Raw genomic sequence first — 69,887 nt, forward strand, 5'->3', positions numbered from 1 at the left:
AAACAGGGAAAGGATCCCTCATCTCGAGCTAGGAGGCGGAAACGGGGCTCCCCTGGATGTGTGCGGGACACCACGTGCTTCCTCTCGAGTGCAGACGGGTATGTCGGGGAACTTCTTGAGTTGCAGCAAGGGTGTGAAGGACCCTTTGGAAGTTCCAGTGGTTAGATGTGATTGGCCTCGAGAAGCCTCAGCGGAAATGGGCCTCATCTCGCCTGGAGGGCAAAACCTCCTGGATTTTCTCGAGTTGCGGCAGGTGCTCTCGACTTACGACGGGGACCTCAGGGAACCGCTCTGGTGGCCTCAGGAAAGGCCAGTCCCCATGCGAGTTCCTCGGGGGCGTCTCGGGATTCCTCTCCCGTCGATGCCGGTGCCTAAGACCTTGTGTGGAGTCGGGGCCGGAACCTGAGGATTCCTCTCCAGTGCTGACATGGATCTTGGGGTACTTCTGGAGTCTCCCCAGGGGAGTCAGTCCTCGTCTTGAATGCGGGCATGCACTTGCGCTTTCCTCCAGAGCGGTAGCAGCAGTGTCACGCAGTCCGCCGCTTGGATCAAAGGATCTATGTTTTTCCCTCGAGTCTTTCCCACGAGGCTTTCCCACGAGGCTTTCCCACAGGGCTGTCCCACGTGCACACGTGGTGGGAGTCGATCCTCGGCTTGAACGTCAAGGCAGTGCAGGGAAAACAGGTTCCTCTGGAATGGACTGACACATCTGGGGGACTCTTGGAATGGTGGCACGACCCTGGAGTTCCTCTCGCCTTTGCTGTGGAGAGCGCCTCCTCTTGAGATGCGACGGGAACGCCGGGAATTCTTTCCCTACGAAACAGGGAAAGGATCCCTCATCTCGAGCTAGGAGGCGGAAACGGGGCTCACCTGGATGTGTGCGGGACCCCACGTGCTTCCTCTCGAGTGGAGACGGGTATGTCGGGGAACTTCTTGAGTTGCAGCAAGGTTGTGAAGGACCCTTTGGAAGTTCCAGTGGTTAGATGTGATTGGCCTCGAGAAGCCTCAGCGGAAATGGGCCTCATCTTGCCTGGAGGGCAAAACCGCCTGGATTTTCTCGAGTTGCGGCAGCTGCTCTCGACTTACGACCAGGACCTCAGGGACACGCTCTGGTGGCCTCAGGAAAGGCCAGTCCCCATGCGAGTTCCTCGGGGGCCTCTGGGGATTCCTCTCCCGTCGATGCCGGGGCCTAAGACCTTGTGTGGAGTCGGGGCCGGAACCTGAGGATTCCTCTCCAGTGCTGACATGGATCTTGGGGTACTTCTGGAGTCTCCCCAGGGGAGTCAGTCCTCGTCTCGAATGCGGGCATGCACTTGCGCTTTCCTCCAAAGCGGTAGCAGCAGTGTCACGCAGTCCGCCGCGTGGATCAAAGGATCTATGGTTTTCCCTCGAGTCTTTCCCACGAGGCTTTCCCACGAGGCTTTCCCACAGGGCTGTCCCACGTGCACACGTGGTGGGAGTCGATCCTCGGCTTGAACGTCAAGGCAGTGCAGGGAAAACAGGTTCCTCTGGAATGGACTGACACGTCTGGGGGACTCTTGGAATGGTGGCACGACCCTGGAGTTCCTCTCGCCTTTCCTGTGGAGAGCGCCTCCTCTTGAGATGCGACGGGAACGCCGGGAATTCTTTCCCTACGAAACAGGGAAAGGATCCCTCATCTCGAGCTAGGAGGCGGAAACGGGGCTCCCCTGGATGTGTGCGGGACACCACGTGCTTCCTCTCGAGTGCAGACGGGTATGTCGGGGAACTTCTTGAGTTGCAACAAGGGTGTGAAGGACCGTTTGGAAGTGCCAGTGGTTAGATGTGAATACCCTCGAGAAGCCTCATCGGAAATGGGCCTCATCTCGCCTGGAGGGCAAAACCTCCTGGATTTTCTCGAGTTGCGGCAGGTGCTCTCGACTTACGACGGGGACCTCAGGGACCCGCTCTGGTGGCCTCAGGAAAGGCCAGTCCCCATGCGAGTTCCTCGGGGGCCTCTCGGGATTCCTCTTCCGTCGATGCCGGGGTCTAAGACCTTGTGTGGAGTCGGGGCCGGAACCTGAGGATTCCTCTCCAGTGCTGACATGGATCTTGGGGTACTTCTGGAGTCTCCCCAGGGGAGTCAGTCCTCGTCTCGAATGCGGGCATGCACTTGCACTTTCCTCCAGAGCGGTAGCAGCAGAGTCACGCAGTCCGCCCAATGGATCAAAGGATCTATGGTTTTCCCTCGAGTCTTTCCCACGAGGCTTTCCCACGAGGCTTTCCACAGGGCTGTCCCACGTGCACACGTGGTGGGACTCGATCCTCGGCTTGAACGTCAAGGCAGTGCAGGGAAAACAGGTTCCTCGGGAATGGACTGACACATCTGGGGGACTCTTGGAATGGTGGCACGACCCTGGAGTTCCTCTCGCCTTTCCTGTGGAGAGCGCCTCCTCTTGAGATGCGACGGGAACGCCGGGAATTCTTTCCCTACGAAACAGGGAAAGGATCCCTCATCTTGAGCTTGGAGGCGGAAAAGGGGCTCCCCTGGATGTGGGCGGGAAACCACGTGCTTCCTCTCGAGTGGAGACGGGTATGTCGGGGAACTTTTGAGTTGCAGCAAGGTTGTGAAGGACTCTTTGGAAGTTCCAGTGGTTAGATGTGATTAGCCTTGAGAAGCCTCAGCGGAAATGGGCCTCATCTTGCCTGGAGGGCAAAACCGCCTGGATTTTCTCGAGTTGCGGCAGGTGCTCTCGACTTACGACGAGGACCTCAGGGACCCGCTCTGGTGGCCTCAGGAAAGGCCAGTCCCCATGCGAGTTCCTCTGGGGATTCTTCTCCCGTCGATGCCGGGGCCTAAGACCTTGTGTGAAGTCGGGGCCGGAACCTGAGGATTCCTCTCCAGTGCTGACATGGATCTTGGGGTACTTCTGGAGTCTCCCCAGGGGAGTCAGTCCTCGTCTCGAATGCGGGCATGCACTTGCGCTTTCCTCCAGAGCGGTAGCAGCAGTGTCACACAGTCCGCCCAATGGATCAAAGGATCTATGGTTTTCCCTCGAGTCTTTCCCATGAGGCTTTCCCACGAGGCTTTCCCACAGGGCTGTCCCACGTGCACACGTGGTGGGAGTCGATCCTCGGCTTGAACGTCAAGGCAGTGCAGGGAATACAGGTTCCTCTGTAATGGACTGACACATCTGGGGGTCTCTTGAAATGGTGGCACGACCCTGGAGTTCCTCTCCCCTTTCCTGTGGAGAGCGCCTACTATTGAGATGCGACGGGAACGCCGGGAATTCTTTCCCTACGAAACAGGGAAAGGATCCCTCATCTCGAGCTAGGAGGCGGAAACGGGGCTCCACTGGATGTGTGCGTGACCCCACGTGCTTCCTCTCGAGTGGAGACGGGTATGTCGGGGAAGTTCTTGAGTTGCAGCAAGGGTGTGAAGGACCCTTTGGAAGTTCCAGTGGTTAGACGTGATTAGCCTCGAGAAGCCTCAGCGGAAATGGGCCTCATCTCCCCTGGAGGGCAAAACCTCCTGGAATTTCTCGAGTTGCGGCAGGTGCTCTCGACTTACGACGGGGACCTCAGGGACCCGCTCTGGTGGCCTCAGTAAAGGCCAGTCCCCATGCGAGTTCCTCGGGGGCCTCTGGGGATTCCTCTCCCGTCGATGCCGGGGCCTAAGTCCTTGTGTGGAGTCGGGGTCGGAACCTGAGGATTCCTCTCCAGTGCTGACATGGATCTTGGGGTACTTCTGGAGTCTCCCCAGGGGAGTCAGTCCTCGTCTCGAATGCGGGCATGCACTTGCGCTTTCCTCCAGAGCGGTAGCAGCAGTGTCACGCAGTCCGCTTCGTGGATCAAAGGATCTATGGTTTTCCCTCGAGTCTTTCCCACGAGGCTTTCCCACGAGGCTTTCCCACAGGGCTGTCCCACGTGCACACGTGGTGGGAGTCGATCCTCGGCTTGAACGTCAAGGCAGTGCAGGGAAAACAGGTTCCTCTGGAATGGACTGACACATCTGGGGGACTCTTGGAATGGTGGCACGACCCTGGAGTTCCTCTCGCCTTTCCTGTGGAGAGCGCCTCCTCTTGAGATGCGACGGGAACGCCGGGAATTCTTTCCCTACGAAACAGGGAAAGGATCCCTCATCTCGAGCTAGGAGGCGGAAACGGGGCTCCCCTGGATGTGTGCGGGACCCCACGTGCTTCCTCTCGAGTGGAGACGGGTATGTCGGGGACCTTCTTGTGTTGCAGAAAGGGTGTGAAGGACCCTTTGGAAGTTCCAGTGGTTAGATGTGATTAGCCTCGAGAAGCCTCAGCGGAAATGGGCCTCATCTCGCCTGGAGGGCAAAACCCTTGGATTTTCTCGAGTTGCGGCAGGTGCTCTCGACTTACGACGGGGACCTCAGGGACCCGCTCTGGTGGCCTCAGGAAAGGCCAGTCCCCATGCGAGTTCCTCGGGGGCCTCTCGGGATTCCTCTCCCGTCGATGCCGGGGCCTAAGACCTTGTGTGGAGTCGGGGCCGGAACCTGAGGATTCCTCTCCAGTGCTGACATGGATCTTGGGGTACTTCTGGAGTCTCCCCAGGGGAGTCAGTCCTCGTCTCGAATGCGGGCATGCACTTGCACTTTCCTCCAGAGCGGTAGCAGCAGAGTCACGCAGTCCGCCCAATGGATCAAAGGATCTATGGTTTTCCCTCGAGTCTTTCCCACGAGGCTTTCCCACGAGGCTTTCCACAGGGCTGTCCCACGTGCACACGTGGTGGGACTCGATCCTCGGCTTGAACGTCAAGGCAGTGCAGGGAAAACAGGTTCCTCGGGAATGGACTGACACATCTGGGGGACTCTTGGAATGGTGGCACGACCCTGGAGTTCCTCTCGCCTTTCCTGTGGAGAGCGCCTCCTCTTGAGATGCGACGGGAACGCCGGGAATTCTTTCCCTACGAAACAGGGAAAGGATCCCTCATCTTGAGCTTGGAGGCGGAAAAGGGGCTCCCCTGGATGTGGGCGGGAAACCACGTGCTTCCTCTCGAGTGGAGACGGGTATGTCGGGGAACTTTTGAGTTGCAGCAAGGTTGTGAAGGACTCTTTGGAAGTTCCAGTGGTTAGATGTGATTAGCCTTGAGAAGCCTCAGCGGAAATGGGCCTCATCTTGCCTGGAGGGCAAAACCGCCTGGATTTTCTCGAGTTGCGGCAGGTGCTCTCGACTTACGACGAGGACCTCAGGGACCCGCTCTGGTGGCCTCAGGAAAGGCCAGTCCCCATGCGAGTTCCTCTGGGGATTCTTCTCCCGTCGATGCCGGGGCCTAAGACCTTGTGTGAAGTCGGGGCCGGAACCTGAGGATTCCTCTCCAGTGCTGACATGGATCTTGGGGTACTTCTGGAGTCTCCCCAGGGGAGTCAGTCCTCGTCTCGAATGCGGGCATGCACTTGCGCTTTCCTCCAGAGCGGTAGCAGCAGTGTCACACAGTCCGCCCAATGGATCAAAGGATCTATGGTTTTCCCTCGAGTCTTTCCCATGAGGCTTTCCCACGAGGCTTTCCCACAGGGCTGTCCCACGTGCACACGTGGTGGGAGTCGATCCTCGGCTTTAACGTCAAGGCAGTGCAGGGAATACAGGTTCCTCTGTAATGGACTGACACATCTGGGGGTCTCTTGAAATGGTGGCACGACCCTGGAGTTCCTCTCCCCTTTCCTGTGGAGAGCGCCTACTATTGAGATGCGACGGGAACGCCGGGAATTCTTTCCCTACGAAACAGGGAAAGGATCCCTCATCTCGAGCTAGGAGGCGGAAACGGGGCTCCACTGGATGTGTGCGTGACCCCACGTGCTTCCTCTCGAGTGGAGACGGGTATGTCGGGGAAGTTCTTGAGTTGCAGCAAGGGTGTGAAGGACCCTTTGGAAGTTCCAGTGGTTAGACGTGATTAGCCTCGAGAAGCCTCAGCGGAAATGGGCCTCATCTCCCCTGGAGGGCAAAACCTCCTGGAATTTCTCGAGTTGCGGCAGGTGCTCTCGACTTACGACGGGGACCTCAGGGACCCGCTCTGGTGGCCTCAGTAAAGGCCAGTCCCCATGCGAGTTCCTCGGGGGCCTCTGGGGATTCCTCTCCCGTCGATGCCGGGGCCTAAGTCCTTGTGTGGAGTCGGGGTCGGAACCTGAGGATTCCTCTCCAGTGCTGACATGGATCTTGGGGTACTTCTGGAGTCTCCCCAGGGGAGTCAGTCCTCGTCTCGAATGCGGGCATGCACTTGCGCTTTCCTCCAGAGCGGTAGCAGCAGTGTCACGCAGTCCGCTTCGTGGATCAAAGGATCTATGGTTTTCCCTCGAGTCTTTCCCACGAGGCTTTCCCACGAGGCTTTCCCACAGGGCTGTCCCACGTGCACACGTGGTGGGAGTCGATCCTCGGCTTGAACGTCAAGGCAGTGCAGGGAAAACAGGTTCCTCTGGAATGGACTGACACATCTGGGGGACTCTTGGAATGGTGGCACGACCCTGGAGTTCCTCTCGCCTTTCCTGTGGAGAGCGCCTCCTCTTGAGATGCGACGGGAACGCCGGGAATTCTTTCCCTACGAAACAGGGAAAGGATCCCTCATCTCGAGCTAGGAGGCGGAAACGGGGCTCCCCTGGATGTGTGCGGGACCCCACGTGCTTCCTCTCGAGTGGAGACGGGTATGTCGGGGACCTTCTTGTGTTGCAGAAAGGGTGTGAAGGACCCTTTGGAAGTTCCAGTGGTTAGATGTGATTAGCCTCGAGAAGCCTCAGCGGAAATGGGCCTCATCTCGCCTGGAGGGCAAAACCCTTGGATTTTCTCGAGTTGCGGCAGGTGCTCTCGACTTACGACGGGGACCTCAGGGACCCGCTCTGGTGGCCTCAGGAAAGGCCAGTCCCCATGCGAGTTCCTCGGGGGCCTCTCGGGATTCCTCTCCCGTCGATGCCGGGGCCTAAGACCTTGTGTGGAGTCGGGGCCGGAACCTGAGGATTCCTCTCCAGTGCTGACATGGATCTTGGGGTACTTCTGGAGTCTCCCCAGGGGAGTCAGTCCTCGTCTCGAATGCGGGCATGCACTTGCGCTTTCCTCCAGAGCGGTAGCAGCAGTGTCACACAGTACGCCTAATGGATCAAAGGATCTATGGTTTTCCCTCGAGTCTTTCCCATGAGGCTTTCCCACGAGTCTTTCCCACAGGGCTGTCCCACGTGCACACGTGGTGGGAGTCGATCCTCGGCTTGAACGTCAAGGCAGTGCAGGGAATACAGGTTCCTCTGTAATGGACTGACACATCTGGGGGTCTCTTGAAATGGTGGCACGACCCTGGAGTTCCTCTCCCCTTTCCTGTGGAGAGCGCCTACTATTGAGATGCGACGGGAACGCCCGGAATTCTTTCCCTACGAAACAGGGAAAGGATCCCTCATCTCGAGCTAGGAGGCGGAAACGGGGCTCCCCTGGATGTGTGCGTGACCCCACGTGCTTCCTCTCGAGTGGAGACGGGTATGTCGGGGAAGTTCTTGAGTTGCAGCAAGGGTGTGAAGGACCCTTTGGAAGTTCCAGTGGTTAGACGTGATTAGCCTCGAGAAGCCTCAGCGGAAATGGGCCTCATCTCCCCTGGAGGGCTAAACCTCCTGGAATTTCTCGAGTTGCGGCAGGTGCTCTCGACTTACGACGGGGACCTCAGGGACCCGCTCTGGTGGCCTCAGGAAAGGCCAGTCCCCATGCGAGTTCCTCGGGGGCCTCTGGGGATTCCTCTCCCGTCGATGCCGGGGCCTAAGTCCTTGTGTGGAGTCGGGGCCGGAAACTGAGGATTCCTCTCCAGTGCTGACATGGATCTTGGGGTAATTCTGGAGTCTCCCCAGGGGAGTCAGTCTTCGTCTCGAATGCGGGCATGCACTTGCGCTTTCCTCCAGAGCGGTAGCAGCAGTGTCACGCAGTCCGCTTCGTGGATCAAAGGATCTATGGTTTTCCCTCGAGTCTTTCCCACGAGGCTTTCCCACGAGGCTTTCCCACAGGGCTGTCCCACGTGCACACGTGTTGGGAGTCGATCCTCGGCTTCAACGTCAAGGCAGTGCAGGGAAAACAGGTTCCTCTGGAATGGACTGACACATCTGGGGGACTCTTGGAATTATGGCACGACCCTGGAGTTCCTCTCGCCTTTCCTGTGGAGAGCGCCTCCTCTTGAGATGCGACGGGAACGCCGGGAATTCTTTCCCTACGAAACAGGGAAAGGATCCCTCATCTCGAGCTAGGAGGCGGAAAAGGGGCTCCCCTGGATGTGTGCGGGACCCCACGTGCTTCCTCTCGAGTGGAGACGGGTATGTCGGGGAACTTCTTGAGTTGCAGCAAGGTTGTGAAGGACCCTTTGGAAGTTCCAGTGGTTAGATGTGATTGGCCTCGAGAAGCCTCAGCGGAAATGGGCCTCATCTTGCCTGGAGGGCAAAACCGCCTGGATTTTCTCGAGTTGCGGCAGGTGCTCTCGACTTACGACGGGGACCTCAGGGACCCGCTCTGGTGGCCTCAGGAAAGGCCAGTCCCCATGCGAGTTCCTCGGGGGCCTCTCGGGATTCCTCTCCCGTCGATGCCGGGGCCTAAGACCTTGTGTGGAGTCGGGGCCGGAACCTGAGGATTCCTCTCCAGTGCTGACATGGATCTTGGGGTACTTCTGGAGTCTCCCCAGGGGAGTCAGTCCTCGTCTCGAATGCGGGCATGCACTTGCGCTTTCCTCCAAAGCGGTAGCAGCAGTGTCACGCAGTCCGCCGCGTGGATCAAAGGATCTATGGTTTTCCCTCGAGTCTTTCCCACGAGGCTTTCCCACGAGGCTTTCCCACAGGGCTGTCCCACGTGCACACGTGGTGGGAGTCGATCCTCGGCTTGAACGTCAAGGCAGTGCAGGGAAAACAGGTTCCTCTGGAATGGACTGACACATCTGGGGGACTCTTGGAATGGTGGCACGACCCTGGAGTTCCTCTCGCCTTTCCTGTGGAGAGCGCCTCCTCTTGAGATGCGACGGGAACGCCGGGAATTCTTTCCCTACGAAACAGGGAAAGGATCCCTCATCTCGAGCTAGGAGGCGGAAACGGGGCTCCCCTGGATGTGTGCGGGACCCCACGTGCTTCCTCTCGAGTGGAGACGGGTATGTCGGGGACCTTCTTGAGTTGCAGCAAGGGTGTGAAGGACCCTTTGGAAGTTCCAGTGGTTAGATGTGATTAGCCTCGAGAAGCCTCAGCGGAAATGGGCCTCATCTCTCCTGGAGGGCAAAACCTCCTGGATTTTCTCGAGTTGCGGCAGGTGCTCTCGACTTACGACGGGGACCTCAGGGACCCGCTCTGGTGGCCTCAGGAAAGGCCAGTCCCCATGCGAGTTCCTCGGGGGCCTCTCGGGATTCCTCTCCCGTCGATGCCGGGGCCTAAGACCTTGTGTGGAGTCGGGGCCGGAACCTGAGGATTCCTCTCCAGTGCTGACATGGAACTTGGGGTACTTCTGGAGTCTCCCCAGGGGAGTCAGTCCTCGTCTTGAATGCGGGCATGCACTTGCGCTTTCCTCCAAAGCGGTAGCAGCAGTGTCACGCAGTCCGCCGCTTGGATCAAAGGATCTATGGTTTTCCCTCGAGTCTTTCCCACGAGGCTTTCCCACGAGGCTTTCCCACAGGGCTGTCCCACGTGCACACGTGGTGGGAGTCGATCCTCGGCTTGAACGTCAAGGCAGTGCAGGGAAAACAGGTTCCTCTGGAATGGACTGACACATCTGGGGGACTCTTGGAATGGTGGCACGATCCTGGAGTTCCTCTCGCCTTTCCTGTGGAGAGCGCCTCCTCTTGAGATGCGACGGGAACGCCGGGAATTCTTTCCCTACGAAACAGGGAAAGGATCCCTCATCTCGAGCTAGGAGGCGGAAACGGGGCTCCCCTGGATGTGTGCGGGTCCCCACGTGCTTCCTCTCGAGTGGAGACGGGTATGTCGGGGAACTTCTTGAGTTGCAGCAAGGTTGTGAAGGACCCTTTGGAAGTTCCAGTGGTTAGATGTGATTGGCCTCGAGAAGCATCAGCGGAAATGGGCCTCATCTTGCCTGGAGGGCAAAACCGCCTGGATTTTCTCGAGTTGCGGCAGGTGCTTTTGACTTACGACGAGGACCTCAGGGACCCGCTCTGGTGGCCTCAGGAAAGGCCAGTCCCCATGCGAGTTCCTCGGGGGCCTCTGGGGATTCCTCTCCCTTCGATGCCGGGGCCTAAGACCTTGTGTGGAGTCGGGGCCGGAACCTGAGGATTCCTCTCCAGTGCTGACATGGATCTTGGGGTACTTCTGGAGTCTCCCCAGGGGAGTCAGTCCTCGTCTCGAATGCAGGCATGCACTTGTGCTTTCCTCCAGAGCGGTAGCAGCAGTGTCACGCAGTCCGCCGCGTGGATCAAAGGATCTATGGTTTTCCCTCGAGTCTTTCCCACGAGGCTTTCCCACGAGGCTTTCCCACAGGGCTGTCCCACGTGCACACGTGGTGGGAGTCGATCCTCGGCTTGAACGTCAAGGCAGTGCAGGGAAAACAGGTTCCTCTGGAATGGACTGACACATCTGGGGGACTCTTGGAATGGTGGCACGACCCTGGAGTTCCTCTCGCCTTTCCTGTGGAGAGCGCCTCCTCTTGAGATGCGACGGGAACGCCGGGAATTCTTTCCCTACGAAACAGGGAAAGGATCCCTCATCTCGAGCTTGGAGTCTGAAACGGAGCTCCCCTGGATGTGGGCGGGACCCCACGTGCTTCCTCTCGAGTGGAGACGGGTATGTCGGGGAACTTCTTGAGTTGCAGCAAGGGTGTGAAGGACCCTTTGGAAGTTCCAGTGGTTAGACGTGATTAGCCTCGAGAAGCCTCAGCGGAAATGGGCCTCATCTCGCCTGGAGGGCAAAACCTCCTGGATTTTCTCGAGTTGCGGCAGGTGCTCTCGACTTACGACGGGGACCTCAGGGACCCGCTCTGGTGGCCTCAGGAAAGGCCAGTCCCCATGCGAGTTCCTCGGGGGCCTCTGGGGATTCCTCTCCCGTCGATGCCGGGGCCTAAGACCTTGTGTGGAGTCGGGGCCGGAACCTGAGGATTCCTCTCCAGTGCTGACATGGATCTTGGGATACTTCTGGAGTCTCCCCAGGGGAGTCAGTCCTCGTCTCGAATGCGGGAATGCACTTGCGCTCTCCTCCAAAGCGGTAGCATCAGTGTCACGCAGTCCGCCGCTTGGATCAAAGGATCTATGTTTTTCCCTCGAGTCTTTCCCATGAGGCTTTCCCACGAGGCTTTCCCACAGGGCTGTCCCACGTGCACACGTGGTGGGAGTCGATCCTCGGCTTGAACGTCAAGGCAGTGCAGGGAAAACAGGTTCCTCTGGAATGGACTGACACATCTGGGGGACTCTTGGAATGGTTGCACGACCCTGGAGTTCCTCTCGCCTTTCCTGTGGAGAGCGCCTCCTCTTGAGATGCGACGGGAACGCCGGGAATTCTTTCCCTACGAAACAGGGAAAGGATCCCTCATCTCGAGCTAGGAGGCGGAAACGGGGCTCCCCTGGATGTGTGCGGGACACCACGTGCTTCCTCTCGAGTGCAGACGGGTATGTCGGGGAACTTCTTGAGTTGCAGCAAGGGTGTGAAGGACCCTTTGGAAGTTCCAGTGGTTAGATGTGATTGGCCTCGAGAAGCCTCAGCGGAAATGGGCCTCATCTCGCCTGGAGGGCAAAACCTCCTGGATTTTCTCGAGTTGCGGCAGGTGCTCTCGACTTACGACGGGGACCTCAGGGAACCGCTCTGGTGGCCTCAGGAAAGGCCAGTCCCCATGCGAGTTCCTCGGCGGCGTCTCGGGATTCCTCTCCCGTCGATGCCGGTGCCTAAGACCTTGTGTGGAGTCGGGGCCGGAACCTGAGGATTCCTCTCCAGTGCTGACATGGATCTTGGGGTACTTCTGGAGTCTCCCCAGGGGAGTCAGTCCTCGTCTTGAATGCGGGCATGCACTTGCGCTTTCCTCCAGAGCGGTAGCAGCAGTGTCACGCAGTCCGCCGCTTGGATCAAAGGATCTATGTTTTTCCCTCGAGTCTTTCCCACGAGGCTTTCCCACGAGGCTTTCCCACAGGGCTGTCCCACGTGCACACGTGGTGGGAGTCGATCCTCGGCTTGAACGTCAAGGCAGTGCAGGGAAAACAGGTTCCTCTGGAATGGACTGACACATCTGGGGGACTCTTGGAATGGTGGCACGACCCTGGAGTTCCTCTCGCCTTTGCTGTGGAGAGCGCCTCCTCTTGAGATGCGACGGGAACGCCGGGAATTCTTTCCCTACGAAACAGGGAAAGGATCCCTCATCTCGAGCTAGGAGGCGGAAACGGGGCTCACCTGGATGTGTGCGGGACCCCACGTGCTTCCTCTCGAGTGGAGACGGGTATGTCGGGGAACTTCTTGAGTTGCAGCAAGGTTGTGAAGGACCCTTTGGAAGTTCCAGTGGTTAGATGTGATTGGCCTCGAGAAGCCTCAGCGGAAATGGGCCTCATCTTGCCTGGAGGGCAAAACCGCCTGGATTTTCTCGAGTTGCGGCAGCTGCTCTCGACTTACGACCAGGACCTCAGGGACACGCTCTGGTGGCCTCAGGAAAGGCCAGTCCCCATGCGAGTTCCTCGGGGGCCTCTGGGGATTCCTCTCCCGTCGATGCCGGGGCCTAAGACCTTGTGTGGAGTCGGGGCCGGAACCTGAGGATTCCTCTCCAGTGCTGACATGGATCTTGGGGTACTTCTGGAGTCTCCCCAGGGGAGTCAGTCCTCGTCTCGAATGCGGGCATGCACTTGCGCTTTCCTCCAAAGCGGTAGCAGCAGTGTCACGCAGTCCGCCGCGTGGATCAAAGGATCTATGGTTTTCCCTCGAGTCTTTCCCACGAGGCTTTCCCACGAGGCTTTCCCACAGGGCTGTCCCACGTGCACACGTGGTGGTAGTCGATCCTCGGCTTGAACGTCAAGGCAGTGCAGGGAAAACAGGTTCCTCTGGAATGGACTGACACATCTTGGTGACTCTTGGAATGGTGGCACGACCCTGGAGTTCCTCTCGCCTTTCCTGTGGAGAGCGCCTCCTCTTGAGATGCGACGGGAACGCCGGGAATTCTTTCCCTACGAAACAGGGAAAGGATCCCTCATCTCGAGCTAGGAGGCGGAAACGGGGCTCCCCTGGATGTGTGCGGGACCCCACGTGCTTCCTCTCGAGTGCAGACGGGTATGTCGGGGACCTTCTTGAGTTGCAGCAAGGGTGTGAAGGACCCTTTGGAAGTTCCAGTGGTTAGATGTGATTAGCCTCGAGAAGCCTCAGCGGAAATGGGCCTCATCTCTCCTGGAGGGCAAAACCTCCTGGATTTTCTCGAGTTGCGGCAGGTGCTCTCGACTTACGACGGGGACCTCAGGGACCCGCTCTGGTGGCCTCAGGAAAGGCCAGTCCCCATGCGAGTTCCTCGGGGGCCTCTGGGGATTCCCCTCCCTTCGATGCCGGGGCCTAAGACCTTGTGTGGAGTCGGGGCCGGAACCTGAGGATTCCTCTCCAGTGCTGACATGGATCTTGGGGTACTTCTGGAGTCTCCCCAGGGGAGTCAGTCCTCGTCTCGAATGCGGGCATGCACTTGTGCTTTCCTCCAAAGCGGTAGCAGCAGTGTCACGCAGTCCGCCGCGTGGATCAAAGGATCTATGGTTTTCCCTCGAGTCTTTCCCACGAGGCTTTCCCACGAGGCTTTCCCACAGGGCTGTCCCACGTGCACACGTGGTGGGAGTCGATCCTCGGCTTGAACGTCAAGGCAGTGCAGGGAAAACAGGTTCTCTGGAATGGACTGACACATCTGGGGGACTCTTGGAATGGTGGCACGACCCTGGAGTTCCTCTCGCCTTTCCTGTGGAGAGCGCCTCCTCTTGAGATGCAACGGGAACGCCGGGAATTCTTTCCCTACGAAACAGGGAAAGGATCCCTCATCTCGAGCTAGGAGGCGGAAACGGGGCTCCCCTGGATGTGTGCGGGACACCACGTGCTTCCTCTCGAGTGCAGACGGGTATGTCGGGGAACTTCTTGAGTTGCAGCAAGGGTGTGAAGGACCCTTTGGAAGTTCCAGTGGTTAGATGTGATTGGTCTCGAGAAGCCTCAGCAGAAATGGGCCTCATCTCGCCTGGAGGGCAAAACCTCCTGGATTTTCTCGAGTTGCGGCAGGTGCTCTCGACTTACGACGGGGACCTCAGGGACCCGCTCTGGTGGCCTCAGGAAAGGCCAGTCCCCATGCGAGTTCCTCGGGGGCCTCTGGGGATTCCTCTCCCTTCGATGCCGGGGCCTAAGACCTTGTGTGGAGTCGGGGCCGGAACCTGAGGATTCCTCTCCAGTGCTGACATGCATCTTCGGGTACTTCTGGAGTCTCCCCAGGGGAGTCAGACCTCGTCTCGAATGCGGGCATGCACTTGCGATTTCCTCCAGAGCGGTAGCAGCAGTGTCACGCAGTCCGCCGCGTGGATCAAAGGATCTATGGTTTTCCCTCGAGTCTTTCCCACGAGGTTTTCCCACGAGGCTTTCCCACAGGGCTGTCCCACGTGCACACGTGGTGGGAGTCGATCCTCGGCTTGAACGTCAAGGCAGTGCAGGGAAAACAGGTTCCTCTGGAATGGACTGACACATCTGGGGGACTCTTGGAATGGTGGCACGACCCTGGAGTTCCTCTCGCCTTTCCTATGGAGAGCGCCTCCTCTTGAGATGCGACGGGATCGCCGGGAATTCTTTCCCTACGAAACAGGTAAAGGATCCCTCATCTCGAGCTAGGAGGCGGAATCGGGGCTCCCCTGGATGTGTGCGGGACCCACGTGCTTCCTCTCGAGTGGAGACGGGTATGTCGGGGAACTTCTTGAGTTGCAGCAAGGGTGTGAAGGACCCTTTGGAAGTTCCAGTGGTTAGACTTGATTAGCCTCGAGAAGCCTCAGCGGAAATGGGCCTCATCTCGCCTGGAGGGCAAAACCTCCTGGATTTTCTCGAGTTGCGGGCAGGTGCTCTCGACTTACGACGGGGACCTCAGGGACCCGCTCTCGTGGCCTCAGGAAAGGCCAGTCCCCATGCGAGTTCCTCTGGGGATTCCTCTCCCGTCGATGCCGGGGCCTAAGACCTTGTGTGAAGTCGGGGCCGGAACCTGAGGTTTCCTCTCCAGTGATGACATGGATCTTGGGGTACTTCTGTAGTCTCCCCAGGGGAGTCAGTCCTCGACTCGAATGCGGGCATGTACTTGCGCTTTCCTCCAGAGCGGTAGCAGCAGTGTCACACAGTCCGCCCAATGGATCAAAGATCTATGGTTTTCCCTCGAGTCTTTCCCACGAGGCTTTCCCACGAGTCTTTCCCACAGGGCTGTCTCACGTGCACACGTGGTGGGAGTCGATCTTCGGCTTTAACGTCAAGGCAGTGCAGGGAATACAGGTTCCTCTGTAAGGGACTGACACATCTGGGGGTCTCTTGAAATGGTGGCACGACCCTGGAGTTCCTCTCCCCTTTCCTGTGGAGAGCGCCTCCTCTTGAGATGCGACGGGAACGCCGGGAATTCTTTCCCTACGAAACAGGGAAAGGATCCCTCATCTCGAGCTAGGAGGCGGAAACGGGGCTCCCCTGGATGTGTGCGGGACCCCACGTGCTTCCTCTCGAGTGCAGACGGGTATGTCGGGGAACTTCTTGAGTTGCAGCAAGGGTGTGAAGGACCCTTTGGAAGTTCCAGTGGTTAGATGTGATTAGCCTCGAGAAGCCTCATCGGAAATGGGCCTCATCTCTCCTGGAGGGCAAAACCTCCTGGATTTTCTCGAGTTGCGGCAGGTGCTCTCGACTTACGACGGGGACCTCAGGGACCCGCTCTGGTGGCCTCAGGAAAGTCCAGTCCCCATGCGAGTTCCTCGGGGGCCTCTCGGGATTCCTCTCCCGTCGATGCCGGGGCCTAAGACCTTGTGTGGATTCGGGGCCGGAACCTGAGGATTCCTCTCCAGTGCTGACATGGATCTTGGGGTACTTCTGGAGTCTCCCCAGGGGAGTCAGTCCTCGTCTCGAATGCGGGCATGCACTTGCGCTTTCCTCCAAAGCGGTAGCAGCAGTGTCACGCAGTCCGCCGCGTGGATCAAAGGATCTATGGTTTTCCCTCGAGTCTTTCCCACGAGGCTTTCCCACGAGGCTTTCCCACAGGGCTGTCCCACGTGCACACGTGGTGGGAGTCGATCCTCGGCTTGAACGTCAAGGCAGTGCAGGGAAAACAGGTTCCTCTGGAATGGACTGACACATCTGGGGGACTCTTGGAATGGTGGCACGACCCTGGAGTTCCTCTCGCCTTTCCTGTGGAGAGCGCCTCCTCTTGAGATGCGACGGGAACGCCGGGAATTCTTTCCCTACGAAACAGGGAAAGGATCCCTCATCTCGAGCTAGGAGGCGGAAACGGGGCTCCCCTGGATGTGTGCGGGACCCCACGTGCTTCCTCTCGAGTGCAGACGGGTATGTCGGGGAACTTCTTGAGTTGCAGCAAGGGTGTGAAGGACCCTTTGGAAGTTCCAGTGGTTAGATGTGATTAGCCTCGAGAAGCCTCAGCGGAAATGGGCCTCATCTCTCCTGGAGGGCAAAACCTCCTGCATTTTCTCGAGTTGCGGCAGGTGCTCTCGACTTACGACGGGGACCTCAGGGACCCGCTCTGGTGGCCTCAGGAAAGGCCAGTCCCCATGCGAGTTCCTCGGGGGCCTCTCGTGATTCCTCTCCCGTCGATGCCGGGGCCTAAGACCTTGTGTGGAGTCGGGGCCGGAACCTGAGGATTCCTCTCCAGTGCTGACATGGATCTTGGGGTACTTCTGGAGTCTCCCCAGGGGAGTCAGTCCTCGTCTCGAATGCGGGCATGCACTTGCGCTTTCCTCCAAAGCGGTAGCAGCAGTGTCACGCAGTCCGCCGCGTGGATCAAAGGATCTATGGTTTTCCCTCGAGTCTTTCCCACGAGGCTTTCCCACGAGGCTTTCCCACAGGGCTGTCCCACGTGCACACGTGGTGGGAGTCGATCCTCGGCTTGAACGTCAAGGCAGTGCAGGGAAAACAGGTTCCTCTGGAATGGACTGACACATCTGGGGGACTCTTGGAATGGTGGCACGACCCTGGAGTTCCTCTCGCCTTTCCTGTGGAGAGCGCCTCCTCTTGAGATGCGACGGGAACGCCGGGAATTCTTTCCCTACGAAACAGGGAAAGGATCCCTCATCTCGAGCTAGGAGGCGGAAACGGGGCTCCCCTGGATGTGTGCGGGACACCACGTGCTTCCTCTCGAGTGCAGACGGGTATGTCGGGGAACTTCTTGAGTTGCAGCAAGGGTGTGAAGGACCCTTTGGAAGTTCCAGTGGTTAGATGTGATTGGCCTCGAGAAGCCTCAGCGGAAATGGGCCTCATCTCGCCTGGATGGCAAAACCTCCTGGATTTTCTCGAGTTGCGGCAGGTGCTCTCGACTTACGACGGGGACCTCAGGGACCCGCTCTGGTGGCCTCAGGAAAGGCCAGTCCCCATGCGAGTTCCTCTGGGGCCTCTGGGGATTCCTCTCCCGTCGATGCCGGGGCCTAAGACCTTGTGTGGAGTCCGGGCCGGAACCTGAGGATTCCTCTCCAGTGCTGACATGCATCTTGGGGTACTTCTGGAGTCTCCCCAGGGGAGTCAGACCTCGTCTCGAATGCGGGCATGCACTTGCGATTTCCTCCAGAGCGGTATCAGCAGTGTCACGCAGTCCGCCGCGTGGATCAAAGGATCTATGGTTTTCCCTCGAGTCTTTCCCACGAGGTTTTCCCACGAGGCTTTCCCACAGGGCTGTCCCACGTGCACACGTGGTGGGAGTCGATCCTCGGCTTGAACGTCAAGGCAGTGCAGGGAAAACAGGTTCCTCTGGAATGGACTGACACATCTGGGGGACTCTTGGAATGGTGGCACGACCCTGGAGTTCCTCTCGCCTTTCCTATGGAGAGCGCCTCCTCTTGAGATGCGACGGGAACGCCGGGAATTCTTTCCCTACGAAACAGGTAAAGGATCCCTCATCTCGAGCTAGGAGGCGGAATCGGGGCTCCCCTGGATGTGTGCGGGACCCACGTGCTTCCTCTCGAGTGGAGACGGGTATGTCGGGGAACTTCTTGAGTTGCAGCAAGGGTGTGAAGGACCCTTTGGAAGTTCCAGTGGTTAGACGTGATTAGCCTCAAGAAGCCTCAGCGGAAATGGGCCTCATCTCGCCTGGAGGGCAAAACCTCCTGGATTTTCTCGAGTTGCGGGCAGGTGCTCTCGACTTATGACGGGGACCTCAGGGACCCGCTCTGGTGGCCTCAGGAAAGGCCAGTCCCCATGCGAGTTCCTCGGGGGCATCTGAGGATTCCTCTCCCGTCAATGCCGGGGCCTAAGTCCTTGTGTGGAGTCGGGGCCGGAACCTGAGGATTCCTCTCCAGTGCTGACATGGATCTTGGGGTACGTCTGGAGTCTCCCCAGGGGAGTCAGTCTTCGTCTCGAATGCGGGCATGCACTTGCGCTTTCCTCCAGAGCGGTAGCAGCAGTGTCACGCAGTCCGCCTCGTGGATGAAAGGATCTATGATTTTCCCTCGAGTCTTTTCCACGAGGCTTTCCCACGAGGCTTTCCCACAGAGCTGTCCCACGTGCACACGTGGTGGGAGTCGATCCTTGGCTTGAACGTCAAGGCAGTGCAGGGAAAACAGGTTCCTCTGGAATGGACTGACACATCTGGGGGACTCTTGGAATGGTGGCACGAACCTGGAGTTCCTCTCGCCTTTCCTGTGGAGAGCGCCTCCTCTTGAGATGCGACGGGAACGCCGGGAATTCTTTCCCTACGAAACAGGGAAAGGATCCCTCATCTCGAGCTAGGAGGCGGAAACGGGGCTCCCCTGGATGTGTGCGGGGCCCCATGTGCTTCCTCTCGAGTGGAGACGGCTATGTCGGGGAACTTCTTGAGTTGCAGCAAGGGTGTGAAGGACCCTTTGGAAGTTCCAGTGGTTAGACGTGGTTAGCCTCGAGAAGCCTCAGCGGAAAAGGGCCTCATCTCGCCTGGAGGGCAAAACGGCCTGGATTTTCTCGAGTTGCGGCAGGTGCTCTCGACTTACGACGGGGACCTCAGGGACCCGCTCTGGTGGCCTCAGGAAAGGCCAGTCCCCATGCGAGTTCCTCGGGGGCCTCTCGGGATTCCTCTCCCGTCGATGCCGGGTCCTAAGACCTTGTGTGGAGTCGGGGCCGGAACCTGAGGATTCCTCTCCAGTGCTGACATGGATCTTGGGGTACTTCTTGAGTCTCCCCAGGGGAGTCAGTCCTCGTCTCGAATGCGGGCATGCACTTGTGCTTTCCTCCAGAGCTGTAGCAGCAGTGTCACGCAGTCCGCCGCGTGGATCAAAGGATCTATGGTTTTCCCTCGAGTCTTTCCCACGAGGCTTTCCCACGAGGCGTTCCACAGGGCTGTCCCACGTGCACACGTGGTGGGAGTCGATCCTCGGCTTGAACGTCAAGGCAGTGCAGGGAAAACAGGTTACTCTGGAATGGACTGACACATCTGGTGGACTCTTGGAATGGTGGCATGACCCTGGAGTTCCTCTCGCCTTTCCTGTGGTGAGCGCCTCCTCTTGAGATGCGACGGGAACGCCGGGAATTCTTTCCCTTCGAAACAGGGAAAAGATCCCTCATCTCGAGCTAGGAGGCGGAAACGGGGCTCCCCTGGATGTGTGCGGGACACCACGTGCTTCCTCTCGAGTGCAGACGGGTATGTCGGGGAAGTTCTTGAGTTGCAGCAAGGGTGGGAAGGACCCTTTGGAAGTTCCAGTGGTTAGATGTGATTGGCCTCGAGAAGCCTCAGCGGAAATGGGCCTCATCTCGCCTGGAGGGCAAAACGGCCTGGATTTTCTCGAGTTGCGGCAGGTGCTCTCGACTTACGACGGGGACCTCAGGGACCCGCTCTGGTGGCCTCAGGAAAGGCCAGTCCCCATGCGAGTTCCTCGGGGGCCTCTGGGGATTCCTCTCCCGTCGATGCCGGGGCCTAAGTCCTTGTGTGGAGTCGGGGCCGGAACCTGAGGATTCCTCTCCAGTGCTGACATGGATCTTGGGGTACTTCTGGAGTCTCCCCAGGGGAGTCAGTCTTCGTCTCGAATGCGGGCATGCACTTGCGATTTCCTCCAGAGCGGAAGCAGCAGTGTCACGCAGTCCGCTTCGTGGATCAAAGGATCTATGGTTTTCCCTCGAGTCTTTTCCACGAGGCTTTCCCACGAGGCTTTCCCACAGGGCTGTCCCACGTGCACACGTGGTGGGAGTCGATCCTCGGCTTGAACGTCAAGGCAGTGCAGGGAAAACAGGTTCCTCTGGAATGGACTGACACATCTGGGGGACTCTTGGAATGGTGGCACGACCCTGGATTTCCTCTCGCCTTTCCTGTGGAGAGCGCCTCCTCTTGAGATGCGACGGGAACGCCGGGAATTCTTTCCCTACGAAACAGGGAAAGGATCCCTCATCTCGAGCTAGGAGGCGGAAACGGGGCTCCCCTGGATGTGTGCGGGACACCACGTGCTTCCTCTCGAGTGCAGACGGGTATGTCGGGGAACATCTTGAGTTGCAGCAAGGGTGTGAAGGACCCTTTGGAAGTTCCAGTGGTTAGATGTGATTGGCCTCGAGAAGCCTCAGCGGAAATGGGCCTCATCTCGCCTGGAGGGCAAAACCTCCTGGATTTTCTCGAGTTGCGGCAGGTGCTCTCGACTTACGACGGGGACCTCAGGGACCCGCTCTGGTGGCCTCAGGAAAGGCCAGTCCCCATGCGAGTTCCTCGGGGGCCTCTGGGGATTCCTCTCCCGTCGATGCCGGGGCCTAAGACCTTGTGTGGAGTCGGGGCCGGAACCTGAGGATTCCTCTCCAGTGCTGACATGGATCTTGGGGTACTTCTGGAGTCTCCCCAGGGGAGTCAGTCCTCATCTCGAATGCGGGCATGCACTTGCGCTTTCCTCCAGAGCGGTAGCAGCAGTGTCACGCAGTCCGCCGCGTGGATCAAAGGATCTATGGTTTTCCCTCGAGTCTTTCCCACGAGGCTTTCCCACGAGGCTTTCCCACAGGGCTGTCCCACGTGCACACGTGGTGGGAGTCGATCCTCGGCTTGAACGTCAAGGCAGTGCAGGGAAAACAGGTTCCTCTGGAATGGACTGACACATCTGGGGGACTCTTGGAATGGTGGCACGACCCTGGAGTTCCTCTCGCCTTTCCTATGGAGAGCGCCTCCACTTGAGATGCGACGGGAACGCCGGGAATTCTTTCCCTACGAAACAGGTAAAGGATCCCTAATCTCGAGCTAGGAGGCGGAATCGGGGCTCCCCTGGATGTGTGCGGGACCCCCGTGCTTCCTCTCGAGTGGAGACGGGTATGTCGGGGAACTTCTTGAGTTGCAGCAAGGGTGTGAAGGACCCTTTGGAAGTTCCAGTGGTTAGACGTGATTAGCCTCGAGAAGCCTCAGCGGAAATGGGCCTCATCTCGCCTGGAGGGCAAAACCTCCTGGATTTTCTCGAGTTGCGGGCAGGTGCTCTCGACTTACGACGGGGACCTCAGGGACCCGCTCTGGTGGCCTCAGGAAAGGCCAGTCCCCATGCGAGTTCCTCGGGGTCATCTGAGGATTCCTCTCCCGTCGATGCCGGGGCCTAAGTCCTTGTGTGGAGTCGGGGCCGGAACCTGAGGATTCCTCTCCAGTGCTGACATGGATCTTGGGGTACTTCTGGAGTCTCCTCAGGGGAGTCAGTCCTCGTCTCGAATGCGGGCATGCACTTGCGCTTTCCTCCAGACCGGTAGCAGCAGTGTCACGCAGTCCGCCGCGTGGATGAAAGGATCTATGTTTTTCCCTCGAGTCTTTTCCACGAGGCTTTCCCACGAGGCTTTCCCACAGGGCTGTCCCACGTGCACACGTGGTGGGAGTCGATCCTTGGCTTGAACGTCAAGGCAGTGCAGGGAAAACAGGTTCCTCTGGAATGGACTGACACATCTGGGGGACTCTTGGAATGGTGGCACAACCCTGGAGTTCCTCTCGCCTTTCCTGTGGAGAGCGCCTCCTCTTGAGATGCGACGGGAACGCCAGGAATTCTTTCCCTACGAAACAGGGAAAGGATCCCTCATCTCGAGCTAGGAGGCGGAAACGGGTCTCCCCTGGATGTGGGCGGGACACCACGTGCTTCCTCTCGAGTGGAGACGGGTATGTCGGGGAACTTCTTGAGTTGCAGCAAGGGTGTGAAGGACCCTTTGGAAGTTCTTGTGGTTAGACGTGATTAGCCTCGAGAAGCCTCAGCGGAAATGGGCCTCATCTCGCCTGGAGGGCAAAACCTCCTGGATTTTCTCGAGTTGCGGCAGGTGCTCTCGACTTACGACCAGGACCTCAGGGACCCGCTCTGGTGGCCTCAGGAAAGGCCAGTCCCCATGCGAGTTCCTCGGGGGCCTCTGGGGATTCCTCTCCCGTCGATGCCGGGGCCTAAGACCTTGTGTGGAGTCGGGGCCGGAACCTGAGGATTCCTCTCCAGTGCTGACATGGATCTTGGGGTACTTCTGGAGTCTCCCCAGGGGAGTCAGTCCTCGTCTCGAATGCGGGCATGCACTTGCGCTTTCCTCCAAAGCGGTAGCAGCAGTGTCACGCAGTCCGCCGCGTGGATCAAAGGATCTATGGTTTTCCCTCGAGTCTTTCCCACGAGGCTTTCCCACGAGGCTTTCCCACAGGGCTGTCCCACGTGCACACGTGGTGGGAGTCGATCCTCGGCTTGAACGTCAAGGCAGTGCAGGGAAAACCGGTTCCTCTGGAATGGACTGACACATCTGGGGGACTCTTGGAATGGTGGCACGAACCTGGAGTTCCTCTCGCCTTTCCTGTGCAGAGCGCCTCCTCTTGAGATGCGACGGGAACGCCGGGAATTCTTTCCCTACGAAACAGGGAAAGGATCCCTCATCTCGAGCTTGGAGGCGGAAAAGGGGCTCCCCTGGATGTGTGCGGGACCCCACGTGCTTCCTCTCGAGTGGAGACGGGTATGTCGGGGAACTTCTTGAGTTGCAGCAAGGTTGTGAAGGACCCTTTGGAAGTTCCAGTGGTTAGATGTGATTGGCCTCGAGAAGCCTCAGCGGAAATGGGCCTCATCTCGCCTGGAGGGCAAAACCTCCTGGATTTTCTCGAGTTGCGGCAGGTGCTCTCGACTTACGACCAGGACCTCAGGGACCCGCTCTGGTGGCCTCAGGAAAGGCCAGTCCCCATGCGAGTTCCTCGGGGTCCTCTGGGGATTCATCTCCCTTCGATGCCGGGGCCTAAGACCTTGTGTGGAGTCGGGGCCGGAACCTGAGGATTCCTCTCCAGTGCTGACATGGATCTTGGGGTACTTCTGGAGTCTCCCCAGGGGAGTCAGTCCTCGTCTTGAATGCGGGCATGCACTTGCGCTTTCCTCCAGAGCGGTAGCAGCAGTGTCACGCAGTCCGCCGCTTGGATCAAAGGATCTATGGTTTTCCCTCGAGTCTTTCCCACGAGGCTTTCCCACGAGGCTTTCCCACAGGGCTGTCCCACGTGCACACGTGGTGGGAGTCGATCCTCGGCTTGAACGTCAAGGCAGTGCAGGGAAAACAGGTTCCTCTGGAATGGACTGACACATTTGGGGGACTCTTGGAATGGTGGCACGACCCTGGAGTTCCTCTCGCCTTTCCTGTGGAGAGCGCCTCCTCTTGAGATGCGACGGGAACGCCGGGAATTCTTTCCCTACGAAACAGGGAAAGGATCCCTCATCTCGAGCTAGGAGGCGGAAACGGGGCTCCCCTGGATGTGTGCGGGACCCCACGTGCTTCCTCTCGAGTGCAGACGGGTATGTCGGGGAACTTCTTGAGTTGCAGCAAGGGTGTGAAGGACCCTTTGGAAGTTCCAGTGGTTAGATGTGATTAGCCTCGAGAAGCCTCAGCGGAAATGGGCCTCATCTCTCCTGGAGGGCAAAACATCCTGGATTTTCTCGAGTTGCGGCAGGTGCTCTCGACTTACGACGGGGACCTCAGGGACCCGCTCTGGTGGCCTCAGGAAAGGCCAGTCCCCATGCGAGTTCCTCGGGGGCCTCTCGGGATTCCTCTCCCGTCGATGCCGGGGCCTAAGTCCTTGTGTGGAGTCGGGGCCGGAACCTGAGGATTCCTCTCCAGTGCTGACATGGATCTTGGGGTACTTCTGGAGTCTCCTCAGGGGAGTCAGTCCTCGTCTCGAATGCGGGCATGCACTTGCGCTTTCCTCCAGACCGGTAGCAGCAGTGTCACGCAGTCCGCCGCGTGGATGAAAGGATCTATGTTTTTCCCTCGAGTCTTTTCCACGAGGCTTTCCCACGAGGCTTTCCCACAGGGCTGTCCCACGTGCACACGTGGTGGGAGTCGATCCTTGGCTTGAACGTCAAGGCAGTGCAGGGAAAACAGGTTCCTCTGGAATGGACTGACACATCTGGGGGACTCTTGGAATGGTGGCACGACCCTGGAGTTCCTCTCGCCTTTCCTGTGGAGAGCGCCTCCTCTTGAGATGCGACGGGAACGCCAGGAATTCTTTCCCTATGAAACAGGTAAAGGATCCCTCATCTCGAGCTAGGAGGCGGAATCGGGGCTCCCCTGGATGTGTGCGGGACCCACGTGCTTCCTCTCGAGTGGAGACGGGTATGTCGGGGAACTTCTTGAGTTGCAGCAAGGGTGTGAAGGACCCTTTGGAAGTTCCAGTGTTTAGACGTGATTAGCCTCAAGAAGCCTCAGCGGAAATGGGCCTCATCTCGCCTGGAGGGCAAAACCTCCTGGATTTTCTCGAGTTGCGGGCAGGTGCTCTCGACTTATGACGGGGACCTCAGGGACCCGCTCTGGTGGCCTCAGGAAAGGCCAGTCCCCATGCGAGTTCCTCGGGGGCATCTGAGGATTCCTCTCCCGTCAATGCCGGGGCCTAAGTCCTTGTGTGGAGTCGGGGCCGGAACCTGAGGATTCCTCTCCAGTGCTGACATGGATCTTGGGGTACGTCTGGAGTCTCCCCAGGGGAGTCAGTCTTCGTCTCGAATGCGGGCATGCACTTGCGCTTTCCTCCAGAGCGGTAGCAGCAGTGTCACGCAGTCCGCCTCGTGGATGAAAGGATCTATGATTTTCCCTCGAGTCTTTTCCACGAGGCTTTCCCACGAGGCTTTCCCACAGGGCTGTCCCACGTGCACACGTGGTGGGAGTCGATCCTTGGCTTGAACGTCAAGGCAGTGCAGGGAAAACAGGTTCCTCTGGAATGGACTGACACATCTGGGGGACTCTTGGAATGGTGGCACGAACCTGGAGTTCCTCTCGCCTTTCCTGTGGAGAGCGCCTCCTCTTGAGATGCGACGGGAACGCCGGGAATTCTTTCCCTACGAAACAGGGAAAGGATCCCTCATCTCGAGCTAGGAGGCGGAAATGGGGCTCCCCTGGATGTGTGCGGGGCCCCACGTGCTTCCTCTCGAGTGGAGACGGCTATGTCGGGGAACTTCTTGAGTTGCAGCAAGGGTGTGAAGGACCCTTTTGAAGTTCCAGTGGTTAGACGTGGTTAGGCTCGAGAAGCCTCAGCGGAAAAGGGCCTCATCTCGCCTGGAGGGCAAAACGGCCTGGATTTTCTCGAGTTGCGGCAGGTGCTCTCGACTTACGACGGGGACCTCAGGGACCCGCTCTGGTGGCCTCAGGAAAGGCCAGTCCCCATGCGAGTTCCTCGGGGGCCTCTCGGGATTCCTCTCCCGTCGATGCCGGGTCCTAAGACCTTGTGTGGAGTCGGGGCCGGAACCTGAGGATTCCTCTCCAGTGCTGACATGGATCTTGGGGTACTTCTGGAGTCTCCCCAGGGGAGTCAGTCCTCGTCTCGAATGCGGGCATGCACTTGCGCTTTCCTCCAGAGCGGTAGCAGCAGTGTCACGCAGTCCGCCGCGTGGATCAAAGGATCTATGGTTTTCCCTCGAGTCTTTCCCACGAGGCTTTCCCACGAGGCGTTCCACAGGGCTGTCCCACGTGCACACGTGGTGGGAGTCGATCCTCGGCTTGAACGTCAAGGCAGTGCAGGGAAAACAGGTTACTATGGAATGGACTGACACATCTGGTGGACTCTTGGAATGGTGGCATGACCCTGGAGTTCCTCTCGCCTTTCCTGTGGTGAGCGCCTCCTCTTGAGATGCGACGGGAACGCTGGGAATTCTTTCCCTTCGAAACAGGGAAAAGATCCCTCATCTCGAGCTAGGAGGCGGAAACGGGGCTCCCCTGGATGTGTGCGGGACACCACGTGCTTCCTCTCGAGTGCAGACGGGTATGTCGGGGAAGTTCTTGAGTTGCAGCAAGGGTGGGAAGGACCCTTTGGAAGTTCCAGTGGTTAGATGTGATTGGCCTCGAGAAGCCTAAGCGGAAATGGGCCTCATCTCGCCTGGAGGGCAAAACGGCCTGGATTTTCTCGAGTTGCGGCAGGTGCTCTCGACTTACGACGGGGACCTCAGGGACCCGCTCTGGTGGCCTCAGGAAAGGCCAGTCCCCATGCGAGTTCCTCGGGGGCCTCTGGGGATTCCTCTCCCGTCGATGCCGGGGCCTAAGTCCTTGTGTGGAGTCGGGGCCGGAACCTGAGGATTCCTCTCCAGTGCTGACATGGATCTTGGGGTACTTCTGGAGTCTCCCCAGGGGAGTCAGTCTTCGTCTCGAATGCGGGCATGCACTTGCGATTTCCTCCAGAGCGGAAGCAGCAGTGTCACGCAGTCCGCTTCGTGGATCAAAGGATCTATGGTTTTCCCTCGAGTCTTTTCCACGAGGCTTTCCCACGAGGCTTTCCCACAGGGCTGTCCCACGTGCACACGTGGTGGGAGTCGATCCTCGGCTTGAACGTCAAGGCAGTGCAGGGAAAACAGGTTCCTCTGGAATGGACTGACACATCTGGGGGACTCTTGGAATGGTGGCACGACCCTGGATTTCCTCTCGCCTTTCCTGTGGAGAGCGCCTCCTCTTGAGATGCGACGGGAACGCCGGGAATTCTTTCCCTACGAAACAGGGAAAGGATCCCTCATCTCGAGCTAGGAGGCGGAAACGGGGCTCCCCTGGATGTGTGCGGGACACCACGTGCTTCCTCTCGAGTGCAGACGGGTATGTCGGGGAACTTCTTGAGTTGCAGCAAGGGTGTGAAGGACCCTTTGGAAGTTCCAGTGGTTAGATGTGATTGGCCTCGAGAAGCCTCAGCGGAAATGGGCCTCATCTCGCCTGGAGGGCAAAACCTCCTGGATTTTCTCGAGTTGCGGCAGGTGCTCTCGACTTACGACGGGGACCTCAGGGACCCGCTCTGGTGGCCTCAGGAAAGGCCAGTCCCCATGCGAGTTCCTCGGGGGCCTCTGGGGATTCCTCTCCCGTCGATGCCGGGGCCTAAGACCTTGTGTGGAGTCGGGGCCGGAACCTGAGGATTCCTCTCCAGTGCTGACATGGATCTTGGGGTACTTCTGGAGTCTCCCCAGGGGAGTCAGTCCTCATCTCGAATGCGGGCATGCACTTGCGCTTTCCTCCAGAGCGGTAGCAGCAGTGTCACGCAGTCCGCCGCGTGGATCAAAGGATCTATGGTTTTCCCTCGAGTCTTTCCCACGAGGTTTTCCCACGAGGCTTTCCCACAGGGCTGTCCCACGTGCACACGTGGTGGGAGTCGATCCTCGGCTTGAACGTCAAGGCAGTGCAGGGAAAACAGGTTCCTCTGGAATGGACTGACACATCTGGGGGACTCTTGGAATGGTGGCACGACCCTGGAGTTCCTCTCGCCTTTCCTATGGAGAGCGCCTCCACTTGAGATGCGACGGGAACGCCGGGAATTCTTTCCCTACGAAACAGGTAAAGGATCCCTAATCTCGAGCTAGGAGGCGGAATCGGGGCTCCCCTGGATGTGTGCGGGACCCCCGTGCTTCCTCTCGAGTGGAGACGGGTATGTCGGGGAACTTCTTGAGTTGCAGCAAGGTTGTGAAGGACCCTTTGGAAGTTCCAGTGGTTAGACGTGATTAGCCTCGAGAAGCCTCAGCGGAAATGGGCCTCATCTCGCCTGGAGGGCAAAACCTCCTGGATTTTCTCGAGTTGCGGGCAGGTGCTCTCGACTTACGACGGGGACCTCAGGGACCCGCTCTGGTGGCCTCAGGAAAGGCCAGTCCCCATGCGAGTTCCTCGGGGTCATCTGAGGATTCCTCTCCCGTCGATGCCGGGGCCTAAGTCCTTGTGTGGAGTCGGGGCCGGAACCTGAGGATTCCTCTCCAGTGCTGACATGGATCTTGGGGTACTTCTGGAGTCTCCTCAGGGGAGTCAGTCCTCGTCTCGAATGCGGGCATGCACTTGCGCTTTCCTCCAGACCGGTAGCAGCAGTGTCACGCAGTCCGCCGCGTGGATGAAAGGATCTATGTTTTTCCCTCGAGTCTTTTCCACGAGGCTTTCCCACGAGGCTTTCCCACAGGGCTGTCCCACGTGCACACGTGGTGGGAGTCGATCCTTGGCTTGAACGTCAAGGCAGTGCAGGGAAAACAGGTTCCTCTGGAATGGACTGACACATCTGGGGGACTCTTGGAATGGTGGCACGACCCTGGAGTTCCTCTCGCCTTTCCTGTGGAGAGCGCCTCCTCTTGAGATGCGACGGGAACGCCAGGAATTCTTTCCCTACGAAACAGGGAAAGGATACCTCATCTCGAGCTAGGAGGCGGAAACGGGTCTCCCCTGGATGTGGGCGGGACACCACGTGCTTCCTCTCGAGTGGAGACGGGTATGTCGGGGAACTTCTTGAGTTGCAGCAAGGGTGTGAAGGACCCTTTTGGAAGTTCCTGTGGTTAGACGTGATTAGCCTCGAGAAGCCTCAGCGGAAATGGGCCTCATCTCGCCTGGAGGGCAAAACCTCCTGGATTTTCTCGAGTTGCGGCAGGTGCTCTCGACTTACGACGGGGACCTCAGGGAACCGCTCTGGTGGCCTCAGGAAAGGCCAGTCCCCATGCGAGTTCCACAGGGGCGTCTCGGGATTCCTCTCCCGTCGATGCCGGGGCCTAAGACCTTGTGTGGAGTCGGGGCCGGAACCTGAGGATTCCTCTCCAGTGCTGACATGGATCTTGGGGTACGTCTAGAGTCTCCCCAGGGGAGTCAGTCTTCGTCTCGAATGCGGGCATGCACTTGCGCTTTCCTCCAGAGCGGTAGCAGCAGTGTCACGCAGTCCGCCTCGTGGATGAAAGGATCTATGATTTTCCCTCGAGTCTTTTCCACGAGGCTTTCCCACGAGGCTTTCCCACAGGGCTGTCCCACGTGCACACGTGGTGGGAGTCGATCCTTGGCTTGAACGTCAAGGCAGTGCAGGGAAAACAGGTTCCTCTGGAATGGACTGACACATCTGGGGGACTCTTGGAATGGTGGCACGAACCTGGAGTTCCTCTCGCCTTTCCTGTGGAGAGCGCCTCCTCTTGAGATACGACGGGAACGCCGGGAATTCTTTCCCTACGAAACAGGGAAAGGATCCCTCATCTCGAGCTAGGAGGCGGAAACGGGGCTCCCCTGGATGTGTGCGGGGCCCCACGTGCTTCCTCTCGAGTGGAGACGGCTATGTCGGGGAACTTCTTGAGTTGCAGCAAGGGTGTGAAGGACCCTTTGGAAGTTCCAGTGTTTAGACGTGGTTAGCCTCGAGAAGCCTCAGCGGAAAAGGGCCTCATCTCGCCTGGAGGGCAAAACGGCCTGGATTTTCTCGAGTTGCGGCAGGTGCTCTCGACTTACGACGGGGACCTCAGGGACCCGCTCTGGTGGCCTCAGGAAAGGCCAGTCCCCATGCGAGTTCCTCGGGGGCCTCTCGGGATTCCACTCCCGTCGATGCCGGGTCCTAAGACCTTGTGTGGAGTCGGGGCCGGAACCTGAGGATTCCTCTCCAGTGCTGACATGGATCTTGGGGTACTTCTTGAGTCTCCCCAGGGGAGTCAGTCCTCGTCTCGAATGCGGGCATGCACTTGCGCTTTCCTCCAGAGCGGTAGCAGCAGTGTCACGCAGTCCGCCGCGTGGATCAAAGGATCTATGGTTTTCCCTCGAGTCTTTCCCACGAGGCTTTCCCACGAGGCGTTCCACAGGGCTGTCCCACGTGCACACGTGATGGGAGTCGATCCTCGGCTTGAACGTCAAGGCAGTGCAGGGAAAACAGGTTACTCTGGAATGGACTGACACATCTGGTGGACTCTTGGAATGGTGGCATGACCCTGGAGTTCCTCTCGCCTTTCCTGTGGTGAGCGCCTCCTCTTGAGATGCGACGGGAACGCCGGGAATTCTTTCCCTTCGAAACAGGGAAAAGATCCCTCATCTCGAGCTAGGAGGCGGAAACGGGGCTCCCCTGGATGTGTGCGGGACACCACGTGCTTCCTCTCGAGTGCAGACGGGTATGTCGGGGAAGTTCTTGAGTTGCAGCAAGGGTGGGAAGGACCCTTTGGAAGTTCCAGTGGTTAGATGTGATTGGCCTCGAGAAGCCTCAGCGGAAATGGGCCTCATCTCGCCTGGAGGGCAAAACGGCCTGGATTTTCTCGAGTTGCGGCAGGTGCTCTCGACTTACGACGGGGACCTCAGGGACCCGCTCTGGTGGCCTCAGGAAAGGCCAGTCCCCATGCGAGTTCCTCGGGGGCCTCTGGGGATTCCTCTCCCGTCGATGCCGGGGCCTAAGTCCTTGTGTGGAGTCGGGGCCGGAACCTGAGGATTCCTCTCCAGTGCTGACATGGATCTTGGGGTACGTCTGGAGTCTCCCCAGGGGAGTCAGTCTTCGTCTCGAATGCGGGCATGCACTTGCGCTTTCCTCCAGAGCGGTAGCAGCAGTGTCACGCAGTCCGCCTCGTGGATGAAAGGATCTATGATTTTCCCTCGAGTCTTTTCCACGAGGCTTTCCCACGAGGCTTTCCCACAGGGCTGTCCCACGTGCACACGTGGTGGGAGTCGATCCTTGGCTTGAACGTCAAGGCAGTGCAGGGAAAACAGGTTCCTCTGGAATGGACTGACACATCTGGGGGACTCTTGGAATGGTGGCACGAACCTGGAGTTCCTCTCGCCTTTCCTGTGGAGAGCGCCTCCTCTTGAGATGCGACGGGAACGCCGGGAATTCTTTCCCTACGAAACAGGGAAAGGATCCCTCATCTCGAGCTAGGAGGCGGAAACGGGGCTCCCCTGGATGTGTGCGGGGCCCCACGTGCTTCCTCTCGAGTGGAGACGGCTATGTCGGGGAACTTCTTGAGTTGCAGCAAGGGTGTGAAGGACCCTTTGGAAGTTCCAGTGGTTAGACGTGGTTAGCCTCGAGAAGCCTCAGAAGAAAAGGGCCTCATCTCGCCTGGAGGGCAAAACGGCCTGGATTTTCTCGAGTTGCGGCAGGTGCTCTCGACTTACGACGGGGACCTCAGGGACCCGCTCTGGTGGCCTCAGGAAAGGCCAGTCCCCATGCGAGTTCCTCGGGGGCCTCTCGGGATTCCTCTCCCGTCGATGCCGGGTCCTAAGACCTTGTGTGGAGTCGGGGCCGGAACCTGAGGATTCCTCTCCAGTGCTGACATGGATCTTGGGGTACTTCTTGAGTCTCCCCAGGGGAGTCAGTCCTCGTCTCGAATGCGGGCATGCACTTGCGCTTTCCTCCAGAGCGGTAGCAGCAGTGTCACGCAGTCCGCCGCGTGGATCAAAGGATCTATGGTTTTCCCTCGAGTCTTTCCCACGAGGCTTTCCCACGAGGCGTTCCACAGGGCTGTCCCACGTGCACACGTGGTGGGAGTCGATCCTCGGCTTGAACGTCAAGGCAGTGCAGGGAAAAAAGGTTCCTCTGGAATGGACTGACACATCTGGGGGACTCTTGGAATGGTGGCACGACCCTGGATTTCCTCTCGCCTTTCCTGTGGAGAGCGCCTCCTCTTGAGATGCGACGGGAACGCCGGAAATTCTTTCCCTACGAAACAGGGAAAGGATCCCTCATCTCGAGCTAGGAGGCGGAAACGGGGCTCCCCTGGATGTGTGCGGGACACCACGTGCTTCCTCTCGAGTGCAGACGGGTATGTCGGGGAACTTCTTGAGTTGCAGCAAGGGTGTGAAGGACCCTTTGGAAGTTCCAGTGGTTAGATGTGATTGGCCTCGAGAAGCCTCAGCGGAAATGGGCCTCATCTCGCCTGGAGGGCAAAACCTCCTGGATTTTCTCGAGTTGCGGCAGGTGCTCTCGACTTACGACGGGGACCTCAGGGACCCGCTCTGGTGGCCTCAGGAAAGGCCAGTCCCCATGCGAGTTCCTCGGGGGCCTCTGGGGATTCCTCTCCCGTCGATGCCGGGGCCTAAGACCTTGTGTGGAGTCGGGGCCGGAACCTGAGGATTCCTCTCCAGTGCTGACATGGATCTTGGGGTACTTCTGGAGTCTCCCCAGGGGAGTCAGTCCTCATCTCGAATGCGGGCATGCACTTGCGCTTTCCTCCAGAGCGGTAGCAGCAGTGTCACGCAGTCCGCCGCGTGGATCAAAGGATCTATGGTTTTCCCTCGAGTCTTTCCCACGAGGTTTTCCCACGAGGCTTTCCCACAGGGCTGTCCCACGTGCACACGTGGTGGGAGTCGATCCTCGGCTTGAACGTCAAGGCAGTGCAGGGAAAACAGGTTCCTCTGGAATGGACTGACACATCTGGGGGACTCTTGGAATGGTGGCACGACCCTGGAGTTCCTCTCGCCTTTCCTATGGAGAGCGCCTCCACTTGAGATGCGACGGGAACGCCGGGAATTCTTTCCCTACGAAACAGTTAAAGGATCCCTAATCTCGAGCTAGGAGGCGGAATCGGGGCTCCCCTGGATGTGTGCGGGACCCCCGTGCTTCCTCTCGAGTGCAGACGGGTATGTCGGGGAACTTCTTGAGTTGCAGCAAGGGTGTGAAGGACCCTTTGGAAGTTCCAGTGGTTAGACGTGATTAGCCTCGAGAAGCCTCAGCGGAAATGGGCCTCATCTCGCCTGGAGGGCAAAACCTCCTGGATTTTCTCGAGTTGCGGGCAGGTGCTCTCGACTTACGACGGGGACCTCAGGGACCCGCTCTGGTGGCCTCAGGAAAGGCCAGTCCCCATGCGAGTTCCTCGGGGTCATCTGAGGATTCCTCTCCCGTCGATGCCGGGGCCTAAGTCCTTGTGTGGAGTCGGGGCCGGAACCTGAGGATTCCTCTCCAGTGCTGACATGGATCTTGGGGTACTTCTGGAGTCTCCTCAGGGGAGTCAGTCCTCGTCTCGTATGCGGGCATGCACTTGCGCTTTCCTCCAGACCGGTAGCAGCAGTGTCACGCAGTCCGCCGCGTGGATCAAAGGATCTATGGTTTTCCCTCGAGTCTTTTCCACGAGGCTTTCCCACGAGGCTTTCCCACAGGGCTGTCCCACGTGCACACGTGGTGGGAGTCGATCCTTGGCTTGAACGTCAAGGCAGTGCAGGGAAAACAGGTTCCTCTGGAATGGACTGACACATCTGGGGGACTCTTGGAATGGTGGCACGACCCTGGAGTTCCTCTCGCCTTTCCTGTGGAGAGCGCCTCCTCTTGAGATGCGACGGGAACGCCGGGAATTCTTTCCCTACGAAACAGGGAAAGGATCCCTCATCTCGAGCTAGGAGGCGGAAACGGGTCTCCCCTGGATGTGGGCGGGACACCACGTGCTTCCTCTCGAGTGGAGACGGGTATGTCGGGGAACTTCTTGAGTTGCAGCAAGGGTGTGAAGGACCCTTTGGAAGTTCCTGTGGTTAGACGTGATTAGCCTCGAGAAGCCTCAGCGGAAATGGGCCTCATCTCGCCTGGAGGGCAAAACCTCCTGGATTTTCTCGAGTTGCGGCAGGTGCTCTCGACTTACGACGGGGACCTCAGGGACCCGCTCTGGTGGCCTCAGGAAAGGCCAGTCCCCATGCGAGTTCCACAGGGGCGTCTCGGGATTCCTCTCCCGTCGATGCCGGGGCCTAAGACCTTGTGTGGAGTCGGGGCCGGAACCTGAGGATTCCTCTCCAGTGCTGACATGGATCTTGGGGTACTTCTGGAGTCTCCCCAGGGGAGTCAGTCCTCGTCTCGAATGCGGGCATGCACTTGCGCTTTCCTCCAGAGCGGTAGCAGCAGTGTCACGCAGTCCGCCGCGTGGATCAAAGGATCTATGGTTTTCCCTCGAGTCTTTCCCACGAGGCTTTCCCACGAGGCTTTCCCACAGGGCTGTCCCACGTGCACACGTGGTGGGAGTCGATCCTCGGCTTGAACGTCAAGGCAGTGCAGGGAAAACAGGTTCCTCTGGAATGGACTGACACATCTGGGGGACTCTTGGAATGGTGGCACGACCCTGGAGTTCCTCTCGCCTTTCCTGTGGAGAGCGCCTCTTCTTGAGATGCGACGGGAACGCCGGGAATTCTTTCCCTACGAAACAGGGAAAGGATCCCACATCTCGAGCTAGGAGGCGGAAACGGGGCTCCCCTAGATGTGTGCGGGACCCACGTGCTTCCTCTCGAGTGGAGACGGCTATGTCGGGGAACTTCTTGAGTTGCAGCAAGGGTGTGAAGGACCCTTTGGAAGTTCCAGTGGTTAGACGTGGTTAGCCTCGAGAAGCCTCAGCGGAAATGGGCCTCATCTCGCCTGGAGGGCAAAACGGCCTGGATTTTCTCGAGTTGCGGCAGGTGCTCTCGACTTACGACGGGGACCTCAGGGACCCGCTCTGGTGGCCTCAGGAAAGGCCAGTCCCCATGGGAGTTCCTCGGGGGCCTCTCGGGATTCCTCTCCGGTCGGTGACGGGTCCTAAGACCTTGTGTGGAGTCGGGGCCGGAACCTGAGGATTCCTCTCCAGTGCTGACATGGATCTTGGGGTACTTCTGGAGTCTCCCCAGGGGAGTCAGTCCTCGTCTCGAATGCGGGCATGCACTTGCGCTTTCCTCCAGAGCGGTAGCAGCAGTGTCACGCAGTCCGCCGCGTGGATCAAAGGATCTATGGTTTTCCCTCGAGTCTTTCCCACGAGGCTTTCCCACGAGGCTTTCCCACAGGGCTGTCCCACGTGCACACGTGGTGGGAGTCGATCCTCAGCTTGAACGTCAACGCAGTGCAGGGAAATCAGGTTCCTCTGGAATGGACTGACACATCTGGGGGACTCTTGGAATGGAGGCACGACCCTGGAGTTCCTCTCGCCTTTCCTGTGGAGAGCGCCTCCTCTTGAGATGCGACGGGAACGCCGGGAATTCTTTCCCTACGAAACAGGGAAAGGATCCCTCATCTCGAGCTAGGAGGCGGAAACGGGGCTCCCCTGGATGTGTGCGGGGACCCACGTGCTTCCTCTCGAGTGGAGACGGGTATGTCGGGGAACTTCTTGAGTTGCAGCAAGGGTGTGAAGGACCCTTTGGAAGTTCCAGTGGTTAGATGTGATTGGCCTCGAGAAGCCTCAGCGGAAATGGGCCTCATCTCGCCTGGAGGGCAAAACCTCCTGGATTTTCTCGAGTTGCGGCAGGTGCTCTCGACTTACGACGGGGACCTCAGGGACCCGCTCTGGTGGCCTCAGGAAAGGCCAGTCCCCATGCGAGTTCCTCGGGGGCCTCTGGGGATTCCTCTCCCGTCGATGCCGGGGCCTAAGTCCTTGTGTGGAGTCGGGGCCGGAACCTGAGGATTCCTCTCCAGTGCTGACATGGATCTTGGGGTACTTCTGGAGTCTCCCCAGGGGAGTCAGTCCTCATCTCGAATGCGGGCATGCACTTGCGCTTTCCTCCAGAGCGGTAGCAGCAGTGTCACGCAGTCCGCCGCGTGGATCAAAGGATCTATGGTTTTCCCTCGAGTCTTTCCCACGAGGTTTTCCCACGAGGCTTTCCCACAGGGCTGTCCCACGTGCACACGTGGTGGGAGTCGATCCTCGGCTTGAACGTCAAGGCAGTGCAGGGAAAACAGGTTCCTCTGGAATGGACTGACACATCTGGGGGACTCTTGGAATGGTGTCTCGACCCTGGAGTTCCTCTCGCCTTTCCTATGGAGAGCGCCTCCACTTGAGATGCGACGGGAACGCCGGGAATTCTTTCCCTACGAAACAGGTAAAGGATCCCTAATCTCGAGCTAGGAGGCGGAATCGGGGCTCCCCTGGATGTGTGCGGGACCCCCGTGCTTCCTCTCGAGTGGAGACGGGTATGTCGGGGAACTTCTTGAGTTGCAGCAAGGTTGTGAAGGACCCTTTGGAAGTTCCAGTGGTTAGACGTGATTAGCCTCGAGAAGCCTCAGCGGAAATGGGCCTCATCTCGCCTGGAGGGCAAAACCTCCTGGATTTTCTCGAGTTGCGGGCAGGTGCTCTCGACTTACGACGGGGACCTCAGGGACCCGCTCTGGTGGCCTCAGGAAAGGCCAGTCCCCATGCGAGTTCCTCGGGGTCATCTGAGGATTCCTCTCCCGTCGATGCCGGGGCCTAAGTCCTTGTGTGGAGTCGGGGCCGGAACCTGAGGATTCCTCTCCAGTGCTGACATGGATCTTGGGGTACTTCTGGAGTCTCCTCAGGGGAGTCAGTCCTCGTCTCGAATGCGGGCATGCACTTGCGCTTTCCTCCAGACCGGTAGCAGCAGTGTCACGCAGTCCGCCGCGTGGATGAAAGGATCTATGTTTTTCCCTCGAGTCTTTTCCACGAGGCTTTCCCACGAGGCTTTCCCACAGGGCTGTCCCACGTGCACACGTGGTGGGAGTCGATCCTTGGCTTGAACGTCAAGGCAGTGCAGGGAAAACAGGTTCCTCTGGAATGGACTGACACATCTGGGGGACTCTTGGAATGGTGGCACGACCCTGGAGTTCCTCTCGCCTTTCCTGTGGAGAGCGCCTCCTCTTGAGATGCGACGGGAACGCCAGGAATTCTTTCCCTACGAAACAGGGAAAGGATCCCTCATCTCGAGCTAGGAGGCGGAAACGGGTCTCCCCTGGATGTGGGCGGGACACCACGTGCTTCCTCTCGAGTGGAGACGGGTATGTCGGGGAACTTCTTGAGTTGCAGCAAGGGTGTGAAGGACCCTTTTGGAAGTTCCTGTGGTTAGACGTGATTAGCCTCGAGAAGCCTCAGCGGAAATGGGCCTCATCTCGCCTGGAGGGCAAAACCTCCTGGATTTTCTCGAGTTGCGGCAGGTGCTCTCGACTTACGACGGGGACCTCAGGGACCCGCTCTGGTGGCCTCAGGAAAGGCCAGTCCCCATGCGAGTTCCACAGGGGCGTCTCGGGATTCCTCTCCCGTCGATGCCGGGGCCTAAGACCTTGTGTGGAGTCGGGGCCGGAACCTGAGGATTCCTCTCCAGTGCTGACATGGATCTTGGGGTACGTCTGGAGTCTCCCCAGGGGAGTCAGTCTTCGTCTCGAATGCGGGCATGCACTTGCGCTTTCCTCCAGAGCGGTAGCAGCAGTGTCACGCAGTCCGCCTCGTGGATGAAAGGATCTATGATTTTCCCTCGAGTCTTTTCCACGAGGCTTTCCCACGAGGCTTTCCCACAGGGCTGTCCCACGTGCACACGTGGTGGGAGTCGATCCTTGGCTTGAACGTCAAGGCAGTGCAGGGAAAACAGGTTCCTCTGGAATGGACTGACACATCTGGGGGACTCTTGGAATGGTGGCACGAACCTGGAGTTCCTCTCGCCTTTCCTGTGGAGAGCGCCTCCTCTTGAGATACGACGGGAACGCCGGGAATTCTTTCCCTACGAAACAGGGAAAGGATCCCTCATCTCGAGCTAGGAGGCGGAAACGGGGCTCCCCTGGATGTGTGCGGGGCCCCACGTGCTTCCTCTCGAGTGGAGACGGCTATGTCGGGGAACTTCTTGAGTTGCAGCAAGGGTGTGAAGGACCCTTTGGAAGTTCCAGTGGTTAGACGTGGTTAGCCTCGAGAAGCCTCAGCGGAAAAGGGCCTCATCTCGCCTGGAGGGCAAAACGGCCTGGATTTTCTCGAGTTGCGGCAGGTGCTCTCGACTTACGACGGGGACCTCAGGGACCCGCTCTGGTGGCCTCAGGAAAGGCCAGTCCCCATGCGAGTTCCTCGGGGGCCTCTCGGGATTCCTCTCCCGTCGATGCCGGGTCCTAAGACCTTGTGTGGAGTCGGGGCCGGAACCTGAGGATTCCTCTCCAGTGCTGACATGGATCTTGGGGTACTTCTTGAGTCTCCCCAGGGGAGTCAGTCCTCGTCTCGAATGCGGGCATGCACTTGCGCTTTCCTCCAGAGCGGTAGCAGCAGTGTCACGCAGTCCGCCGCGTGGATCAAAGGATCTATGGTTTTCCCTCGAGTCTTTCCCACGAGGCTTTCCCACGAGGCGTTCCACAGGGCTGTCCCACGTGCACACGTGATGGGAGTCGATCCTCGGCTTGAACGTCAAGGCAGTGCAGGGAAAACAGGTTACTCTGGAATGGACTGACACATCTGGTGGACTCTTGGAATGGTGGCATGACCCTGGAGTTCCTCTCGCCTTTCCTGTGGTGAGCGCCTCCTCTTGAGATGCGACGGGAACGCCGGGAATTCTTTCCCTTCGAAACAGGGAAAAGATCCCTCATCTCGAGCTAGGAGGCGGAAACGGGGCTCCCCTGGATGTGTGCGGGACACCACGTGCTTCCTCTCGAGTGCAGACGGGTATGTCGGGGAAGTTCTTGAGTTGCAGCAAGGGTGGGAAGGACCCTTTGGAAGTTCCAGTGGTTAGATGTGATTGGCCTCGAGAAGCCTCAGCGGAAATGGGCCTCATCTCGCCTGGAGGGCAAAACGGCCTGGATTTTCTCGAGTTGCGGCAGGTGCTCTCGACTTACGACGGGGACCTCAGGGACCCGCTCTGGTGGCCTCAGGAAAGGCCAGTCCCCATGCGAGTTCCTCGGGGGCCTCTGGGGATTCCTCTCCCGTCGATGCCGGGGCCTAAGTCCTTGTGTGGAGTCGGGGCCGGAACCTGAGGATTCCTCTCCAGTGCTGACATGGATCTTGGGGTACGTCTGGAGTCTCCCCAGGGGAGTCAGTCTTCGTCTCGAATGCGGGCATGCACTTGCGCTTTCCTCCAGAGCGGTAGCAGCAGTGTCACGCAGTCCGCCTCGTGGATGAAAGGATCTATGATTTTCCCTCGAGTCTTTTCCACGAGGCTTTCCCACGAGGCTTTCCCACAGGGCTGTCCCACGTGCACACGTGGTGGGAGTCGATCCTTGGCTTGAACGTCAAGGCAGTGCAGGGAAAACAGGTTCCTCTGGAATGGACTGACACATCTGGGGGACTCTTGGAATGGTGGCACGAACCTGGAGTTCCTCTCGCCTTTCCTGTGGAGAGCGCCTCCTCTTGAGATGCGACGGGAACGCCGGGAATTCTTTCCCTACGAAACAGGGAAAGGATCCCTCATCTCGAGCTAGGAGGCGGAAACGGGGCTCCCCTGGATGTGTGCGGGGCCCCACGTGCTTCCTCTCGAGTGGAGACGGCTATGTCGGGGAACTTCTTGAGTTGCAGCAAGGGTGTGAAGGACCCTTTGGAAGTTCCAGTGGTTAGACGTGGTTAGCCTCGAGAAGCCTCAGAAGAAAAGGGCCTCATCTCGCCTGGAGGGCAAAACGGCCTGGATTTTCTCGAGTTGAGGCAGGTGCTCTCGACTTACGACGGGGACCTCAGGGACCCGCTCTGGTGGCCTCAGGAAAGGCCAGTCCCCATGCGAGTTCCTCGGGGGCCTCTCGGGATTCCTCTCCCGTCGATGCCGGGTCCTAAGACCTTGTGTGGAGTCGGGGCCGGAACCTGAGGATTCCTCTCCAGTGCTGACATGGATCTTGGGGTACTTCTTGAGTCTCCCCAGGGGAGTCAGTCCTCGTCTCGAATGCGGGCATGCACTTGCGCTTTCCTCCAGAGCGGTAGCAGCAGTGTCACGCAGTCCGCCGCGTGGATCAAAGGATCTATGGTTTTCCCTCGAGTCTTTCCCACGAGGCTTTCCCACGAGGCGTTCCACAGGGCTGTCCCACGTGCACACGTGGTGGGAGTCGATCCTCGGCTTGAACGTCAAGGCAGTGCAGGGAAAACAGGTTCCTCTGGAATGGACTGACACATCTGGGGGACTCTTGGAATGGTGGCACGACCCTGGATTTCCTCTCGCCTTTCCTGTGGAGAGCGCCTCCTCTTGAGATGCGACGGGAACGCCGGAAATTCTTTCCCTACGAAACAGGGAAAGGATCCCTCATCTCGAGCTAGGAGGCGGAAACGGGGCTCCCCTGGATGTGTGCGGGACACCACGTGCTTCCTCTCGAGTGCAGACGGGTATGTCGGGGAACTTCTTGAGTTGCAGCAAGGGTGTGAAGGACCCTTTGGAAGTTCCAGTGGTTAGATGTGATTGGCCTCGAGAAGCCTCAGCGGAAATGGGCCTCATCTCGCCTGGAGGGCAAAACCTCCTGGATTTTCTCGAGTTGCGGCAGGTGCTCTCGACTTACGACGGGGACCTCAGGGACCCGCTCTGGTGGCCTCAGGAAAGGCCAGTCCCCATGCGAGTTCCTCGGGGGCCTCTGGGGATTCCTCTCCCGTCGATGCCGGGGCCTAAGACCTTGTGTGGAGTCGGGGCCGGAACCTGAGGATTCCTCTCCAGTGCTGACATGGATCTTGGGGTACTTCTGGAGTCTCCCCAGGGGAGTCAGTCCTCATCTCGAATGCGGGCATGCACTTGCGCTTTCCTCCAGAGCGGTAGCAGCAGTGTCACGCAGTCCGCCGCGTGGATCAAAGGATCTATGGTTTTCCCTCGAGTCTTTCCCACGAGGTTTTCCCACGAGGCTTTCCCACAGGGCTGTCCCACGTGCACACGTGGTGGGAGTCGATCCTCGGCTTGAACGTCAAGGCAGTGCAGGGAAAACAGGTTCCTCTGGAATGGACTGACACATCTGGGGGACTCTTGGAATGGTGGCACGACCCTGGAGTTCCTCTCGCCTTTCCTATGGAGAGCGCCTCCACTTGAGATGCGACGGGAACGCCGGGAATTCTTTCCCTACGAAACAGTTAAAGGATCCCTAATCTCGAGCTAGGAGGCGGAATCGGGGCTCCCCTGGATGTGTGCGGGACCCCCGTGCTTCCTCTCGAGTGCAGACGGGTATGTCGGGGAACTTCTTGAGTTGCAGCAAGGGTGTGAAGGACCCTTTGGAAGTTCCAGTGGTTAGACGTGATTAGCCTCGAGAAGCCTCAGCGGAAATGGGCCTCATCTCGCCTGGAGGGCAAAACCTCCTGGATTTTCTCGAGTTGCGGGCAGGTGCTCTCGACTTACGACGGGGACCTCAGGGACCCGCTCTGGTGGCCTCAGGAAAGGCCAGTCCCCATGCGAGTTCCTCGGGGTCATCTGAGGATTCCTCTCCCGTCGATGCCGGGGCCTAAGTCCTTGTGTGGAGTCGGGGCCGGAACCTGAGGATTCCTCTCCAGTGCTGACATGGATCTTGGGGTACTTCTGGAGTCTCCTCAGGGGAGTCAGTCCTCGTCTCGAATGCGGGCATGCACTTGCGCTTTCCTCCAGACCGGTAGCAGCAGTGTCACGCAGTCCGCCGCGTGGATCAAAGGATCTATGGTTTTCCCTCGAGTCTTTTCCACGAGGCTTTCCCACGAGGCTTTCCCACAGGGCTGTCCCACGTGCACACGTGGTGGGAGTCGATCCTTGGCTTGAACGTCAAGGCAGTGCAGGGAAAACAGGTTCCTCTGGAATGGACTGACACATCTGGGGGACTCTTGGAATGGTGGCACGACCCTGGAGTTCCTCTCGCCTTTCCTGTGGAGAGCGCCTCCTCTTGAGATGCGACGGGAACGCCGGGAATTCTTTCCCTACGAAACAGGGAAAGGATCCCTCATCTCGAGCTAGGAGGCGGAAACGGGTCTCCCCTGGATGTGGGCGGGACACCACGTGCTTCCTCTCGAGTGGAGACGGGTATGTCGGGGAACTTCTTGAGTTGCAGCAAGGGTGTGAAGGACCCTTTGGAAGTTCCTGTGGTTAGACGTGATTAGCCTCGAGAAGCCTCAGCGGAAATGGGCCTCATCTCGCCTGGAGGGCAAAACCTCCTGGATTTTCTCGAGTTGCGGCAGGTGCTCTCGACTTACGACGGGGACCTCAGGGACCCGCTCTGGTGGCCTCAGGAAAGGCCAGTCCCCATGCGAGTTCCACAGGGGCGTCTCGGGATTCCTCTCCCGTCGATGCCGGGGCCTAAGACCTTGTGTGGAGTCGGGGCCGGAACCTGAGGATTCCTCTCCAGTGCTGACATGGATCTTGGGGTACTTCTGGAGTCTCCCCAGGGGAGTCAGTCCTCGTCTCGAATGCGGGCATGCACTTGCGCTTTCCTCCAGAGCGGTAGCAGCAGTGTCACGCAGTCCGCCGCGTGGATCAAAGGATCTATGGTTTTCCCTCGAGTCTTTCCCACGAGGCTTTCCCACGAGGCTTTCCCACAGGGCTGTCCCACGTGCACACGTGGTGGGAGTCGATCCTCGGCTTGAACGTCAAGGCAGTGCAGGGAAAACAGGTTCCTCTGGAATGGACTGACACATCTGGGGGACTCTTGGAATGGTGGCACGACCCTGGAGTTCCTCTCGCCTTTCCTGTGGAGAGCGCCTCTTCTTGAGATGCGACGGGAACGCCGGGAATTCTTTCCCTACGAAACAGGGAAAGGATCCCACATCTCGAGCTAGGAGGCGGAAACGGGGCTCCCCTAGATGTGTGCGGGACCCACGTGCTTCCTCTCGAGTGGAGACGGCTATGTCGGGGAACTTCTTGAGTTGCAGCAAGGGTGTGAAGGACCCTTTGGAAGTTCCAGTGGTTAGACGTGGTTAGCCTCGAGAAGCCTCAGCGGAAATGGGCCTCATCTCGCCTGGAGGGCAAAACGGCCTGGATTTTCTCGAGTTGCGGCAGGTGCTCTCGACTTACGACGGGGACCTCAGGGACCCGCTCTGGTGGCCTCAGGAAAGGCCAGTCCCCATGGGAGTTCCTCGGGGGCCTCTCGGGATTCCTCTCCGGTCGGTGACGGGTCCTAAGACCTTGTGTGGAGTCGGGGCCGGAACCTGAGGATTCCTCTCCAGTGCTGACATGGATCTTGGGGTACTTCTGGAGTCTCCCCAGGGGAGTCAGTCCTCGTCTCGAATGCGGGCATGCACTTGCGCTTTCCTCCAGAGCGGTAGCAGCAGTGTCACGCAGTCCGCCGCGTGGATCAAAGGATCTATGGTTTTCCCTCGAGTCTTTCCCACGAGGCTTTCCCACGAGGCTTTCCCACAGGGCTGTCCCACGTGCACACGTGGTGGGAGTCGATCCTCAGCTTGAACGTCAACGCAGTGCAGGGAAATCAGGTTCCTCTGGAATGGACTGACACATCTGGGGGACTCTTGGAATGGAGGCACGACCCTGGAGTTCCTCTCGCCTTTCCTGTGGAGAGCGCCTCCTCTTGAGATGCGACGGGAACGCCGGGAATTCTTTCCCTACGAAACAGGGAAAGGATCCCTCATCTCGAGCTAGGAGGCGGAAACGGGGCTCCCCTGGATGTGTGCGGGACCCACGTGCTTCCTCTCGAGTGGAGACGGGTATGTCGGGGAACTTCTTGAGTTGCAGCAAGGGTGTGAAGGACCCTTTGGAAGTTCCAGTGGTTAGATGTGATTGGCCTCGAGAAGCCTCAGCGGAAATGGGCCTCATCTCGCCTGGAGGGCAAAACCTCCTGGATTTTCTCGAGTTGCGGCAGGTGCTCTCGACTTACGACGGGGACCTCAGGGACCCGCTCTGGTGGCCTCAGGAAAGGCCAGTCCCCATGCGAGTTCCTCGGGGGCCTCTGGGGATTCCTCTCCCGTCGATGCCGGGGCCTAAGTCCTTGTGTGGAGTCGGGGCCGGAACCTGAGGATTCCTCTCCAGTGCTGACATGGATCTTGGGGTACTTCTGGAGTCTCCCCAGGGGAGTCAGTCTTCGTCTCGAATGCGGGCATGCACTTGCGCTTTCCTCCAGAGCGGTAGCAGCAGTGTCACGCAGTCCGCTTCGTGGATCAAAGCATCTATGCTTTTCCGTCGAGTCTTTTCCACGAGGCTTTCCCACGAGGCTTTCCCACAGGGCTGTCCCACGTGCACACGTGGTGGGAGTCTATCCTCGGCTTGAACGTCAAGGCAGTGCAGGGAAAACAGGTTCCTCTGGAATGGACTGACACATCTGGGGGACTCTTGGAATGGTGGCACGACCCTGGAGTTCCTCTCGCCTTTCCTGTGGTGAGCGCCTCCTCTTGAGATGCGACGGGAACGCCGGGAATTCTTTCCCTACGAAACAGGGAAAGGATCCCTCATCTCGAGCTAGGAGGCGGAAACGGAGCTCCCCTGGATGTGGGCGGGAAACCACGTGCTTCCTCTCGAGTGGAGACGGGTATGTCGGGGAACTTCTTGAGTTGCAGCAAGGGTGTGAAGGACGCTTTGGAAGTTCCAGTGGTTAGACGTGATGAGCCTCGAGAAGCCTCATCGGAAATGAGCCTCATCTCGCCTGGAGGGCAAAACCTCCTGGATTTTCTCGAGTTGCGGCAGGTGCTCTCGACTTACGACGGGGACCTCAGGGACCCGCTCTGGTGGCCTCAGGAAAGGCCAGTCCCCATGCGAGTTCCTCGGGGGCCTCTCGGGATTCCTCTCCCGTCGATGCCGGGGCCTAAGACCTTGTGTGGAGTCGGGGCCGTAACCTGAGGATTCCTCTCCAGTGCTGACATGGATCTTGGGGTACTTCTGGGGTCTCCCCAGGGGAGTCAGTCCTCGTCTCGAATGCGGGCATGCACTTGCGCTTTCCTCCAGAGCGGTAGCAGCAGTGTCACGCAGTCCGCCGCGTGGATCAAAGGATCTATGGTTTTCCCTCGAGTCTTTCCCACGAGGCTTTCCCACGAGGCTTTCCAACAGGGCTGTCCCACGTGCACACGTGGTGGGAGTCGATCCTCGGCTTGAACGTCAAGGCAGTGCAGGGAAAACAGGTTCCTCTGGAATGGACTGACACATCTGGGGAACTGTTGGAATGATGGCACGACCCTGGAGTTCCTCTCTCCTTTCCTGTGGAGAGCGCCTCCTCTTGAGATGCGACGGGAACGCCGGGAATTCTTTCCCTACGAAACAGGGAAAGGATCCCACATCTCGAGCTTGGAGGCGGAAACGGGGCTCCCCTGGATGTGTGCGGGACCCACGTGCTTCCTCTCGAGTGGAGACGGGTATGTCGGGGAACTTCTTGAGTTGCAGCAAGGGTGTGAAGGACCCTTTGGAAGGTCCAGTGGTTAGATGTGATTGGCCTCGAGAAGCCTCAGAGGAAATGGGCCTCATCTCGCCTGGAGGGCAAAACCTCCTGGATATTCTCAAGTTGCGGCAGGTGCTCTCGACTTACGACGGGGACCTCAGGGACCCGCTCTGGTGGCCTCAGGAAAGGCCAGTCCCCATGCGAGTTCCTTGGGGGCGTCTCGGGATTCCTCTCCCGTCGATGTCGGGGCCTAAGACCTTGTGTGGAGTCGGGGCCGGAACCTGAGGATTCCTCTCCAGTGCTGACATGGATCTTGGGGTACTTCTGGAGTCTCCCCAGGGGAGTCAGTCCTCGTCTCGAATGCGGGCATGCACTTGCGCTTTCCTCCAGAGCGGTAGCAGCAGTGTCACGCAGTCCGCCGCGTGGATCAAAGGATCTATGGTTTTCCCTCGAGTCTTTCCCACGAGGCTTTCCCACGAGGCTTTCCCACAGGGCTGTCCCACGTGCACACGTGGTGGGAGTCGATCCTCGGCTTGAACGTCAAGGCTGTGCAGGGAAAACAGATTCCTCTGGAATGGACTGACACATCTGGGGGACTCTTGGAATGGTGGCACGACCCTGGAGTTCCTCTCGCCTTTCCTGTGGATAGCGCCTCCTCTTGAGATGCGACTGGAACGCCGGGAACTCTTTCCCTACGAAAAAGGGAAGGATCCCTCATCTCGAGCCAGGAGGCGGAAACGGGGCTCCCTGGATGTGTGAGGGACCCCACGTGCTTCCTCTCGAGTGGAGACGGGTACGTCGGGGACCTTCTTGAGTTGCAGCAAGGGTGTGAAGGACCCTTTGGAAGTTCCAGTGGTTAGACGTGATTAGCCTCGAGAAGCCTCAGCGGAAATGGGCCTCATCTCGCCTGGAGGGCAAAACCTCCTGGATTTTCTCGAGTTGCGGGCAGGTGCTCTCGACTTACAACGGGGACCTCAGGGACCCGCTCTGTTGGCCTCAGGAAAGGCCAGTCCCCATGCGAGTTCCTCGGGGGCATCTGGGGATTCCTCTCCCGTCGATGCCGGGGCCTAAGACCTTGTGTGGAGTCGGGGCCGGAATCTGAGGATTCCTCTCCAGTGCTGACATGGATCTTGGGGTACTTCTGGAGTCTCCCCTGGGGAGTCAGTCTTCGTCTCGAATGCGGGCATTCACTTGCGCTTTCCTCCAGAGTGGTAGCAGCAGTGTCACGCAGTCCGCCCCGTGGATCAAAGGATCTATGGTTTTCCCTCGAGTCTTTCCCACGAGGCTTTCCCACGAGGCTTTCCCACAGGGCTGTCCCACGTACACAAGTGGTGGGAGTCGATCCTCGGCTTGAACGTCAAGGCAGTGCAGGGAAAACAGGTTCCTCTGGAATGGACTGACACGTCTGGGGGACTCTTGGAATGGTGGCACGACCCTGGAGTTCCTCTCGCCTTTCCTGTGGAGAGCGCCTCCTCTTGAGATGCGACGGGAACGCCGGGAATTCTTTCCCTACGAAACAGGGAAAGGATCCCTCATCTCGAGCTAGGAGGCGGAAACGGGGCTCCCCTGGATGTGTGCGGGACACCACGTGCTTCCTCTCGAGTGCAGACGGGTATGTCGGGGAACTTCTTGAGTTGCAGCAAGGGTGTGAAGGACCCTTTGGAAGTTCCAGTGGTTAGATGTGATTGGCCTCGAGAAGCCTCAGCGGAAATGGGCCTCATCTCGCCTGGAGGGCAAAACCTCCTGGATTTTCTCGAGTTGCGGCAGGTGCTCTCGACTTACGACGGGGACCTCAGGGACCCGCTCTGGTGGCCTCAGGAAAGGCCAGTCCCCATGCGAGTTCCTCGGGGGCCTCTGGGGATTCCTCTCCCGTCGATGCCGGGGCCTAAGTCCTTGTGTGGAGTCGGGGCCGGAACCTGAGGATTCCTCTCCAGTGCTGACATGGATCTTGGGGTACTTCTGGAGTCTCCCCAGGGGAGTCAGTCTTCGTCTCGAATGCGGGCATGCACTTGCGCTTTCCTCCAGAGCGGTAGCAGCAGTGTCACGCAGTCCGCTTCGTGGATCAAAGCATCTATGCTTTTCCGTCGAGTCTTTTCCACGAGGCTTTCCCACGAGGCTTTCCCACAGGGCTGTCCCACGTGCACACGTGGTGGGAGTCTATCCTCGGCTTGAACGTCAAGGCAGTGCAGGGAAAACAGGTTCCTCTGGAATGGACTGACACATCTGGGGGACTCTTGGAATGGTGGCACGACCCTGGAGTTCCTCTCGCCTTTCCTGTGGTGAGCGCCTCCTCTTGAGATGCGACGGGAACGCCGGGAATTCTTTCCCAACGAAACAGGGAAAGGATCCCTCATCTCGAGCTAGGAGGCGGAAACGGAGCTCCCCTGGATGTGGGCGGGAAACCACGTGCTTCCTCTCGAGTGGAGACGGGTATGTCGGGGAACTTCTTGAGTTGCAGCAAGGGTGTGAAGGACGCTTTGGAAGTTCCAGTGGTTAGACGTGATGAGCCTCGAGAAGCCTCATCGGAAATGAGCCTCATCTCGCCTGGAGGGCAAAACCTCCTGGATTTTCTCGAGTTGCGGCAGGTGCTCTCGACTTACGACGGGGACCTCAGGGACCCGCTCTGGTGGCCTCAGGAAAGGCCAGTCCCCATGCGAGTTCCTCGGGGGCCTCTCGGGATTCCTCTCCCGTCGATGCCGGGGCCTAAGACCTTGTGTGGAGTCGGGGCCGGAACCTGAGGATTCCTCTCCAGTGCTGACATGGATCTTGGGGTAATTCTGGGGTCTCCCCAGGGGAGTCAGTCCTCGTCTCGAATGCGGGCATGCACTTGGCTTTCCTCCAGAGGGGTAGCAGCAGTGTCACGCAGTCAGCCGCGTGGATCAAAGGATCTATGGTTTTCCCTCGAGTCTTTCCCACGAGGCTTTCCCACGAGGCGTTCCACAGGGCTGTCCCACGTGCACACGTGGTGGGAGTCGATCCTCGGCTTGAACGTCAAGGCAGTGCAGGGAAAACAGGTTCCTCTGGAATGGACTGACACATCTGGGGGACTCTTGGAATGGTGGCACGACCCTGGAGTTCCTCTCGCCTTTCCTGTGGAGAACGCCTCCTCTTGAGATGCGACGGGAACGCCGGGAATTCTTTCCCTACGAAACAGGGAAAGGATCCCTCATCTCGAGCTAGGAGGCGGAAATGGGGCTCCCCTGGATGTGTGCGGGACCCCACGTGCTTCCTCTCGAGTGGAGACGGGTATGTCGGGGAACTTCTTGAGTTGCAGCAAGGGTGTGAAGGACCCTTTGGAAGTTCCAGTGGTTAGATGTGATTGGCCTCGAGAAGCCTCAGCGGAAATGGGCCTCCTCTTGCCTGGAGGGCAAAACCGCCTGGATTTTCTCGAGTTGCGGCAGGTGCTCTCGACTTACGACGAGGACCTCAGGGACCCGCTCTGGTGGCCTCAGGAAAGGCCAGTCCCCATGCGAGTTCCTCTGGGGATTCCTCTCCCGTCGATGCCGGGGCCTAAGACCTTGTGTGAAGTCGGGGCCGGAACCTGAGGATTCCTCTCCAGTGCTGACATGGATCTTGGGGTACTTCTGGAGTCTCCCCAGGGGAGTCAGTCTTCGTCTCGAATGCCGGCATGCACTTGCGCTTTCCTCCAGAGCGGTAGCAGCAGTGTCAGGCAGTCCGCTTCGTGGATCAAAGGATCTACGGTTTTCCCTCGAGTCTTTCCCACGAGGCTTTCCCACGAGGCTTTCCCACAGGGCTGTCCCACGTGCACACGTGGTGGGAGTCGATCCTCGGCGTGTACGTCAAGGCAGTGCAGGGAAAACAGGTTCCTCTGGAATGGACTGACACATCTGGGGGACTCTTGGAATGGTGGCACGACCCTGGAGTTCCTCTCGCCTTTCCTGTGGAGAGCGCCTCCTCTTGAGATGCGACGGGAACGCCGGGAATTCTTTCCCTACGAAACAGGGAAAGGATCCCTCATCTCGAGCTAGGAGGCGGAAACGGGGCTCCCCTCGATGTGTGCGGGACACCACGTGCTTCCTCTCGAGTGCAGACGGGTATGTCGGGGAACTTCTTGAGTTGCAGCAAGGGTGTGAAGGACCCTTTGGAAGTTCCAGTGGTTAGACGTGATTAGCCTCGAGAAGCCTCAGCGGAAATGGGCCTCATCTCGCCTGGAGGGCAAAACCTCCTGGATTTTCTCGAGTTGCGGCAGGTGCTCTCGACTTACGACGGGGACCTCAGGGACCCGCTCTTGTGGCCTCAGGAAAGGCCAGTCCCCATGCGAGTTCCTCGGGGGCCTCTGGGGATTCCTCTCCCGTCGATGCCCGGGCCTAAGACCTTGTGTGGAGTCGGGGCCGGAACCTGAGGATTCCTCTCCAGTGCTGACATGGATCTTGGGGTACTTCTGGAGTCTCCCCAGGGGAGTCAGTCCTCGTCTCGAATGCGGGCATGCACTTGCGCTTTCCTCCAAAGCGGTAGCATCAGTGTCACGCAGTCCGCCGCGTGGATCAAAGGATCTATGGTTTTCCCTCGAGTCTTTCCCATGAGGCTTTCCCACGACGCTTTCCCACAGGGCTGTCCCACGTGCACACGTGGTGGGAGTCGATCCTCGGCTTGAACGTCAAGGCAGTGCAGGGAAAACCGGTTCCTCTGGAATGGAGTGACACATCTGGGGGACTCTTGGAATGGTGGCACGACCCTGGAGTTCCTCTCGCCTTTCCTGTTGAGAGCGCCTCCTCTTGAGATGCGACGGGAACGCCCGGAATTCTTTCCCTACGAAACAGGGAAAGGATCCCTCATCTCGAGCTAGGAGGCGGAAACGGGGCTCCCCTGGATGTGTGCGGGACACCACGTGCTTCCTCTCGAGTGCAGACGGGTATGTCGGGGAAGTTCTTGAGTTGCAGCAAGGGTGTGAAGGACCCTTTGGAAGTTCCAGTGGTTAGATGTGATTGGCCTCGAGAAGCCTCAGCGGAAATGGGCCTCATCTCGCCTGGAGGGCAAAACCTCCTGGATTTTCTCGAGTTGCGGCAGGTGCTCTCGACTTACGACGGGGACCTCAGGGACCCGCTCTGGTGGCCTCAGGAAAGGCCGGTCCCCATGCGAGTTCCTCTGGGGCCTCTGGGGATTCCTCTCCCGTCGATGCCGGGGCCTAAGACCTTGTGTGGAGTCGGGGCCGGAATCTGAGGATTCCTCTCCAGTGCTGACATGGATCTTGGGGTACTTCTGGAGTCTCCCCAGGGGAGTCAGACCTCGTCTCGAATGCGGGCATGCACTTGCGCTTTCCTCCAGAGCGGTAGCAGCAGTGTCACGCAGTCCGCCGCGTGGATCAAAGGATCTATGGTTTTCCCTCGAGTCTTTCCCACGAGGTTTTCCCACGAGGCTTTCCCACAGGGCTGTCCCACGTGCACACGTGGTGGGAGTCGATCCTCGGCTTGAACGTCAAGGCAGTGCAGGGAAAACAGGTTCCTCTGGAATGGACTGACACATCTGGGGGACTGTTGGAATGGTGGCACGACCCTGGAGTTCCTCTCTCCTTTCCTATGGAGAGCGCCTCCTCTTGAGATGCGACGGGAACGCCGGGAATTCTTTCCCTACGAAACAGGGAAAGGATCCCTCATCTCGAGCTAGGAGGCAGAAACGGGGCTCCCCTGGATGTGTGCGGGACCCACGTGCTTCCTCTCGAGTGGAGACGGGTATGTCGGGGAACTTCTTGAGTTGCAGCAATGGTGTGAAGGACCCTTTGGAAGTTGCAGTGGTTAGACGTGATTAGCCCGAGAAGCCTCAGCGGAAATGGGCCTCATCTCGCCTGGAGGGCAAAACCTCTTGGATTTTCTCGAATTGCGGCATGTGCTCTCGACTTACGACGGGGACCTCGGGGACCCGCTCTGGTGACCTCAGGAACGGCCAGTCCCCATGCGAGTTCCTCGGGGACCTCTCGGGATTCCTCTCCCGTCGATGCCGGGGCCTAAGACCTTGTGTGGAGTCGGGGCCGGAACCTGAGGATTCCTCTCCAGTGCTGACATGGATCTTGGGGTACTTCTGGAATTTCCCCAGGGGAGTCAGTCCTCGACTCGAATGCGGGCATGCACTTGGCTTTCCTCCAGAGCGGTAGCAGCAGTGTCACGCAGTCCGCCGCGTGGATCAAAGGATCTATGGTTTTCCCTCGAGTCTTTCCCACGAGGCTTTCCCACGAGCGTTCCACAGGGCTGTCCCACGTGCACACGTGGTGGGAGTCGATCCTCGGCTTGAACGTCAAGGCAGTGCAGGGAAAACAGGTTCCTCTGGAATGGACTGACACATCTGGGGGACTCTTGGAATGGTGGCACGACCCTTTAGTTCCTCTCGCCTTTCCTGTGGAGAGCGCCTCCTCTTGAGATGCGACGGGAAAGCCGGGAATTCTTTCCCTACGAAACAGGGAAAGGATCCCTCATCTCGAGCTAGGAGGCGGAAATGGGGCTCCCCTGGATGTGTGCGGGACCCCACGTGCTTCCTCTCGAGTGGAGACGGGTATGTCGGGGAACTTCTTGAGTTGCAGCAAGGGTGTGAAGGACCCTTTGGAAGTTCCAGTGGTTAGACGTGATTAGCCTCGAGAAGCCTCAGCGGAAATGGGCCTCATCTCGCCTGGAGGGCAAAACCTCCTGGATTTTCTCGAGTTGCGGGAGGTGCTCTCGACTTACGACGGGGACCTCAGGGACCCGCTCTGTTGGACTCAGGAAAGGCCAGTCCCCATGCGACTTCCTCGCGGGCCTCTAGGGATTCCTCTCCCGTCGATGCCGGGGCCGAAGACCTTGTGTGGAGTCGGGGCCGGAACCTGAGGATTCCTCTCCAGTGCTGACATGGATCTTGGGGTACTTCTGGAGTCTCCCCAGCGGAGTCAGTCCTCGTCTCGAATGCGGGCATGCACTTGCTCTATCCTCCAGAGCGGTAGCAGCAGTGTCACGCAGTCCGCCGCGTGGATCAAAGGATCTATGGTTTTCCCTCGAGTCTTTCCCACGAGGCTTTCCCACGAGGCCTTCCCACAGGGCTGTCCCACGTGCACACGTGGTGGGAGTCGATCCTCGGCTTGAACGTCAAGGCAGTGCAGGGAAAACAGGTTCCTATGGAATGGACTGACATATCTGGGGGACACTTTGGATGGTGGCACGACGCTGGAGTCCTCTCGCCTTTCCTGTGGAGAGCGCCTCCTCTTCAGATGCGACGGGAACGCCGGGAATTCTTTCCCTACGAAACAGGGAAAGGATCCCTCATCTCGAGCTAGGAGGCGGAAACGGGGCTCCCCTGGATGTGTGCGGGACCCTCGTGCTTCCTCTCGAGTGGAGACGGGTATGTTGGAGAACTTCTTGAGTTGCAGCAAGGGTGTGAAGGACCCTTTGGAAGTTCCAGTGGTTAGATGTGATTAGCCTCGAGAAGCCTCAGCGGAAATGGGCCTCATCTCGCCTGGAGGGCAAAACCTCCTGGATGTTCTCGAGTTGCGGCAGGTGCTCTCGACTTACGACCGGACCTCAGGGACCCGCTCTGGTGGCCTCAGGAAAGGCCAGTCCCCATGCGAGTTCCTCGGGGGCCTCTCGGGATTCCTCTCCCGTCGATCCCGGGGCCTAAGACCTTGTGTGGAGTCGGGGCCGGAACCTGAGGATTCCTCTCCAGTGCTGACATGGATCTTGGGGTACTTCTGGAGTCTCCCCAGGGGAGTCAGTCCTCGTCTGGAATGCGGGCATGCACTTGCGCTTTCCTCCAGAGCGGTAGCAGCAGTGTCACGCAGTCCGCCGCGTGGATCAAAGGATCTATGGTTTTCCCTCGAGTCTTTCCCACGAGGCTTTCCCACGAGGCTTTCCACAGGGCTGTCCCACGTGCACACGTAGTGGGAGTCGATCCTCGGCTTTAACGTCAAGGCAGTGCAGGATAAACAGGTTCCTCTGGAATGGACTGACACATCTGGGGGACTCTTGGAATGGTGGCACGACCCTGGAGTTCCTCTCGCCTTTCCTGTGGAGAGCACCTCCTCTTGAGATGCGACGGGAACGCCGGGAATTCTTTCCCTACGAAACAGGGAAAGGATCCCTCATCTCGAGCTAGGAGGCGGAAAAGGGGCTCCCCTGGATGTGTGGGAACCCCACGTGCTTCCTCTCGAGTGGAGACGGGTATGTCGGGGAAGTTCTTGAGTTGCAGCAAGGTTGTGAAGGACCCTTTGGAAGTTCCAGTGGTTAGATGTGATTGGCCTCGAGAAGCCTCAGCGGAAATGGGCCTCATCTTGCCTGGAGGGCAAAACCGCCTGGATTTTCTCGAGTTGCGGCAGGTGCTCTCGACTTACGACGGGGACCTCAGGGACCCGCTCTGGTGGCCTCAGGAAAGGCCAGTCCCCATGCGAGTTCCTCTGGGGATTCCTCTCCCGTCGATTCCGGGGCCTAAGACCTTGTGTGAAGTCGGGGCCGGAACCTGAGGATTCCTCTCCAGTGCTGACATGGATCTTGGGGTACTTCTGGAGTCTCCCCAGGGGAGTCAGTCTTCGTCTCGAATGCGGGCATGCACTTGCGCTTTCCTCCAGAGCGGTAGCAGCAGTGTCACGCAGTCCGCTTCGTGGATCAAAGGATCTATGGTTTTCCCTCGAGTCTTTCCCACGAGGTTTTCCCACGAGGCTTTCCCACAGGGCTGTCCCACGTGCACACGTGGTGGGAGTCGATCCTCGGCTTGAACGTCAAGGCAGTGCAGGGAAAACAGGTTCCTCTGGAATGGACTGACACATCTGGGGGACTCTTGGAATGGTGGCACGACCCTGGAGTTCCTCTCGCCTTTCCTGTGGAGAGCACCTCCTCTTGAGATGCGACGGGAACGCCGGGAATTCTTTCCCTACGAAACAGGGAAAGGATCCCTCATCTCGAGCTAGGAGTCTGAAACGGAGCTCCCGTGGATGTGGGCGGGAAACCACGTGCTTCCTCTCGAGTGGAGACGGGTATGTCGGGGAACTTCCTGAGTTGCAGCAAGGTTGTGAAGGACCCTTTGGAAGTTCCAGTGGTTAGACGTGATTAGCCTCGAGAAGCCTCATCGGAAATGGGCCTCATCTCGCCTGGAGGGCAAAACCTCCTGGATTTTCTCGAGTTGCGGCAGGTGCTCTCGACTTACGACGGGGACCTCAGGGACCCGCTCTGGTGGCCTCAGGAAAGGCCAGTCCCCATGCGAGTTCCTCGGGGGCCTCTGGGGATTCCTCTCCCGTCGATGCCCGGGCCTAAGACCTTGTGTGGAGTCGGGGCCGGAACCTGAGGATTCCTCTCCAGTGCTGACATGGATCTTGGGGTACTTCCGGAGTCTCCCCAGGGGAGTCAGTCCTCGTCTGGAATGCGGGCATGCACTTGCTCTATCCTCCAGAGCGGTAGCAGCAGTGTCACGCAGTCCGCCGCGTGGATCAAAGGATCTATGGTTTTCCCTCGAGTCTTTCCCACGAGGCTTTCCCACGAGGCCTTCCCACAGGGCTGTCCCACGTGCACACGTGGTGGGAGTCGATCCTCGGCTTGAACGTCAAGGCAGTGCAGGGAAAACAGGTTCCTCTGGAATGGACTGACATATCTGGGGGACACTTTGGATGGTGGCACGACGCTGGAGTCCTCTCGCCTTTCCTGTGGAGAGCGCCTCCTCTTCAGATGCGACGGGAACGCCGGGAATTCTTTCCCTACGAAACAGGGAAAGGATCCCTCATCTCGAGCTAGGAGGCGGAAACGGGGCTCCCCTGGATGTGTGCGGGACCCTCGTGCTTCCTCTCGAGTGGAGACGGGTATGTTGGAGAACTTCTTGAGTTGCAGCAAGGGTGTGAAGGACCCTTTGGAAGTTCCAGTGGTTAGATGTGATTAGCCTCGAGAAGCCTCAGCGGAAATGGGCCTCATCTCGCCTGGAGGGCAAAACCTCCTGGATTTTCTCGAGTTGCGGCAGGTGCTCTCGACTTACGACCGGACCTCAGGGACCCGCTCTGGTGGCCTCAGGAAAGGCCAGTCCCCATGCGAGTTCCTCTGGGGATTCCTCTCCCGTCGATGCCGGGGCCTAAGACCTTGTGTGAAGTCGGGGCCGGAACCTGAGGATTCCTCTCCAGTGCTGACATGGATCTTGGGGTACTTCTGGAGTCTCCCCAGGGGAGTCAGTCTTCGGCTCAAATGCGGGCATGCACTTGCGCTTTCCTCCAGAGCGGTAGCAGCAGTGTCACGCAGTCCGCTTCGTGGATCAAAGGATCTATGGTTTTCCCTCGAGTCTTTCCCACGAGGCTTTCCCACGAGGCTTTCCCACAGGGCTGTCCCACGTGCACACGTGGTGGGAGTCGATCCTCGGCTTGAACGTCAAGGCAGTGCAGGGAAAACAGGTTCCTCTGGAATGGACTGACACATCTGGGGGACTCTTGGAATGGTGGCACGACCCTGGAGTTCCTCTCGCCTTTCCTGTGGAGAGCACCTCCTCTTGAGATGCGACGGGAACGCCGGGAATTCTTTCCCTACGAAACAGGGAAAGGATCCCTCATCTCGAGCTAGGAGGCGGAAACGGGGCTCCCCTGGATGTGTGCGGGACACCACGTGCTTCCTCTCGAGTGCAGACGGGTATGTCGGGGAAGTTCTTGAGTTGCAGCAAGGGTGTGAAGGACCCTTTGGAAGTTCCAGTGGTTAGATGTGATTGGCCTCGAGAAGCCTCAGCGGAAATGGGCCTCATCTCGCCTGGAGGGCAAAACCTCCTGGATTTTCTCGAGTTGCGGCAGGTGCTCTCGACTTACGACGGGGACCTCAGGGACCCGCTCTGGTGGCCTCAGGAAAGGCCAGTCCCCATGCGAGTTCCTCGGGGGCCTCTCGGGATTCCTCTCCCGTCGATGCCGGGGCCTAAGACCTTGTGTGGAGTCGGGGCCGGAACCTGAGGATTCCTCTCCAGTGCTGACATGGATCTTGGGGTACTTCCGGAGTCTCCCCAGGGGAGTCAGTCCTCGTCTGGAATGCGGGCATGCACTTGCTCTATCCTCCAGAGCGGTAGCAGCAGTGTCACGCAGTCCGCCGCGTGGATCAAAGGATCTATGGTTTTCCCTCGAGTCTTTCCCACGAGGCTTTCCCACGAGGCCTTCCCACAGGGCTGTCCCACGTGCACACGTGGTGGGAGTCGATCCTCGGCTTGAACGTCAAGGCAGTGCAGGGAAAACAGGTTCCTCTGGAATGGACTGACATATCTGGGGGACACTTTGGATGGTGGCACGACGCTGGAGTCCTCTCGCCTTTCCTGTGGAGAGCGCCTCCTCTTCAGATGCGACGGGAACGCCGGGAATTCTTTCCCTACGAAACAGGGAAAGGATCCCTCATCTCGAGCTAGGAGGCGGAAACGGGGCTCCCCTGGATGTGTGCGGGACCCTCGTGCTTCCTCTCGAGTGGAGACGGGTATGTTGGAGAACTTCTTGAGTTGCAGCAAGGGTGTGAAGGACCCTTTGGAAGTTCCAGTGGTTAGATGTGATTAGCCTCGAGAAGCCTCAGCGGAAATGGGCCTCATCTCGCCTGGAGGGCAAAACCTCCTGGATTTTCTCGAGTTGCGGCAGGTGCTCTCGACTTACGACCGGACCTCAGGGACCCGCTCTGGTGGCCTCAGGAAAGGCCAGTCCCCATGCGAGTTCCTCTGGGGATTCCTCTCCCGTCGATGCCGGGGCCTAAGACCTTGTGTGAAGTCGGGGCCGGAACCTGAGGATTCCTCTCCAGTGCTGACATGGATCTTGGGGTACTTCTGGAGTCTCCCCAGGGGAGTCAGTCTTCGGCTCAAATGCGGGCATGCACTTGCGCTTTCCTCCAGAGCGGTAGCAGCAGTGTCACGCAGTCCGCTTCGTGGATCAAAGGATCTATGGTTTTCCCTCGAGTCTTTCCCACGAGGCTTTCCCACGAGGCTTTCCCACAGGGCTGTCCCACGTGCACACGTGGTGGGAGTCGATCCTCGGCTTGAACGTCAAGGCAGTGCAGGGAAAACAGGTTCCTCTGGAATGGACTGACACATCTGGGGGACTCTTGGAATGGTGGCACGACCCTGGAGTTCCTCTCGCCTTTCCTGTGGAGAGCACCTCCTCTTGAGATGCGACGGGAACGCCGGGAATTCTTTCCCTACGAAACAGGGAAAGGATCCCTCATCTCGAGCTAGGAGTCTGAAACGGAGCTCCCGTGGATGTGGGCGGGAAACCACGTGCTTCCTCTCGAGTGGAGACGGGTATGTTGGGGAACTTCTTGAGTTGCAGCAAGGTTGTGAAGGACCCTTTGGAAGTTCCAGTGGTTAGACGTGATTAGCCTCGAGAAGCCTCATCGGAAATGGGCCTCATCTCGCCTGGAGGGCAAAACCTCCTGGATTTTCTCGAGTTGCGGCAGGTGCTCTCGACTTACGACGGGGACCTCAGGGACCCGCTCTGGTGGCCTCAGGAAAGGCCAGTCCCCATGCGAGTTCCTCGGGGGATTCCTCTCCCGTCGATGCCGGGGCCTAAGACCTTGTGTGAAGTCGGGGCCGGAACCTGAGGATTCCTCTCCAGTGCTGACATGGATCTTGGGGTACTTCTGGAGTCTCCCCAGGGGAGTCAGTCTTCGTCTCGAATGCGGGCATGCACTTGGGCTTTCCTCCAAAGCGGTAGCATCAGTGTCACGCAGTCCGCCGCGTGGATCAAAGGATCTATGGTTTTCCCTCGAGTCTTTCCCATGAGGCTTTCCCACGACGCTTTCCCACAGGGCTGTCCCACGTGCACACGTGGTGCGAGTCGATCCTCGCCTTGAACGTCAAGGCAGTGCAGGGAAAACCGGTTCCTCTGGAATGGACTGACACATCTGGGGGACTCTTGGAATGGTGGCACGACCCTGGAGTTCCTCTCGACTTTCCTGTTGAGAGCGCCTCCTCTTGAGATGCGACGGGAACGCCCGGAATTCTTTCCCTACGAAACAGGGAAAGGATCCCTCATCTCGAGCTAGGAGGCGGAAACGGGGCTCCCCTGGATGTGTGCGGGACCCACGTGCTTCCTCTCGAGTGGAGACGGGTATGTCGGGGAAGTTCTTGAGTTGCAGCAAGGGTGTGAAGGACCCTTTGGAAGTTCCAGTGGTTAGATGTGATTGGCCTCGAGAAGCCTCAGCGGAAATGGGCCTCATCTCGCCTGGAGGGCAAAACCTCCTGGATTTTCTCGAGTTGCGGCAGGTGCTCTCGACTTACGACGGGGACCTCAGGGACCCGCTCTGGTGGCCTCAGGAAAGGCCAGTCCCCATGCGAGTTCCTCGGGGGCCTCTCGGGATTCCTCTCCCGTCGATGCCGGGGCCTAAGACCTTGTGTGGAGTCGGGGCCGGAACCTGAGGATTCCTCTCCAGTGCTGACATGGATCTTGGGGTACTTCTGGAGTCTCCCCAGGGGAGTCAGACCTCGTCTCGAATGCGGGCATGCACTTGCGCTTTCCTCCAGAGCGGTAGCAGCAGTGTCACGCAGTCCGCCGCGTGGATCAAAGGATCTATGGTTTTCCCTCGAGTCTTTCCCACGAGGTTTTCCCACGAGGCTTTCCCACAGGGCTGTCCCACGTGCACACGTGGTGGGAGTCGATCCTCGGCTTGAACGTCAAGGCAGTGCAGGGAAAACAGGTTCCTCTGGAATGGACTGACACATCTGGGGGACTGTTGGAATGGTGGCACGACCCTGGAGTTCCTCTCGCCTTTCCTAAGGAGAGCGCCTCCTCTTGAGATGCGACGGGAACGCCGGGAATTCTTTCCCTACGAAACAGGGAAAGGATCCCTCATCTCGAGCTAGGAGGCGGAAACGTGGCTCCCCTGGATGTGTGCGGGACCCACGTGCTTCCTCTCGAGTGGAGACGGGTATGTCGGGGAACTTCTTGAGTTGCAGCAAGGGTGTGAAGGACCCTTTGGAAGTTGCAGTGGTTAGACGTGATTAGCCTCGAGAAGCCTCAGGGGAAATGGGCCTCATCTCGCCTGGAGGGCAAAACCTCCTGGATATTCTCAAGTTGCGGCAGGTGCTCTCGACTTACGACGGGGACCTCAGGGACCCGCTCTGGTGGCCTCAGGAAAGGCCAGTCCCCATGCGAGTTCCTCGGGGGCCTCTCGGGATTCCTCTCCCGTCGATGCCGGGGCCTAAGACCTTGTGTGGAGTCGGGGCCGGAACCTGAGGATTCCTCTCCAGTGCTGACATGGATCTTGGGGTACTTCTGGAATCTCCCCAGGGGAGTCAGTCCTCGACTCGAATGCGGGCATGCACTTGGCTTTCCTCCAGAGCGGTAGCAGCAGTGTCACGCAGTCCGCCGCGTGGATCAAAGGATCTATGGTTTTCCCTCGAGTCTTTCCCACGAGGTTTTCCCACGAGGCTTTCCCACAGGGCTGTCCCACGTGCACACGTGGTGGGAGTCGATCCTCGGCTTGAACGTCAAGGCAGTGCAGGGAAAACAGGTTCCTCTGGAAGGGACTGACACATCTGGGGGACTGTTGGAATGGTGGCACGACCCTGGAGTTCCTCTCGCCTTTCCTAAGGAGAGCGCCTCCTCTTGAGATGCGACGGGAACGCCGGGAATTCTTTCCCTACGAAACAGGGAAAGGATCCCTCATCTCGAGCTAGGAGGCGGAAACGGGGCTCCCCTGGATGTGTGCGGGACCCACGTGCTTCCTCTCGAGTGGAGACGGGTATGTCGGGGAACTTCTTGAGTTGCAGCAAGGGTGTGAAGGACCCTTTGGAAGTTGCAGTGGTTAGACGTGATTAGCCTCGAGAAGCCTCAGCGGAAATGGGCCTCATCTCGCCTGGAGGGCAAAACCTCCTGGATATTCTCAAGTTGCGGCAGGTGCTCTCGACTTACGACGGGGACCTCAGGGACCCGCTCTGGTGGCCTCAGGAAAGGCCAGTCCCCATGCGAGTTCCTCGGGGGCCTCTCGGGATTCCTCTCCCGTCGATGCCGGGGCCTAAGACCTTTTGTGGAGTCGGGGCCGGAACCTGAGGATTCCTCTCCAGTGCTGACATGGATCTTGGGGTACTTCTGGAATCTCCCCAGGGGAGTCAGTCCTCGACTCGAATGCGGGCATGCACTTGGCTTTCCTCCAGAGCGGTAGCAGCAGTGTCACGCAGTCCGCCGCGTGGATCAAAGGATCTATGGTTTTCCCTCGAGTCTTTCCCACCAGGCTTTCCCACGAGGCGTTCCACAGGGCTGTCCCACGTGCACACGTGGTGGGAGTCGATCCTCGGCTTGAACGTCAAGGCAGTGCAGGGAAAACAGGTTCCTCTGGAATGGACTGACACATCTGGGGGACTCTTGGAATGGTGGCACGACCCTGGAGTTCCTCTCGCCTTTCCTGTGGAGAGCGCCTCCTCTTGAGATGCGACGGGAACGCCGGGAATTCTTTCCCTACGAAACAGGGAAAGGATCCCTCATCTCGAGCTAGGAGGCGGAAATGGGGCTCCCCTGGATGTGTGCGGGACCCCACGTGCTTCCTCTCGAGTGGAGACGGGTATGTCGGGGAACTTCTGGAGTTGCAGCAAGGGTGTGAAGGACCCTTTGGAAGTTCCAGTGGTTAGACGTGATTAGCCTCGAGAAGCCTCAGCGGAAATGGGTCTCATCTCGCCTGGAGGGCAAAACCTCCTGGATTTTCTCGAGTTGCGGCAGGTGCTCTCGACTTAAGACGGGGACCTCAGGGACCCGCTCTGGTGGCCTCAGGAAAGGCCAGTCCCCATGCGAGTTCCTCGGGGGCCTCTGGGGATTCCTCTCCCGTCGATGCCGGGGCCTAAGACCTTGTGTGGAGTCGGGGCCGGAACCTGAGGATTCCTCTCCAGTGCTGACATGGATCTTGGGGTACTTCTGGAGTTTCCCCAGGGGAGTCAGTCCTCGTCTGGAATGCGGGCATGCACTTGCGCTTTCCTCCAGAGCGGTAGCAGCAGTGTCACGCAGTCCGCCGCGTGGATCAAAGGATCTATGGTTTTCCCTCGAGTCTTTCCCACGAGGCTTTCCCACGAGGCTTTCCCACAGGGCTGTCCCACGTGCACAAGTGGTGGGAGTCGATCCTCGGCTTGAACGTCAAGGCAGTGCAGGGAAAACAGGTTCCTCTGGAATGGACTGACACATCTGGGGGACTCTTGGAATGGTGGCACGACCCTGGAGTTCCTCTCGCCTTTCCTGTGGAGAGCGCCTCCTCTTGAGATGCGACGGGAACGCCGGGAATTCTTTCCCTACGAAACAGGGAAAGGATCCCTCATCTCGAGCTAGGAGGTGGAAACGGGGCTCCCCTGGATGTGTGCGGGAACGCACGTGCTTCCTCTCGAGTGCAGACGGGTATGTCGGGGAAGTTCTTGAGTTGCAGCAAGGGTGTGAAGGACCCTTTGGAAGTTCCAGTGGTTAGATGTGATTGGCCTCGAGAAGCCTCAGCGGAAATGGGCCTCATCTCGCCTGGAGGGCAAAACCTCCTGGATTTTCTCGAGTTGCGGCAGGTGCTCTCGACTTACGACGGGGACCTCAGGGACCCGCTCTGGTGGCTTCAGGAAAGGCCAGTCCCCATGCGAGTTCCTCGGGGGCCTCTCGGGGTTCCTCTCCCGTCGATGCCGGGGCCGAAGACCTTGTGTGGAGTCGGGGACGGAACCTGAGGATTCCTCTCCAGTGCTGACATGGATCTTGGGGTAATTCTGGAGTCTCCCCAGGGGAGTCAGTCCTCGTCTGGAATGCGTGCATGCACTTGTGCTATCCTCCAGAGCGGTAGCAGCAGTGTCACGCAGTCCGCCGCGTGCATCAAAGGATCTATGGTTTTCCCTCGAGTCTTTCCCACGAGGCTTTCCCACGAGGCCTTCCCACAGGGCTGTCCCACGTACACACGTGGTGGGAGTCGATCCTCAGCTTGAACGTCAAGGCAGTGCAGGGAAAACAGGTTCCTCTGGAATGGACTGACATATCTGGGGGACACTTTGGATGGTGGCACGAGGCTGGAGTCCTCTCGCCTTTCCTGTGGAGAGCGCCTCCTCTTGAGATGCGACGGGAACGCCGGGAATTCTTTCCCTACGAAACAGGGAAAGGATCCCTCATCTCGAGCTAGGAGGCGGAAACGGGGCTCCCCTGGATGTGTGCGGGACCCTCGTGCTTCCTCTTGAGTGGAGACGGGTATGTTGGAGAACTTCTTGAGTTGCAGCAAGGGTGTGAAGGACCCTTTGGAAGTTCCAGTGGTTAGATGTGATTAGCCTCGAGAAGCCTCAGCGGAAATGGGCCTCATCTCGCCTGGAGGCCAAAACCTCCTGGATTTTCTCGAGTTGCGGCAGGTGCTCTCGACTTACGACGGGGACCTCAGGGAACCGCTCTGGTGGCCTCAGGAAAGGCCAGTCCCCATGCGAGTTCCTCGGGGGCCTCTCGGGATTCCTCTCCCTTCGATGCCGGGGCCTAAGACCTTGTGTGGAGTCGGGGCCGGAACCTGAGGATTCCTCTCCAGTGCTGACATGGATCTTGGGGTACTTCTGGAGTCTCCCCAGGGGAGTCAGTCCTCGTCTCGAATGCGGGCATGCACTTGCGCTTTCCTCCAGAGCGGTAGCAGCAGTGTCACGCAGTCCGCCGCGTGGATCAAAGGATCTATGGTTTTCCCTCGAGTCTTTCCCACGAGGCTTTCCCACGAGGCTTTCCCACAGGGCTGTCCCACGTGCACACGTGGTGGGAGTCGATCCTCGGCTTGAACGTCAAGGCAGTGCAGGGAAAACAGGTTCCTCTGGAATGGACTGACACATCTGGGGGACTCTTGGAATGGTGGCACGACCCTGGAGTTCCTCTCGCCTTTCCTGTGGAGAGCGCCTCCTCTTGAGATGCGACGGGAACGCCGGGAATTCTTTCCCTACGAAACAGGGAAAGGATCCCTCATCTCGAGCTAGGAGTCTGAAACGGAGCTCCCCTGGATGTGGGCGGGAAACCACGTGCTTCCTCTCGAGTGGAGACGGGTATGTCGGGGAACTTCTTGAGTTGCAGCAAGGGTGTGAAGGACCCTTTGGAAGTTCCAGTGGTTAGACGTGATTAGCCTCGAGAAGCCTCATCGGAAATGGGCCTCATCTCGCCTGGAGGGCAAAACCTCCTGGATTTTCTCGAGTTGCGGCAGGTGCTCTCGACTTACGACGGGGACCTCAGGGACCCGCTCTGGTGGCCTCAGGAAAGGCCAGTCCCCATGCGAGTTCCTCGGGGGCCTCTGGGGATTCCTCTCCCGTCGATGCCGGGGCCTAAGACCTTGTGTGGAGTCGGGGCCGGAACATGAGGATTCCTCTCCAGTGCTGACATGGATCTTGGGGTACTTCTGGAGTCTCCCCAGGGGAGTCAGTCCTCGTCTGGAATGCGGGCATGCACTTGCGCTTTCCTCCAGAGCGGTAGCAGCAGTGTCACGCAGTCCGCCGCGTGGATCAAAGGATCTATGGTTTCCCTCGAGTCTTTCCCACGAGGCTTTCCCACGAGGCTTTCCCACAAGGCTGTCCCACGTGCACACGTGGTGGGAGTCGATCCTCGGCTTGAACGTCAAGGCAGTGCAGGGAAAACAGGTTCCTCTGGAATGGACTGACACATCTGGGGGACTCTTGGAATGGTGGCACGACCCTGGAGTCCTCTCGCCTTTCCTGTGGAGAGCGCCTCCTCTTGAGATGCGACGGGAACGCCGGGAATTCTTTCCCTACGAAACAGGGAAAGGATCCCTCATCTCGAGCTAGGAGGCGGAAACGGGGCTCCCCTGGATGTGTGCGGGACCCTCGTGCTTCCTCTTGAGTGGAGACGGGTATGTTGGAGAACTTCTTGAGTTGCAGCAAGGGTGTGAAGGACCCTTTGGAAGTTCCAGTGGTTAGATGTGATTAGCCTCGAGAAGCCTCAGCGGAAATGGGCCTCATCTCGCCTGGAGGCCAAAACCTCCTGGATTTTCTCGAGTTGCGGCAGGTGCTCTCGACTTACGACGGGGACCTCAGGGAACCGCTCTGGTGGCCTCAGGAAAGGCCAGTCCCCATGCGAGTTCCTCGGGGGCCTCTCGGGATTCCTCTCCCATCGATGCCGGGGCCTAAGACCTTGTGTGGAGTCGGGGCCGGAACCTGAGGATTCCTCTCCAGTGCTGACATGGATCTTGGGGTACTTCTGGAGTCTCCCCAGGGGAGTCAGTCCTCGTCACGAATGCGGGCATGCACTTGCGCTTTCCTCCAGAGCGGTAGCAGCAGTGTCACGCAGTCCGCCGCGTGGATCAAAGGATCTATGGTTTTCCCTCGAGTCTTTCCCACGAGGCTTTCCCACGAGGCTTTCCCACAGGGCTGTCCCACGTGCACACGTGGTGGGAGTCGATCCTCGCCTGGAACGTCAAGGCAGTGCAGGGAAAACAGGTTCCTCTGGAATGGACTGACACATCTGGGGGACTCTTGGAATGGTGGCACGACCCTGGAGTTCCTCTCGCCTTTCCTGTGGAGAGCGCCTCCTCTTGAGATGCGACGGGAACGCCGGGAATTCTTTCCCTACGAAACAGGGAAAGGATCCCTCATCTCGAGCTAGGAGTCTGAAACGGAGCTCCCCTGGATGTGGGCGGGAAACCACGTGCTTCCTCTCGAGTGGAGACGGGTATGTCGGGGAACTTCTTGAGTTGCAGCAAGGGTGTGAAGGACCCTTTGGAAGTTCCAGTGGTTAGACGTGATTAGCCTCGAGAAGCCTCATCGGAAATGGGCCTCATCTCGCCTGGAGGGCAAAACCTCCTGGATTTTCTCGAGTTGCGGCAGGTGCTCTCGACTTACGACGGGGACCTCAGGGACCCGCTCTGGTGGCCTCAGGAAAGGCCAGTCCCCATGCGAGTTCCTCGGGGGCCTCTGGGCATTCCTCTCCCGTCGATGCCGGGGCCTAAGACCTTGTGTGGAGTCGGGGCCGGAACCTGAGGATTCCTCTCCAGTGCTGACATGGATCTTGGGGTACTTCTGGAAACTCCCCAGGGGAGTCAGTCCTCGACTCGAATGCGGGCATGCACTTGGCTTTCCTCCAGAGCGGTAGCAGCAGTGTCACGCAGTCCGCCGCGTGGATCAAAGGATCTATGGTTTTCCCTCGAGTCTTTCCCACGAGGCTTTCCCACGAGGCTTTCCCACAAGGCTGTCCCACGTGCACACGTGGTGGGAGTCGTTCCTCGGCTTGAACGTCAAGGCAGTGCAGGGAAAACAGGTTCCTCTGGAATGGACTGACACATCTGGGGGACTCTTGGAATGGTGGCACGACCCTGGAGTTCCTCTCGCCTTTCCTATGGAGAGCGCCTCCTCTTGAGATGCGACGGGAACGCCGGGAATTCTTTCCCTATGAAACAGGGAAAGGATCCCTCATCTCGAGCTAGGAGGCGGAAACGGGGCTCCCCTGGATGTGTGCGGGACCCACGTGCTTCCTCTCGAGTGGAGACGGGTATGTCGGGGAACTTCTTGAGTTGCAGCAAGGGTGTGAAGGACCCTTTGGAAGTTCCTGTGGTTAGACGTGATTAGCCTCGAGAAGCCTCAGCGGAAATGGGTCTCATCTCGCCTGGAGGGCAAAACCTCCTGGATTTTCTCGAGTTGCGGCAGGTGCTCTCGACTTACGACGGGGACCTCAGGGACCCGCTCTGGTGGCCTCAGGAAAGGCCAGTCCCCATGCGAGTTCCTCGGGGGCCTCTGGGGATTCCTCTCCCGTCGATGCCGGGGCCTAAGACCTTGTGTGGAGTCGGGGCCGGAACCTGAGGATTCCTCTCCAGTGCTGACATGGATCTTGGGGTACTTCTGGAGTTTCCCCAGGGGAGTCAGTCCTCGTCTGGAATGCGGGCATGCACTTGCGCTTTCCTCCAGAGCGGTAGCAGCAGTGTCACGCAGTCCGCCGCGTGGATCAAAGGATCTATGGTTTTCCCTCGAGTCTTTCCCACGAGGCTTTCCCACGAGGCTTTCCCACAGGGCTGTCCCACGTGCACAAGTGGTGGGAGTCGATCCTCGGCTTGAACGTCAAGGCAGTGCAGGGAAAACAGGTTCCTCTGGAATGGACTGACACATCTGGGGGACTCTTGGAATGGTGGCACGACCCTGGAGTTCCTCTCGCCTTTCCTGTGGAGAGCGCCTCCTCTTGAGATGCGACGGGAACGCCGGGAATTCTTTCCCTACGAAACAGGGAAAGGATCCCTCATCTCGAGCTAGGAGGCGGAAACGGGGCTCCCCTGGATGTGTGCGGGAACACACGTGCTTCCTCTCGAGTGCAGACGGGTATGTCGGGGAAGTTCTTGAGTTGCAGCAAGGGTGTGAAGGACCCTTTGGAAGTTCCAGTGGTTAGATGTGATTGGCCTCGAGAAGCCTCAGCGGAAATGGGCCTCATCTCGCCTGGAGGGCAAAACCTCCTGGATTTTCTCGAGTTGCGGCAGGTGCTCTCGACTTACGACCGGGACCTCAGGGACCCGCTCTGGTGGCCTCAGGAAAGGCCAGTCCCCATGCGAGTTCCTCGGGGGCCTCTCGGGATTCCTCTCCCGTCGATGCCGGGGCCTAAGACCTTGTGTGGAGTCGGGGCCGGAACCTGAGGATTCCTCTCCAGTGCTGACATGGATCTTGGGGTACTTCTGGAGTCTCCCCAGGGGAGTCAGTCCTCGTCTCGAATGCGGGCATGCACTTGCGCTTTCCTCCAGAGCGGTAGCAGCAGTGTCACGCAGTCCGCCGCGTGGATCAAAGGATCTATGGTTTTCCCTCGAGTCTTTAACATGAGGCTTTCCCACGAGGCTTTCCCACAAGGCTGTCCCACGTGCACACGTGGTGGGAGTCGTTCCTCGGCTTGAACGTCAAGGCAGTGCAGGGAAAACAGGTTCCTCTGGAATGGACTGACACATCTGGGGGACTCTTGGAATGGTGGCACGACCCTGGAGTTCCTCTCGCCTTTCCTATGGAGAGCGCCTCCTCTTGAGATGCGACGGGAACGCCGGGAATTCTTTCCCTATGAAACAGGGAAAGGATCCCTCATCTCGAGCTAGGAGGCGGAAACGGGGCTCCCCTGGATGTGTGCGGGACCCACGTGCTTCCTCTCGAGTGGAGACGGGTATGTCGGGGAACTTCTTGAGTTGCAGCAATGGTGTGAAGGACCCTTTGGAAGTTCCAGTGGTTAGAAGTGATTAGCCCCGAGAAGCCTCAGCGGAAATGGGCCTCATCTCGCCTGGAGAGCAAAACCTCCTGGATTTTCTCGAGTTGCGGCAGGTGCTCTCGACTTACGACGGGGACCACGGGGACCCGCTCTGGTGGCCTCAGGAAAGGCCAGTCCCCATGCGAGTTCCTCGGGTCCTCTCGGGATTCCTCTCCCGTCGATGCCGGGGCCTAAGACGTTGTGTGGAGTCGGGGCCGGAACCTGAGGATTCCTCTCCAGTGCTGACATGGATCTTGGGGTACTTCTGGAGTCTCCCCAGGGGAGTCAGTCCTCGTCTCGAATGCGGGCATGCACTTGCGCTTTCCTCCAGAGCGGTAGCAGCAGTGTCACGCAGTCCGCCGCTTGGATCAAAGGATCTATGGTTTTCCCTCGAGTCTTTCCCACGAGGCTTTCCCCCGAGGCTTTCCCACAGGGCTGTCCCACGTGCACACTTGGTGGGAGTCGCTCCTCGGCTTGAACGTCAAGGCAGTGCAGGGAAAACAGGTTCCTCTGGAATGGACTTTCACATCTGGGCGTCTCTTGGAATGGTGGCACGACCCTGGAGTTCCTCTCGCCTCTCCTGTGGAGAGCGCCTCCTCTTGAGATGCGACGGGAACGCCGGGAATTCTTTCCCTACGAAACAGGGAAAGGATCCCTCATCTCGAGCTAGGAGGCGGAAACGGGGCTCCCCTGGATGTGTGCTGGACCCCACGTGCTTCCTCTCTAGTGGAGACGGGTATGTCGGCGAACTTCTTGAGTTGCAGCAAGGGTGTGAAGGACCCTTTGGAAGTTCCAGTGGTTAGATGTGATTGGCCTCCAGAAGCCTCAGCGGAAATGGGCCTCATCTCGCCTGGAGGGCAAAACCTCCTGGATTTTCTCGAGTTGCGGCAGGTGCTCTCGACTTACGACGGGGACCTCAGGGACCCGCTCTGGTGGCTTCAGGAAAGGCCAGTCCCCATGCGAGTTCCTCGGGGGCCTCTCGGGGTTCCTCTCCCGTCGATGCCGGGGCCGAAGACCTTGTGTGGAGTCGGGGACGGAACCTGAGGATTCCTCTCCAGTGCTGACATGGATCTTGGGGTACTTCTGGAGTCTCCCCAGGGGAGTCAGTCCTCGTCTGGAATGCGGGCATGCACTTGCGCTATCCTCCAGAGCGGTAGCAGCAGTGTCACGCAGTCCGCCGCGTGCATCAAAGGATCTATGGTTTTCCCTCGAGTCTTTCCCACGAGGCTTTCCCACGAGGCCTTCCCACAGGGCTGTCCCACGTGCACACGTGGTGGGAGTCGATCCTCGGCTTGAACGTCAAGGCAGTGCAGGGAAAACAGGTTCCTCTGGAATGGACTGACATATCTGGGGGACACTTTGGATGGTGGCACGAGGCTGGAGTCCTCTCGCCTTTCCTGTGGAGAGCGCCTCCTCTTGAGATGCGACGGGAACGCCGGGAATTCTTTCCCTACGAAACAGGGAAAGGATCCCTCATCTCGAGCTAGGAGGCGGAAAAGGGGCTCCCCTGGATGTGTGCGGGACCCTCGTGCTTCCTCTTGAGTGGAGACGGGTATGTTGGAGAACTTCTTGAGTTGCAGCAAGGGTGTGAAGGACCCTTTGGAAGTTCCAGTGGTTAGATGTGATTAGCCTCGAGAAGCCTCAGCGGAAATGGGCCTCATCTCGCCTGGAGGCCAAAACCTCCTGGATTTTCTCGAGTTGCGGCAGGTGCTCTCGACTTACGACGGGGACCTCAGGGAACCGCTCTGGTGGCCTCAGGAAAGGCCAGTCCGCATGCGAGTTCCTCGGGGGCCTCTCGGGATTCCTCTCCCATCGATGCCGGGGCCTAAGACCTTGTGTGGAGTCGGGGCCGGAACCTGAGGATTCCTCTCCAGTGCTGACATGGATCTTGGGGTACTTCTGGAGTCTCCCCAGGGGAGTCAGTCCTCGTCTCGAATGCGGGCATGCACTTGCGCTTTCCTCCAGAGCGGTAGCAGCAGTGTCACACAGTCCGCCGCGTGGATCAAAGGATCTATGGTTTTCCCTCGAGTCTTTCCCACGAGGCTTTCCCACGAGGCTTTCCCACAGGGCTGTCCCACGTGCACACGTGGTGGGAGTCGATCCTCGGCTTGAACGTCAAGGCAGTGCAGGGAAAACAGGTTCCTCTGGAATGGACTGACACATCTGGGGGACTCTTGGAATGGTGGCATGACCCTGGAGTTCCTCTCGCCTTTCCTGTGGAGAGCGCCTCCTCTTGAGATGCGACGGGAACGCCGGGAATTCTTTCCCTACGAAACAGGGAAAGGATCCCTCATCTCGAGCTAGGAGGCGGAAACGGAGCTCCCCTGGATGTGGGCGGGAAACCACGTGCTTCCTCTCGAGTGGAGACGGGTATGTCGGGGAACTTCTTGAGTTGCAGCAAGGGTGTGAAGGACCCTTTGGAAGTTCCAGTGGTTAGACGTGATTAGCCTCGAGAAGCCTCATCGGAAATGGGCCTCATCTCGCCTGGAGGGCAAAACCTCCTGGATTTTCTCGAGTTGCGGCAGGTGCTCTCGACTTACGACGGGGACCTCAGGGACCCGCTCTGGTGGCCTCAGGAAAGGCCAGTCCCCATGCGAGTTCCTCGGGGGCCTCTGGGGATTCCTCTCCCGTCGATGCCGGGGCCTAAGACCTTGTGTGGAGTCGGGGCCGGAACCTGAGGATTCCTCTCCAGTGCTGAAATGGATCTTGGGGTACTTCTGGAGTCTCCCCAGGGGAGTCAGTCCTCGTCTCGA

This window comes from Ovis canadensis, chromosome 8 (assembly GCF_042477335.2).
Source record: "Ovis canadensis isolate MfBH-ARS-UI-01 breed Bighorn chromosome 8, ARS-UI_OviCan_v2, whole genome shotgun sequence".
In the NCBI taxonomy this organism is placed as follows: Eukaryota; Metazoa; Chordata; class Mammalia; order Artiodactyla; family Bovidae; genus Ovis; species Ovis canadensis.